The 72,089-nt window shown below is 39.1% G+C and overlaps 2 protein-coding genes across 2 annotated transcripts in view; one reads left to right on the forward strand and one right to left on the reverse strand.

The window, feature by feature from the left end:
• The first annotated feature begins 1,403 nt into the window (after positions 1-1,403).
• On the forward strand, positions 1,404-32,916 carry LOC116273027 (phosphatidate cytidylyltransferase 1-like). The gene is made up of 10 exons (XM_031661970.1): positions 1,404-2,022; positions 3,724-3,863; positions 13,209-13,267; positions 15,262-15,344; positions 16,684-16,771; positions 20,210-20,278; positions 22,100-22,252; positions 24,261-24,380; positions 26,430-26,533; positions 30,129-32,916. Exons 1-10 carry the CDS (start codon positions 1,895-1,897, stop codon positions 30,256-30,258), a joined length of 1,074 nt encoding a protein of 357 aa, XP_031517830.1. The 5' UTR covers positions 1,404-1,894; the 3' UTR covers positions 30,259-32,916.
• Positions 32,917-49,759: 16,843 nt separating this feature from the next.
• Positions 49,760-72,089, reverse strand: part of LOC116273026 (WD repeat and FYVE domain-containing protein 3-like) — a 55,017-nt gene continuing 32,687 nt past the window's right edge. Inside the window, exons 15-23 of the mRNA XM_031661969.1 lie at positions 71,410-71,564; positions 70,284-70,442; positions 67,882-68,061; positions 64,099-64,281; positions 62,553-62,649; positions 59,112-59,435; positions 58,363-58,474; positions 57,390-57,587; positions 49,760-53,137 (exon numbers count right to left, since the gene is read on the reverse strand). Coding sequence (XP_031517829.1) covers positions 53,014-53,137; positions 57,390-57,587; positions 58,363-58,474; positions 59,112-59,435; positions 62,553-62,649; positions 64,099-64,281; positions 67,882-68,061; positions 70,284-70,442; positions 71,410-71,564 — 1,532 coding nt within the window. The 3' untranslated portion in view covers positions 49,760-53,013. The remainder of the gene's footprint in view (positions 53,138-57,389; positions 57,588-58,362; positions 58,475-59,111; positions 59,436-62,552; positions 62,650-64,098; positions 64,282-67,881; positions 68,062-70,283; positions 70,443-71,409; positions 71,565-72,089) is intronic.

A 72,089-nucleotide genomic window follows, 5' to 3' on the forward strand; every position in this document is an offset into this window, starting at 1 on the left:
ACACATGCAATACCGCATGCTCATTGTAGCACTATTCACAATAGTGACTTGAATCAACCTCCAAATGTCCCATCAGCATTAGACTGGATTAAGAAAAATGTGGCATCATATAATATCCAGCCTATCATTAAGGGAAGCATGAGTTTAGTCCTTAGAATATGGATGCAGCTGGGAAACCATCATTCTGGCAAATCATCGCTAAGAACAGAAACTAAACACCGTGATAAGTCCACTCGAAAGGCAGGAACTGAACAATGAGATCACTTCGAACTGGAAGGGGAATATCAGCCACCAAAGCCCCTATCATGGAGGGAGGACGGGAGAGGGAGACCGCATTGGGAGTTATAACGATGAACATGAGTTGATGGGCGACCAGCCGATGAAACAGCAATACCCAGCATGGCAATGTTGCGAAATGTCCCGCACGTTACATGTATCCGAACTTTGTTTATAATAATAAAATAAAATAAAATAAACAGCGTTCTTCTCGGATCCCATCCAACTTGCTTTCACTGTTTTATCTTAATGCACGTTATTGCTCCCTGCCTTTATTTTTGTTAGAAATGACTTGATATTATATACAAATGTTATTTGAAGAAGGACCCTTAGATTTCCTCCTGTCTTTATAACACATTTATGACTTTTCGCTAAAAGTACTGTTTATGGTTTCACATACATTTCTTTATCATGTGGCTGAAAAGAGACATTTAGTTTTTAAAGTATGTGATTGGACATGTAATCAGTATAATGGGAAAAAACAGCTTAAGAATACCCTGAATGGTAGGTTTTGGAAAACTAACCTGTGGAAATCTTAAAAGGAAATTCCAAAATATATCCTCTGACAGAGTTTGGTAAGCTTTTTCTGTTAAAGGACCAGATAATAATATTTTAGGCTTTAAGGGGCTGCATATGTTTCAGTCACATAATCTTTGATTTTAAAATAACTCTTTAAAAAATATAAAAATCCATTCTTAGCTCAAGGACAGCATAAAAACAAGCCCCTGGAGAGTGCTCTCTAGACAAAAAAGCTAGTCTGCCATATTCACAAAGATTTTTACCTCTTAATTCATGATAATAAGTGTTCGACTTGTCATTTGCTCTTTGAGTCTTGAAATTGACAGGTCAAGCACTGGGTGTGATGCTACATCTTGAGAAATTACCTTCATCCAGGTTGCTGAATGCAGCAGTTTGAACGATTACAAAATAGTACATCAAAAAGGGATTTATAAATGTAAACCCATTTAATAGGTGTGCAGTCAGGACACTGTGTAAACAGAAATGCATAAACTCAGTTGACTGGCCAAAGTGGCTTCAAATGTGGAAGGTTGCTTATACTTTGCTAAGGTAGCCCAGCTTCGATTGACCAGTGAGTAGCTGGCTATGGGAGGGCTGACACAGCTGGGAGGATGAAAAGGCCATTCCAGGGTGACTGGGTAGAAAGTGTTTTAACTGTTTGTCCTGACAGTATCTTTATTACTTGCAAGTATAACAATGCATGGTTACAAGCAAACTTTCATGTATGATTTTCTTAGGGTATCTCAAGAAACATAATGGACAGATTGGACAAAAAGATTCTCCATCTTGAGAAGGACAGTCTCAATAATGAAATAGTAATGAGGGATAAATCCTAGTCAACTGTGGCCAACCAGATTATATCCCTCAACCTTTAAACTCCAGTGCCATTCCCCACCCCAGGAAGGATCTTCCAAGCCTTTTTGAGTAAAACATTATTTTGTCCACCCCTTTGAGGCATCACTTGATTTTAGAGACGGGGAATATTGCATTTTTTTTTACTGACATTGAGAATAATTAAAAATTGGTAGATTAAGATTTTTCAAATACATATGACAAACTGCTTTATTGAATGATTAAGCACAAATGTAAACATTGAGAAATGTATGTTAATGTTTTCTCTTGGTTTCAGGTTCTGGGCATCCAAGTGAAATGCTTCCATGAAATTATCACTATAGGTTATAGAGTCTATCACTCCTATGATCTACCATGGTTTAGAACACTGAGTTGGTAAGTAAGCTTGAAACTATTTCAGATATGAAAAGTTAATTTCTGAAGTTTATAAAGGAAGCATTTTGATCAGTCAGTATCCACTCAATTTACCCTCTAGATTGATTTTAGAGAAAGATAAATAAAAATAATATAGTTGAATTTTGAAAAGAAGATCACCTTTGTCTTTCCCACTCCAATACAACTTCTTTCAGATCTCATATTTTAGTCTTTGTAGAGATATCTAATATGTGTTGAATATATACACCATTCTTGTCCTTTTTTTAAAATAAAAAACTAAACATTGTGTTGGAAACATTTTTGTATCCTTTACAATAATAATTTTAGCAAAATATTTGCATATAATCTTTTCCTTCATTTTCCTTCATTTCCCCTCAGTTGACGTGATAATATACAACATATTGTATACACACAAATGCATGTAAAGTTAGTGACAAATCACCAAATGATATTAACATTCAAAATTTTACATCTTTTAAAACTTTTCATGTATAAATCATTGCTATCAGAACCTTGGCTAGGAAACATGATAAGGTTATAGTTCATATTTAACCCAAGTAGCCATCCTTTTTAATATATTTGATTAATATCAACCAGGGAGTCAGTGTCTCATTATAGCAGATGGGGTTTAGGATGGTCAGAAAGAAGTGTCTTGATTTTGGTGAGAGCTGATTTTTCCTTGTAGCAGGTTTCTTCATGAGTGGCAAAGTATATAGGAAATGTTAGATAGATAAAGAAATTGGAGAATAAATAAATGTAAAATCATGCAGTATTGATTCTAAGTATTAAAAAAAAGAGAAGATAAATAAGGATGGGCTCCGGTGATTGTAGAAGGTGTCAAACAAGAGGTAAAAGATAAACTGGTATTTGAAATGAAGACAAGTTTTGGATAAAGAAGAGTTTTCTGGTTGGGGATGTAGCACCCATCAGTTTCTAGATATGGGACAAACGTATTTATACTACCACTGATGAGATATTCCTGGCCCTTCTGAGCAGAGGGTATTGTTTAGCGGATAGTGGGTAAATAGTTGGATTGGTAGACCAGGTTAGGCCTTGATTGCCTTACAGAGGAAGAATCCCGGCTCATTTAGAGTCCACTAGGAGCATTAGAAGAGAGGAGATGCCAGTGCGTGCAGGGCAGTGGGGAGACAGGTTGAATTACCTCTTCTTTCTTTCCTTCTTAATCTTCCTGAGGACAGGTGGGGATTTGTCTTAGGACTTCTACTATTAAAAAGCATTAGAGCTATGAGTAGTTAGGAGTTAATTTTCATTATGAACTTAATACCTCAATATATACACCCACACATTATACATATATACAAAGTATTAAAATCATACACACACACACACATTATACTACACACAAAGTATTAAATTTATACACACACACGCACTGCTCCCACCTCCCAAGGGTGAAGGATTGTGTGTATGTAGTATTTTCTACATTGTTTCCTAATTATCTCTGGCATTATATTTTCAGCTAAATAAAGGTATGATTTATATTCGGTAAATTTTTGCTAATCGATAAATTTGAAATTAAGTTTAAAACAGGAAAATAGCATTTTAGTGAAATATATCTTGAATTGGTCTTCTGAACTTGGTTTTGATCTTTGTGTCATCAGAATGTAGAAAATAATTTTGTTGAGTTTGAGGTGAAGGAAAGCTTCAAATATAGAAAAGCTAATTGTTTTTAAATTATAGGTACTTTCTATTGTGTGTCAACTACTTTTTCTATGGAGAGACTGTAGCTGATTATTTTGCTACATTTGTTCAAAGAGAAGAACAACTTCAGTTCCTCATTCGCTACCACAGATTTATATCATTTGCCCTCTATCTGGCAGGTAAGTTAAGGAATATTCTGTATTGATATGTAGCTAACACATTTTCCATGTTTATTTTTATTTCTGTTATTTAAATTCGTAATTTTTTGGTTACATTTTATTCCAGCCTCTCTTTTTCATTGTTTCTCATGTATAAAGCTATTTCTTTCATCATGTTCTTAAATAGCAATTACTCCCTTATAGTGGGTTTAAAAAGTGCTTATTAAGAATCACTCCAGGCCAGACTCTGTGGTTCACACCTGTAATGCCCTGTAATGCCAGTACTTTGGAAGGCTGAGGTGGGCGGAACACCCGAGGTCGGGAGTTTGAGACCATCCTGACCAACATGAAGAATCATGACGCTGCACTGCAGCCTGGGCAACAGTGCGAGACTCCATCTGAAAATAATAATAATAAAAAAAGAACAATTGTGGTTAATTAAAACATAAATCATTTATGTCATTAATATATGCATATTAGTTTTCAAACTGAATTTCAAAAGAATTACGATGTAAACAGCAACCCTGCACCACACCGCTTTGAGATTTTTTCCTTTTTTCTAAGTAATAGGCCTATTTCTTAGTTTACTTTAGGCATTATCTATTGACTTCCTGTTATAACCTACCTCAGTTCTTCATACTCAGTTTTTTTATAGTCACAGTTTGCATTAAGTAGGTACTTAAAATATCACTTCCTATAGAACCAAATAGTATCTATGATTACATTTCCTTCTTTTACTACTTTTTGTTTTTCCCGAACTGAGTAACTGCCTCACCTTCTCTTTCCCATATTTGCTAATTTCAGTGTAGAGATCTTTAATTTTTCCTTCAGGTTTGCCCCATGTCTGTTGGTAGTACTTTCAGATGTTTACACAAGTCAGATAGTATATCAATTGCCTTTTTTCCTGGAGACTTCTATGCGAGAGACCTCTGCATTCCGGTTCCTGTGTGAGCTGGCTGCATTTGGGCCCACTGCTGAGCTGTGCTCATAATTTGAGCCCATTTCTTCCATCCCAGGTCTTCCATCTCTTGGTTAACACCCTCACTTTGCTGAAGCATGGCCTGCTGTAGTTTCTTATGAAATGATGTGTAGAAGGTAGATGTCTTATGTTTGTGCATTTGTAAAGATACCTTTGGTCTGTTCTCACAGCTGATTGCTTTGGCTAGGGCTCACACTTATTGTTAGACTTTTACTTAATAATCCAAGTCAGAAGCCTAGGCCTCAGTCTTGCCTTCCACCAGGCCTTTTCTCCTTAGTTTCTCTAGAAAATATGTTTAGGCACTTGTAATTTCTTAGGTCTACTAACAGTTTTCTAGCTTCCAAATTTTGTAGACATGTGTCTTCTTTTCTCCTTGACATTTCTTCAGTTTTCTCTGTTCTCGTGGGGCTTCCCCTTAATTTCTTTTAATGTTATTTTGCAGGGACACCAGGATGGAATACAAACTGTCATTTAAAAACAAAAAGCCTTAACTCGTTTTGTTTTTCCCTTGGCTTAGAACAATTTGTTATTTTTGCTCACAGTCCTGCGGCTTGGCAGGCTTAACTGAGCAGTTCTAACCCCAGGCCTCTCACGTGGTTGCCGTGAGACAGAGGCCGGTGCTCATGTCTTAAGTGTGCTGGACATCAAAGATGGCTCCTTTTCATGACTGCAGTTCGTGCCGCTTGCTGACTTGGGCACTGACCTGTGGCCCCTCCATGTGGCTGGGATGGGACAGGCACCCTGGGTTCTGAATGGGGAGCATGCCAGGAGCCAGGTGTTTCAAGAGGCCTAAACTAGTGTTTTTTTTCATTTGTTTTTGTTTTTTAATGAAAATATATGCCCATGATAAAAATTTAGACTAGAAAGGAGTATTTGATGAAACTTTTCTCCACCTCAGGGCCTTACTTACAATATCTGGAGGCTTACTACTGTTATTCCAGAAATTGTCTGAGTATTCCAGCTTTTATGAGTACATCCCCCTTCCCTTTTTCTTATACAAGTAAGAGTATCTCTTCTGTACCATTTTTCACTTCATACATTAATAGCTTATAGATGGATTTATATTGGCACATCTATACCTATCATTGTATCCATATCTGCAGTTACATCTATATTGATATACAGCAATAGCTGAGAGGTAGAATGTCGGCATATAAGGTGATTACTGTTTTCCCCTTTGTTTTGCTATAATTTATGCTTGAGAATAACATCTCAGTTGAGTGTGGACCAATAGTGTAATTCATTTTCTTTGTTGTTTCTTTATATATTTTGTCTTTGATTATCGCCTCCCAGCCAGCCCCTTTTTAGTAATTCTTTGTTTCATGTATGACTTTTGGACTCTACTTCTATAAAAATACAATCTGTGTTTCATCTTTTTTTTTTTTTTTTTTTTGAAACAGAGTCTCACTCTGTTGCCCAGGCTGGAGTGCAGTGGCACTATCTTGGCTCATGGCAACCTCCGCCTCCTGGGTTCAGATGATTCTCCTGCCTCAGCCTCCCAAGTAACTAGGACTACAGGCATGTGTTACTGCACCTGGCTAATTTTTGTGTTTTTAGTAGAGATGGAGTTTCACTATGTTGCTCAGGTTGGTGTCTAACTCCTGGGCTCAAGTGATCCTCCTGCCTTGGTCTCCCAAAGTGCTGGGGTTATGGTCATGAGCCACCACGTCTGGCCTGGTATTTCTTCATTTTTCTAACAGTATACTTATTTCTACCATAGACATATTTTACCATTTCTTATTTTACACTCAGAATCACAGAAACTTACTGAAAGTCTTTAAAGTCATTCTTTGAGCAAACATTTGAGTGTTTTTCAAATGCTAGGTACTGTGAATGATGTTGAGGATATAAAGGGAAATGAAGCGATTGTGTGCCTTCCAGAGTCTTGAAGCTGGTGAGATGTGAGTCTTCTAGTTCATTGCTGAAATGTGAACAAGTTCTGGCAGGAGCATGAAGAAGAGGAAGGAAGGCCATGGAGGGCCTTTGAGAAGAGATGACAGGTTTCATTAAAAGGAAAGAGCAAGCAGGCAGTTGCCAGGTATCAGATAGTAGAAAAGTCCATTCCAGGCAGAGGAACAGCTGTGCAGGCATGAGAATGAGAAAAGATTGCATGTTTTGGGTTCATGGAGGCATGGAAGGTAGGCAGGAGCCACATCTTGAGAAAATTTGTATGTCATAGGAAGGATTTGGACTTTATATCTGGGAAAACATTGGAGGATTTTAAGCTAAGAAATGATGTAACCAGATTTGTAATTAAATGAAGTAGGTTGGGAGACATTATCAGGCAGACTAGATAGGAAGCTACTAAATGTAGTAAGGACCTAAACTCTTCCAGTGTGTAGTTAATACTAAATGAGTAATAAGTTAGAAAATAAAAATACCACAGGCTGATCGTAGAACCCAACTGCTATTTTATGACAGTCTATGAAAAGTTGTTTATATATCACAGGTTATTGGCTTAAAATGCACATCTTTGTTGAGATAATTGCATGTTCACATGCAGTTGTAAGAAATAATAGATCTTTTTACACTTTGCTCGGTTATCATCAATAATAGTATTTTGCAAAACTATAGTACATCACACCAGGATATTGACATCATTATAGTCACACAAATGTACTTTTTGTTTGTTATTTTGAGATAGGATGTCACTGTTTTCCCAGGCTGGTCTTGAATTCCTGGACTCAACTTACCTTTCTGCCTCAGATTCCTGGGTAGCTGGGATTACAGGCGTGTATTACCATGCCCCGCTCTATAGGTATACTTTAAAAATGCAGCCTCATAGTAAGCTAGGAGCTACTCAGTTAAATGGTGTAACTTCCAGTATAAAACAGACATAGAATACTTGAATACTATATGTCTATTATCATTTTAAGGGTGGCCTAAAAATGGCTCGGTTAGACCAAAAGCACCCATGGTGTACCTCTCTTGTTCGTTTAATTCCCAGAGCGCAGTGCAGGACTGGCATTGAGGGTCCGACTCTGTATTTGTTGGATAAAGGATTAAAAGGCTGAGAACATGCACATCCACACACAGTGCTTCTTAATGATATTTTCTTAGTATCAGTGTTTTGTTTGCTGAGTCTTGAGGCCTTAGTGGCTACTTTTGAAGTGCTTAGCAACATTTGTGAGCTTAGTCCAGCAAATGGAGTTAAGCTTTGAAACAGGACTATGGAAACAGAGAGTGTGCTAACATTGAGATATTTGTACCTTTCTTTCAAATTATGCTGTGGATATCTTTGGAAGTCTTTTTGTTAAACAATATTCCAAGGGCCCTGTGAAAATTTTAGTTCTATTATAGTGGTCAAATGACTTCAGAAAATGTATGTCTTACCAGATTTAAAAAGCAGAGACAGTTCAAACTACTTCATTGACATTGAATTTTATTTAAATAAAATATAGGTATCTCCAATTCTGACCCCTCATGTCATGCAATTACATGGTTAGCAGTGATATGTCGACAAACTTAAGGTATTTGACCCTTAATATCATCACCTTACATTTCTTTATTCAACTATAGTGATGTGCATATTATGTTTAATAAATTATTTTTTGCTTGTATTTGTGCATGCATAGCTATTTTGATTTCTTTAAAATTCTTAGGGAGATAATATGACTTGAATGTAACGCTTTCAGTTCAAGAAAATTGATGGACATACAAAACTAAGTTATAGCCAATATTAATGCATAATTCAGATATTTTCCCCAAACATCCTGAGTATCTTTTATATCAGAGGATATTAATGAAATCTTTAGAAAAATGTCACAAATAATTCACAAAAGACTGTGTCTCCAAAACTACTTAAAATTTCTGAATTAAAGACTACTAAACTCTATATACATGCTAGTCCTGGTTCTAAACCTTAGACTAACCATTCAGATTAATAGAAAACTTTTTAAAATGTTGAACCAATATGATGATTGGTTTGTATGGTAATCTCTACAATGCATATTCGTTTAAAACTTTTTCAGAACAACTCAGTTGTAGCCTGGTGTCTGAATAAAGGCACACAATGCTTTTTTAATTTGATGCTAGAATAAAGGCACACAATGCTTATTTAATTTGATGCTAGAAAGTTTTGATGGTTTAGGCAAGTATAATGAAGAATATAACCAAGTGAAAGAATGGAGGATGAGTCGGAAGCTCTAGTATTCAATCTTGGGCCCATCCTACTGTCTGTTTTTTGAATTAAGGGCTATATGTTTACTAAATTTTGACTAATCATCAATGGTAAATTTAAAAAACAACTTTATTTTCATTTGTTTTCGGTGTCTTCAACAAGAGTAAGAGCTCCTGAATGGCAGTGCCTATCTTATTCATTTTTGCATCTTGTTTCTGGCATATCAAAGGTGCTTAATAAATATTTTTTATCTATTTTTCTGAAATTCCCTCTGTCTCATCTGTTGGGCTTTTCAGTATCTTGTGTTTTTTCCTTTACTTTTTCTGACCCCCTTAAAAATCTTCATCCTCTTTTTCTTTTTTAAATAAATTTTTTAAGAGATGGTGACTTGCTCTGTGGTCCAGGCTGGATGGAGTATAGTAGCTTGATCATAGCTCACTGCAGTCTCAAACTCCTGGGCTCAAGTGATCCTCCAGCCTCAGCCTCCCAAGTAGCTGGGACTGTAGGTATGTGCCGTCCTGCCCAGGTAATTTTTACTTTTATTTCATAGAGACAGGATCCTGCTGTGTTGCACAGGCTGGTCTTGAACTCATGGCCTCAAGCCGTCCTCCTTCCTTGGCCTCCCAGGGTGTTGGGATTAAAGGCATAGGACACTGCACCTGCATTCTCTTGTTTTTTTTTTTTTTTTTTTGAGACGGAGTCTCGCTGTGTCGCCCAGGCTGGAGTGCAGTGGCGCGATCTCGGCTCACTGCAAGCTCTGCCTCCTGGGTTCACGCCATTCTCCTGCCTCAGCTTTCCCAGTAGGCGGGACTACAGGCACCCGCCACCACACCCGGCTAATTTTGTTTTGTATTTTTTAGTAGAGACGGGGTTTCACAGTGTTAGCCAGGATGGCCTCGATCTCCTGACCTCGTGATCCACCCGCCTCGGCCTCCCAAAGTGCTGGGATTACAGGCATGAGCCACCACGCCTCGCCTCTTGTTCTTTTGGGATATACCTCTCTTTTAGTTTGTTGGGTAACTGGTTCTGCTTAATCGCTGGAGAACTCTTTGTTGCTGGGCAACGAGATATACGTATCTTTGTATTGAGAACACCAGGCACAATACTATGTAGATAAATAATAAGTATAACTTCTATATAAAGAACTATATATTAGGATGCCTTTTCAGTACTTTTATTTATAGTACTATAACACATTCTGTGATTTTAATTTAGAAATATACAGGCCGGGCGCAGTGGCTCACACCTGTAATCCCAGCACTTTGGGAGGCCGAGGCAGGCGGATCACAAGGTCAGGAGATCGAGACCATCCTGGCTAACACGGTGAAACTCTGTCTCTACTAAAAATACAAAAAATTAGCCAGACTTGCTGGCAGGCACCTGTAGTCCCAGCTACTCAGGAGACTGAGGCAGGAGAATGGCATGAACCTGGGAGGCGGAGCTTGCTGTGAGCCTAGATTGTGCCACTGCACTCCAGCCTGGGCGACAGAGTGAGACTCTGTCTCCAAAAAAAAAAAAAAAAAAAAAAAGAGAAATAGTCATGCAAGCATTCTTTGTTAACAATCAGGGAAAAAAAATGAAACTATGGATCCAAGTGTACAAAAAGTGATCCTTTCCACAGATTTATTAAAATATAAATATATTTTTAAGTATTGAAACATAAAATGTTAATATGTCCATATAGTTGTGAATGAGAAAGATTAAGTTCATATGTTTCTTTTTTACAATGTTTTTCTTTAAAAATTAGTACAGTTGGCCCTCCTATATCCATGGGTTTTGCATCCCTGGAGTCAACCAACTGTGGATCGCAAATATTCTGGAAAAAAAAAAAGCAACACAATGGATAATTGTGTCTTTACTGAACATGTATAGACTTGTTTCTTGTCATCATTCCCTGAAAAATACAGTCTAACAACTATTTATATAGAATTTACATTGTATTAAGAATTATAAGTAATGTAGAAATGATTTAAGATGCACAGGAGGATGTAAGTAGGTTAGATGCAAATACTATAGCATTTTATAGAAGAGACTTGAGCATCCATGGATTTTTGTCCTTTGGGGATCCTGCAGCCAATCACCCAGGGATAATGAGAGATGACTATAGTTAGCCTTAGCTATGCTGGGAAAACACTGTATACCTCCCCCTTCCTCCAAGTCAGAGAACTATATTACCTTACTGTATCTAGGAGTCAGACAATTCTATCACATAGGCAAAACTGGATCAGGTAAACGTGAGTTGCCAAGGTTGTCCTGGATAAAATGTCCATTAGGAAAATGTTAAATGATTCTACCGGTAATTGTGTTTGAAGAAATGTAAGTAAGGGTGAATGGTGTTATAATTTCAAGAAAGAGAAAATCATATATTTTGGAGTAGTATTTGTGAATAGATAATTTATAGTTAATGATATTGGGAAGTTCCCAAGACTGTGCTGGGAGAGTCAAGGGGTCTGTTTGGACAGAAAACACTGTTCCTGTCTTGTGTCTCTGCTTTGCCCTTACCCATTGGCCTTTGAACTGAGTCCAGTCCACGTTCACCTTTAACTATGGATCAGTGGCACAAAACAGCATAGAAGTCATTACTTGAGCTTCAAGATAAGTTTATCTGCTGTAGAAGAACAACTCAAAAGCAGGAATTTTTAAAGGAATCTTTTATACAATTGGCAATTTTGATGCCATTAATTTCATGTTTTAGTATCTCTCTCTCTCATTCTTTCCCTCTTTCCTTCTTTCTCTCAATAAAGTGACATATTGGCTTTCATTTGTGCCTCCACTCAGAAAATGTGTCCATATTGCTTGTGCAGGCCAGTTAGTTGGATTACCTCATAGATGACAAATAGGAGGTGAGATGGGGCTCAGTATTCGTTCTCTTCATTTTGTCATGGTCCTTTCTGCTTTGACATTTCAAATTGATCATGGAAAGTAGTGAAAGGCAGCTGCTGTTGGATTCTTTGCTTGGTAAGAGTAGTAGTACCCTTGTTTACTCTACTGGTAGAATTGCCTCGGTAAGTATAACTTGGATGTACAAAGTCTAGTATTTATTTTATGTAGAATTGATCAACTGAAAATTCAATTTCTCTCTTGGAGAACTCACTCTTTAAAGATACTGCAGAGGCTAGGTACAGTGGCTCACACTTGTAATCTTGATACTTTGGGAGGCCAAGGTGGGAGGATCACTTGAGGCCAGGAGTTCAAGGCTGCAGTGAGCTGTGATTGTGCCATTGCACTCCAGGCTGGGCCACAGAGCGATACCTTGACTCAAAAAAGAAAAAAGAGATGTTGCAGAATAGAATGCATACATAGCCGTTTATCTGAAATTAAATTTGGTTTATGTATTTTTCGATATCCACCTCTGTAAAATAAACCTATCTTTAGAAGTTTACTGGTATTTTTGGCAAGAAGTGATTCATATTGCCTCCCATTATTTTAGTGTGTGATTATTAGATTTCACTTAATTGGTTAGAATTTAATAAATTTTCATTGTAATAAATTTGTAAAATGTAAACATAAATACAAATACTGTTTGTAAATCTTTACATTATTAAGAGTATTACATTTTATTATAATTATTGTGTGCTTTTGAGAAATTGCAAATTGCTCTTAACCTGAATTTTGCTGATTTTGGTTTATGGAACCATGGGACTCTTAGGGGTCAATAGTATTTGAGTGTTTATTTTCTAGCCCTGTGATCTTCAGTAAATTAATAAAGCCTTTTTTGCATTTTTCCTCATCTGTAAAATGGAGCTAATAATGAGTATGTTATAGGGATTTGGAAAGGATTGATAATAAAGGATTAATTATCATTAATGATTAAATGCTTAGATAAGAGCCTAGAAATAGTAAGCATTCAACAGACTTCAGCTGCTATAATAGTTATTATTCATTTTTCTATTATGTAGAGATTGAAAACATTCTGTACATATACTTGATGCATTGTTATAGCAAATAAATACTATTTAATTTAAATTTAAAATCTGTTTTCCATGCCCACATATTAACAAGGGATTAATTAATTAAATTAATGCAGAGGATGTTTATTGAATTTGTGCCACGGAATATATATTAGGCACTTTGGAGAGTACAAGATTGTTTCCCTCAAAAAACTTACTTAAAATGCTTAATATAAGATAGTAGGAGAGATGGCATCTGAGTAAGTGGCTAAAATACGCGTAGCTGTGATATAGGACATTGGTTTATTTGGGCTCAGGGAATCTTAACCCTTTGTACCAAATTGTACTACGAGCACGTGTTTTTTGTTCTTGAACAGGTTTCTGCATGTTTGTACTCAGTTTGGTGAAGAAACATTATCGTCTGCAGTTTTATATGGTGTGTATTAACTATTATTCCTTAGTCATTATCTGTGATAAAAACCCTTAACTTTTTTTTTCTGTAGTGAGAAGATACAGTCTAATCTACTAGCTGTTGTTTTGCATGAATGTGAGGGATATTTGGATTTCAGATGATCATTAAATGTAAACTATTAAAGTTGAGAAGTTTGTGAGGATTTTTAAATTTTAACTGTTTTCAAAGTTTACTGAGAACTTTTTCTTTGAATAATTTCAAATGGTATAAAATTAAAGTTTTTGGGTTCCTTAAATATGTAGAAATTTGAAGAATTTCTTACTCCTGGACAGTTACGAAGTCTGGGAAGCATCTGTCATATTGTTCTATGAAAGTAACTATGTTTACTTGCACTTGGGGTGAGCATAAAGCAGCAGAGCATGTATGATCTTGGTGGTCATGGTTAGTCATAGAATTGTGTAATTCTTTCTGGCATAAGATATTTTGTTCAATGTACCAAAGCCTGTCTTAAGAAATGTATCACTTTACATATGAACTTTTCTTATTTTCTTAAACTGTAGCTAGTAAGACTGTGCAATGCAATGTAGTATTCAGATCTGTAAATTCATGTAATAGGCTTATTTTGGACTTGGAATATATTTTCTGTTCTTTATGCTTAGCTTTTCTCCATTAAGACATTCTGCTGAACATAATTGCTGGGAAATTGTGTTTCTTATAGTTCTTATTTCAGGGGATCTGAGCATGAAGAGTAAAATTCTGAGTGAATTTTATGTAGAAACAAGACAAGTAAAAGTAATAGAATGTCCAGTGAAAATATAAATGGCATCTGTTGGAAAAAAAATTAATTATGCATTTTTAAGCAATCAGGGTAAAAGAGAATTGGATCTTTTAAGCAGATAAAAATCGAATAAAATAAAGCAACCATTATAATATGGTTGCTTAAATGGGAAACAGGTTTATTAAGAATAAATCAAAAGGCCAAGCACCGATGGCTCATGCCTGTGATCCCAACACTTTGGGAGGCCAAGGCAGGCAGATGCCTTGAGCCCAGGAGTTTGAGACCAGTCTGGGCAACATGGCAAAACCCCATTTCTACAAAAAGTATGAAAATCAGACGGGCATGGTGGCACCCACCTGTAGTCCCAGCTACTGGGGAGGCTGAGGCAGAAGGATCACTTGAACCTGAGAGGTCAAGGCTGCAGTGAGCTGTGATCACACCACTGCAAGCCAGCCTGGGTGACAGAGTGAGACCCTGTCTCAAGGGCAGGGGTCCGGGGAGAATAAATCAAACTCTTTAAGAATTTTTAAAAGTAATTTTATGAATTTCAATCAAAATTATAAGACTAGTACATGGAAACCTTGGCTTCTTTTGTTTATATTCTACCCATATTGTTGATTGTGTTAAAAGTGGCCATCTTTCAGGCTAGCTAGAATTGGTAAAACACAAAGGTCTTTAAAAATTTGAAATTGAATACTGTCATTGAACAGACCTGTTGCGATCACCCTTCAAGTATGAAAGATAGAGTTTAAGGGCAGTTGAACCCTGCTGGTTTGAATAATTTAAAGTTGGAAATAACTCTTTATGGGAAAAAGTTACCATAATAAACTCTGAAAGAAAAGGAATTTTTAGCATTTTTTAATAACCGCAGAATGCAGCCAGAGTAAAATGCTCCCCTTTAAATGCTAAAACAACAGAAATCTCTCATTATCACTTAAATCTAATGATTCAAGATAATGGTTTATGTTTAATATGTTTTAAAATTTAGTACTATATCTATTATTAGAATTCTATTTGTATGTAAATTAAGGTTACTTTGTTAAATGTTTTCATTATTTTAAGGTTCCAGTAGGCAACAAAAGGAACATAATTTACTAACGGTGTTTATTTTATATGACTCTAACGTATGCATTTTGACCAAAAGTCATGGTAGAAATTTGCGTTTCAAAATCGCTGTTGCTTCTTCAGCTGCACTGATCAGTTATGTTCACTAATTTTTGTATTGTTGGGCTATTAACAGTTCGCATGGACTCATGTCACTTTATTGATAACTGTCACTCAGTCACACCTTGTCATCCAAAATCTGTTTGAAGGCATGATATGGTAAGGCAACAGAATTATGCTGCTTAATAATTATGTCTTAGCACTTTTATAGCTCTTTAACATTGGACAATGTCTTGCAGATTTCTACTAAAATATGCTGTTTGTTGTTCCTATTCCATTAAACTATCTTACTGAGTTTTGCTTACTATTTGACATCTAAAGACAAAATGCTTCATTAACAACTGGATACCATTCTTATTCAGGTTCCAAATATAGGAAGTTTCCATAAAAGACCCAAACAATTAATTACATTTTCAGGTGTTAATAAATCCTAATGTGACTTTTCACAAAAGATACACTTTAAATATAGTATTTATTAAGATATTATTTACATAGAATGCCAAAAAATATAAAACTTTGCCTGTTAGTAACTACTGTGAAGAAATGCATGTTTTTCTAGGTGAAAGGTAGGTAGGTTTTTTCCTTTGCTCCTATGTAGGAGTGGGTTTCCAGATTGTAGAAGTTAATGGCTCTATGGCAGTGGCTTGCATAGTCAGAATGCATTTTTGTTAGGTAAAAATCATAAAACTTATTACTTAAAAATTAGTTGGAATGGAGAAAAAGCTTAAGATTTAGAAAAAGTGACCATATCTTTCCTACACTCATTTTAAACTCATTAATTAAAATCTTTTACAGTTGATGGGGTTTGTCAAGATAAATTGTATTCCCTTGACAGCTTTATGCCTTTTTACCAAGGGTGTGGGTGTGTCTGTATGTCTGTGTGTCTCTGTGTGTATATGTGTGTGTGTAAGTAATTGGAATCATTTTAAGATTGTCTTTAATGTATTATGCAGACTTTTCATTGATGGGGCAGTTACTGAAGTAAGTAGGTTCTGCACATTCAGTAGGGTTTACTGAAATCATAAGCTAAGATATAATTAAAAATAATTGAGAATATGTATTAAGAACTCGATATAAATTTATCAGGCTATGCTCTGTCTAAAGAAATGACTCATTTTCATATTAAAAGGCTGGTTTTCTTAAGATTAGCTTTCAGCCTGCCTTTTATTTTTTATTATAACATGTTCCTCATAAAGCTAAAATGAAAACATCCATAACTGTAGAAATCAATAATTTAATATTTTCCTTAGCAGTATTTTCCTAGCGTGTTAGTTTATTTTTAGATTTTGCTCTGTTTAAATTGGTAAGTGGGCAAATTTGGTTGATATTTCTCATTTCTACTGTTTTGGCAAGTGTTATGTTCTGGCTAGGCTGCAGTGCAATCCAAAGGGTTATTCTGATACCTCATTATGAATCGTAATCTGTGCGAATATTTGCCACTTACTCACGTGAACTTTTTCCTGCTGACTTTTTTTTTTTTTTTTTTTTTAAAAAACAGGTTCCTTGTTCCAATATCAAGTGTTATCTGCAATGACATAACTGCTTACCTTTTTGGATTTTTTTTTGGGAGAACTCCATTAATTAAGGTAATGGAAAAATTTTATAAGCAAGCCACTATATAACCTTAAAGATTAGCCACTGGAGGACATTTCCAACAACTTGTGCTGTTGTGCATCTTTTATTTCCGAGGTGCTTTGATTTTCCTTAGCTGCACGGTACAAAAGCAGCAAGCCGTATTTCTCAGTACTTCCTTCTGGGTTCTTCATCGGTTCTTCTGTTGGCTCCTCAGTAAGGGCATGACTCCATCAGTTGTCCTTCCTTCCTTCTTTCCTTCCTTCCCTCCTTCCCTCCTTTCTGTCTTTCTTTTCTTTCTTCATGTGGCTTCTTTTCTTTTCAGGAGATGGGGCCTTGCTTTGCCACCCAGGCTGGAGTACAGTGGTGTTATCATGGTTCACTGAAGCTTCCACCTCCTAGGCTCTAGCAATCCCCCCACCTCAGCCTCCCGGGTAGCTGGGGCTTCAGGTTCATGCCACCACACCCGGCTAATTTTTGTATTTTTTGTAGAGGTAGAGTCTTGCCATGTTGTTCGGGCTTGTCTCAAACTCCTGGGCTCAAGCTGTCTGCCCATTCCAGCCTCCCAAAGTACTGGGATGAAAGGCCTGAGCCACCGCCCCTCGGCTCTGTGGCTTCTTTTTCTCGGCCATTGGTGCAGTTCTTCTTTATCTTCCTTTCCAGCAGGCCTATACACAAGCCTTTTCCTTGACTCTCCTCTCCCTTCAACCTGTAGCCTCACCTGTCCCCTTCTTTACCAAACTTTCTAAAAGAGATTATATAATACCACCTTCACATCCTCATATCCATTTGTAGGACTTTTTATATCCAAACTCATATCAAAAGATTTTGGGGCCCTACAATAAAATACTAATAAAATACAAATAATAATGAAAGGGAAAGGAAAATACACCTGAGTGGGCCATGTTGTTTTGCTATGGAATTGGTTCTATTTATGGGCAATGGAGGTAAAGAAGGAAATGAACTAAATTATATAGTTCTCATTCGGGAGAAGAAATAAACTAATTCTTCATGGAAATCAAATCATTTTCTAGAACTGATTTCTTCTAAAAGAGCTCTTATTTATTTTTTTTTTTTGTTTTTATTTGTTTTTGGAGACAGAGTCTTGCCCTGTCACCCAGGCTGGAGTGCAGTGGTGCAATCTGGGTTCACTGCAACCTCCACCTCCTGGCTTCAAGTGATTCTCCTGCCTCAGCCTCTCAAATATCTGGGATTACAGGCGTCTGCCACTATGCCTGGCTAATTTTAGTATTTTTAGCAGAGACAGGGTTTCACCGTGTTGGCCAGGTTGGTCTAGAACTCCTGACCTCGAGTGATCTGCCCACCTTGACCTCCCAAAGTGCTGGGATTACAGGCATGAGCCACCATACCTGGCCTAAAAGAGCGTTTCATGTTGGAGTTTCAGATAAGATTCACACAATTCACATTATTGGTCAAAGTTTTTAATAATGTTCTGACAGACATATTATTACTTGGCTGTTTTGATATTATTATATGAAGGCAGTTTTGGAAGGACTGAGACAATTGTTCAGATATAAAGCCTTCTGTTTGTTCAGAGTGGTATGAGGGTAGTTTTGTATTACCAGAGGAATTTGTGGACTGCCTGTTCTTCCAAAAACCTCTGTAAACTCTACCCTTCTTGGGGAGGAGCTCACAGAGAGCATCTGCTAAGAGCATCAGCACACAGAGAGCGTTGGGCTGAGCTGTATAAGGATACTGGTAAGCAAGCTGTATATTTTTACAACGTTTCTAAAGCTACTCCAGAGCACATGATTTATGTATTCAAGAGTTATACACAGACTGAGAATTTTTCGGCTTGGGAAGCTGTATTAGTTCATTCTCACACTGCTATAAAGAAATGCCTGAGCTTTAAGTCACTCATGGTTCTGCAGGCTGTACAGGAAGCATGGCTGGGGAGGCCTCAGGAAACTTACAATCTTGGTGGAAGGGGAAGCAGGCACATCTTACATGGTCAGAGCAGGAGAAAGAGGGAGAGTGAGGAGGTGCCACAAACTTTTCGACAACCAGATATCATGAGAACTCATGGGACAGCAGTAGGAGAATGGTGCTTAACCATTAGAAACCGCTTCCCTGATCCAGTCACCTCCCACCAGGCCCCACCTCTGACACTGAGGATTACAAGTTGACATGACATTTGGGTGGAGACACAGATCCAAACCATATCAGAAGCCTTCAAAAAGGCTGTTATAGCTGTGGAAGAATCTTAGCAACTGATTTTGAACACAGCCTTCCAGTGAATTTATCAGGCTGGGTTAGTCATATAATATACTTAGATAATTGAACAATTAACCCCTAAATCTATATGATAGGCATCAATTTAATTTGATAAGCTATCTTTACAGTAATCAGCACTTTTGAATTTGAGTCTGCTCCTCCTGCATGGCAGTGATAGTGAATTACCCTAGGAGAAGGTATGTCTGTCCTTTCTCTGTGGCAGAATTGTTGTCAGATTTGTCAGGAAACGATTTCTGCCAACTGTTTTGGTTTGGGGCTCTATGAATATCAGGACAAGAAGTCTGTGAAGAGCTCCCATAGGTTAACCCATAACCCATTTTAATCTCCAGAGACTTCATTCTGATATTTGGTTTCTGTCCCTCATTAATGACCTGATAACCAAATCCCCCCACACATCTCTTTATCTCCCCTGGGCAACAACTTTCACCTTCTACTCCTGAATCTTTTCCTTCTGCCCCGACACCACTAACTTCTAGATTTTTTTCCGGATTTCTCTCCATGAATGGTCCATTGACTGGGCCGCAATAGCCTGAATCCAACACAAACAATATCTCTTCTTTGAAGTACATGTTCCTATCTTCTTGGAGATGGACATAGGTTGTGAAAAAAGAGAGAAGGATATGTGAATACTTGAGCAAATACAGTATCTGGGGTTCTGGAGTATTTTGCCATATCAGAAGGAAGTCTGTGTTTATATAGCATATAAGGAATATGTGAAAATTATATGTGCTAAAATGTCCATGTTTCGTTGTACTCATTCTATTTTTGGCCAATAGCGGGTCAATATTGACTGTGTGTACTTGGAACGAATATATCTCATTCTTATTCAAAGAACTTACACCAACTATTATCGGGTTTTATATTAGCATAAAAGTCATGGGACAGTTATTTTAGTATAGAGTTTATAGTCTTTTAAGAGACAAAACAAATTTAGGTCATTTAACATGAACAAACACATATTCACAGTGTCAAATATTTGAGGGTCTACTATGTGTTTAAATATTATTAGAGAGATTTTCAGTAGTAAATCAAGATCAGAGAAAAGGAAAAAGGGTTTTAAACTATTCCAATAAGAGAAAAAGTAAGAAGAGATGTACAGGTTATTGAGGAAACTCCTTGAACAGAGTTTGTATGTATATATAATGTGAGTTTTGTGAGTGCAGTAATGCTTTTTAATTTTATTTGCCCTTTTTTAGTTGTCTCCTAAAAAGACGTGGGAAGGATTCATTGGTGGTTTCTTTTCCACAGTTGTGTTTGGATTCATTGTGAGTATTACTAAGATTTTTATTTTATATACATTTTGAAATATGATACCAAGCTTATTAGTCTACTTTAAACCTAGAAAAATTAAACCACAAAATGCTAATAATGTATGTATTGAAACCTACTAAAAAGAACCAGTACTGTACCTCAGTAGCCCTTATCCTGGCTACATATAGAATCACCTGAGAAGCTTAAACAAAATCTGTGTCTCAACCTTATCCCAGGCCAATTAACACCCCCAGGTAATTCTAATGGCCATCCATGCTGTTGTGCTGTTGTGTTTGGTAGTTTCTAACAGCTATTCTGCCTTAGGTGTGGGGCACAAGTACTGGGACAGGTGGTGGCCTTGAGTAATAGCAGAGTATGCAAATACTGTTGAAAAGCTCTGCCTTCTTAAACACATGGTGGCCACTTGGCTCAGTGGGTGGTTACTGTTGTGGACCCAACATGCAAAAACAGTCTGTTAACTATAAATTATTAATGTTCGCTTTTAGCATGTTAAATAGCTATTGTTTATGTTTTACAAATTAGTTTACAGTTATAGGATTTAGATTTTTATTAAAAGGTGTCCAGTGAGAATGAGAGTGTAGTACTATAGCTGGATATAAGATAAATATACAAAAAAGTACTGTCAGGAAGCTTAATTTTTCCTTGTTTCTGACAGCTGTAGTTACATTCTGTATCCAAATCTAGAGTACCTAGTAACAACATGAAGCATGGAGAGAGTGAATATACAAATAAATGGAAGTGTGCCATGATCCTGGATGGGGGAACCACCAGAATTCCTCCATTTAATTTATAAATTTAGTTCATTTGCAATGAAAATTTTAATAAAATGTGATAAAATTGTTCCAATGTTTTTGTGGTAGAATATTGATGAGATAATAATTGACAGATAGAAGAATGCAAAAGGATCCAATCTCATCCAATGTGTTTACATTACAAAGTGAGAATAATTAAACATTATGAAGTTAAATAGTGTAAGAATTTGTTATTATCAAAGACTATCTTGAAAATACCACAGGAATAGCCGTATCATTGGAAGAAAAGTAGGAGCTACCCTATAAGCATGTAAAGCATGACAAAATAATGGGGAAGGAAATTTCACATCTATAAGAAATTATATATACATAATATATATAATAATATGTAATATATATAATATATATTTTATATATATAATAAACTGGTTGTTTGGAAGCAAAATCAGTTTATATTCATTCCTAGTGTCTTGAATTTCTATTAATCATTCTCGAGCAGAATAACAGGGTGAATGGCTGCAAGAAAAAGAGAATAAGCTGTTGTCTAGCAATTTAAATTTATAACAGGATATTTTATTTTATGTATCTTACTTCCAAGGCTGAGGACATCTAGTTTTAAAAATTGCAGTGGTGTGGCCAGGGAAAGAATAATTTGGTCAAAGTTTTCTGGGCTGGCTAAGAACAGTGGTGTTTTTCACCTGTACTATTGTGTACTATTTTCAATGTAATGTTGAATTACTGGTTAATTATTAACTGATTAAATTAATATAAACTTTTGTGCAGTATACTTCAGTTCTTTATTCTCCTGTACCATATAATTGTGATTATGCAGAGATTACAATCTTATTGATTTCAAAAAAACTTTTTTTCTAATGGTCTTTTAAGTCTTTTACTAGGATAATTATGATCATTTAACTTTGAAAATACATAGCAAAATATTAAGACAGAAATTCTGGCATTCTATCTCTGGCCCTTCTGATGTATACCTTAAAAGATATATATTTAGTCAGTGTGTCATGAACTGTTGCTTTGTTTTTTGTTTTGTTTTGTTTTGAACACCAGGCTGCCTATGTGTTATCCAAATACCAGTACTTTGTCTGCCCAGTGGAATACCGAAGTGATGTAAACTCCTTTGTGACGGAATGTGAGCCCTCAGAACTTTTCCAGCTTCAGACTTATTCCCTTCCACCCTTTCTAAAGGCAGTGTTGAGACAGGTAGAGTAAAAGTTCAAGATAAACATAGTTAGAGATCTTTCACTCTGAAGATTAAGCTTCTTTTATTATTTATTTATTTATTTAATTTGTTTCTTTTTTTGAGACAGAATTTCCCTCTGTTGCCCAGGCTGGAGTATAGTGGCATAATCTCAGCTTACTGCAACCTTTGCCTACCAGGCTCAGGCGATTCTTATGCCTCAGCCTCCTGAGTAGCTGGGATTACAGGTATTCACCACCACACCTGGTTAACTTTTGTATTTTAAGTAGAGACAAGTGTCGCCATGTTGGCCAATCTGGTCTCAAATTCCTGGCCTCAAGTGATCCACCTGCTTAGCCTCCCAAGGTGCTGGGATTACAAGCGTGAGCCATTTGTGCCTGGCCTGAAGATTAAGCTTTCTTTAAAAGTGGGATTCAGATTTGTACAAGAAACTGACTTCTGTAGAATTTTTAATTCCTTGATATAGCAGTGGTTTTAGTGTTAACTTAAATCAAATGGATGAGAACGACTTACAAATCAAATGGATCCAATGGTTTTGAATGTGTTTCTCATATCACTGACATCAATTGACTCAATTTAAAACTTAAAATTCACCAGTTTACCGAGTCCATGATTTTTAGAGGATATTTATTATGGATAGAAAGTTGCTGCTTCTACAAATCAGTTTTCCTTCCAAACACACAGTGCCTTCATTTAAAGGTATCTTGGAGGCCTTGCACTGGAGGATGTCGACATGCTCTCTAGTAGAACCCTCCTGATCTGTGTCATCAGGTCTGGTGAGTGGCTGGTTAAAGTGAGGAATCAAATAATAGCATGTGTGTCTGTATCTTTGTGTGCACACATGTACACGTTTGTAAAGTAAAATCCATAATTTTTGAGAAGCAACTTAACAAATTATTTCTCTCTCTGAGTGCTCAGTACATGGTTTCCAAGAACTTTTTGAATGTCCAAGCCATCTGTTACTTGTTATAAAACTTTTTATACTGCTGGTGTTTGATTAGGAGCAAGGCTATTGCTTTGAGAACAGGTCAAAAAATAGATGTCTCCGCCGGGCACAGTGGCTTACACCTGCAATACCAGCACTTTGGGAGGCCAAGGCAGGTGGATCTCCTGAGATCAGGAGTTCCAGACCAGCCTGACCAAAAGGTGAAACCCCATCTCTACTAAACATAAAAAATTAGGCAGACGTGGTGGCATACACCTGTAATTCCAGCTACTTGGGAAGCTGAGGCAGGAGAATCACTTGAACCTGGGAGGTAGATGTTGCAGTGAGCTGAGATTGCACCATTGCACTCTAGCCTGGGCAATAAGAGCGAAACTCCACTTCAAAAAAAAAAAAAAATTTGGTGTCTCAAAATCTTTCTTCAACCACACCCATTTTGCACTGTCTATAAGTTGTAGTTTCAGATTATTTTAAAAGGAGCAAGAACTACAAATTTGCAAGATAATTTGACTACAAAATTCTTTTTATGATTGTCTCCCCAAATCTTTAGTGATTGTCTCACTGATGCTCATTTTGATAATCTTCTTTAAGCAACTTATTTTTGTGTTTTTCCACAGCATTCGTCATAGTTTTAGAGAAAAGTCCAACTTTTCCCTTATTTTATCATATAAAATTAAAGTGAAATGAAATACAATGTTAAATTATATAATTACAGAAACAAAACATTACTGGTTTAAAAAAATTTGGAAAATAACACAGCTGATTCTTGGTAAGAAGTAAAGTTCCTAGACAACCTGGAAGGTAGACTACCAAGCTGCAAGATTTCAGTGTGCCAGTTGCCTGTCATTATGCTTACAGAGAGAAGGGAAAGTGCTGGCTAAGTAGAGGATGGTACAGAAGGCTTACAATAGACTTTTCTTCTATGATCCTTAAAGTTTGAAAAATTAACAAAAATGTGGTACATGCTGTGACTTACTATTTTTACAATGGTTCTTAGATCAGGTGGCATGTTCAAATACAATTTCAATGAAATTAGCCCCTCTCCTCCCCTTCTTTTCTCTCTTTAGGAAAGAGTGAGCTTGTACCCTTTCCAGATCCACAGCATTGCTCTGTCAACCTTTGCATCTTTAATTGGCCCGTTTGGAGGCTTCTTTGCCAGTGGATTCAAAAGAGCCTTCAAAATCAAGGTGTGTGTTTAGATTCTGTGTTATATTATTAGAGAATCTAATTAGAGAATGTAACCTAGTTGAAATTTGGTTAGCTCATGATCTACATTAAGCCCCTAGGCAACAACTTTTGTATCCTGTTTGTTTGGACCTCACAGAAATGCTGCCACGCTGATCTGAATGTATTCTTTCTTGTTAGGTTTGTGATACTATGTTAATACATTTTAAGTGTCATGTCAGTTTCCTTTATAGAAATGGCATGTGTCCTTTAGTGTTGGAATAGACCCAGAATCTTGGTCTTTCAAGTGCTCACCCAAGAATCCAGCCATGAATCATCTGAAGTTTAGTGTTTTACTACAGTCTCACTTGAAGGGACACACAGAAGAACCTTTGGCTATGTAACCGTCCATTCTGCTAAGTCAGGTGTCATCACACTCTTTCTGTAAAGGGCAAACAATAAGTTTATTAGGATGTGCAGACCATATATTCTATCACAGCGTCTCAATCCTGAACCCTGCTGTTGCAGTCAGAAAGCCCCCCATGGACAATATGTCAATGAATGGGCATGGCTGCATTTAATGCAATTTTATTTATAAAAATAGGTCGTGGCCTGGATCTGATCTATGGGACATACTTTTCTGACCCCTGTTCCAGATACCTAAAATTATCCCTGTGTATTAGGTTAGATCATCATAAAGTGACATGTTATCTCAGCAATTTTATCTCAGCCTCCCTCACATGGCTGAAGCACCATCTGGGGTTAGAGAGTGGCTATGGAAAGTGGGGTGGTCAGGGAAAGCCTTTCTGAGGAGGTGAGATTTGAGAGAAGTCCTGCAGAGAAAACTAAGAAGAGAGTTCCAGAGCGTACCGAGGAGTGGAGGAGGTTAGCCTGTTTGAAGGTGAGCAAGAACAGTGTGGCTGTGGTTGAGAGTAGGAGATGAGACCACAGAGTTTGGTGGGGCCAGATCACACGTGGCCTACAGGTCAGGGAATGAGTGAACTCAGCGAGCGTTTGCCAGTGGGAAGCTACTATGTAAGATGCAATGCAGCATACAAAAACATACAAGATGTTGTTCCTGTTCTAAAGATGTTCACCTCCTACTAGGGAAGATAATACACATCCCCAGAGAACTACAGCAACAGCTGTGCAGGATGAGTATCTTGCAAAGGCTGTAACAGCAAAGTGGCATTGGGTTACTGTGGCTCTCTTATGCTTTGACTAGTAAGGAAGAGAAGGAGGGAAATGGGTTGGCAAAAATTAACCAAAGACTTTTTCAGTAATTGTTTTAAAAAGAAAAATATTAAATTAAGAATGGTATTTTCTTTAATGGTCTCCAATCCAAGGTTTTTGTTAAATGGTGAGATTTTTTTTTGCATGTTGGAAACCAAGCAGCTATTGCTGTTGTAGTTTAAATATTTTTAGGGTGCCCGAGTGAACTAGAAGAGCAGTTAGTCGTGTCTGTTTCCCAGGCACCCAGATATGGGAACCTACCTGTACAGGGGCAATTTGCAGAGGCTTACTACCCATTCCCTCAGGGTGGCCATTTAACGGACTAATGCGTCCCAGATGGGCTCACTGTAATTTTATTTTTTACTCTAACACTTAAAAAAAGAAGAAATATTTATCATAGTAGTAAAATGTTTATTTCAGAGTAAGAACTATTGGGATAAACAAGTTAGAACCAGTTGTACATCTTTTAACAACACTAAAATGCTCCCCAAACAGCTTATGGTTAAAAAGAAAACTAGGCTATAACAAAATTAGATTAGTAATAGCTAATAGAATTTTTATTTAGAAGTTTTATTAACAAAAGTAAGTGCTAGATTTAATTAATGTTTAATGAATGAATGCTGTGGGTCAATTCAGAAATCATTCTAAAAGAAGCATGTATTTGGAAGTCGTGGTTTTAATCTGCTGGATGTGTTCTAATAAGTTTTTATTTAGGGAAAAAAATCCAATAGTAATGTATTTTCGTTAGAGTGAGTCCATGATGCCAAAGAGACACAGATAGGAATTTTGTAGCAGGTGATTTTTTGAAAATTTGCTAATATATTTGTTTGTTTCTAAAGGATTTTGCAAATACCATTCCTGGACATGGTGGGATAATGGACAGATTTGATTGTCAGTATTTGATGGCAACTTTTGTACATGTGTACATCACAAGTTTTATAAGGTACTTTTACATTTAACACATTTTTTAGATGATTTCTTTGAGTTCTCATTTCCATCAACATTAGTTTGAGTAAGTTAATAACTTTTTCCATCAGTGGTAATCTACAATATTAAAGCAAGTGGTGGCTACTGGAATTAGAGTCTTGAGCAGGATGGTTAACTTGTAATCATTTTACCTACACTTGAACAACTTAAAAAAAGATAGTATTTGTTATGGTCCTGGACCACGTTAAAGACCGAATTAATGTGGATGGTATAGGATTTGAAACTTGAGGAGATTTAATTTCCTAACTGTGGGCATTGCAATGATCATGAATACTAAAAATTACAAAGGAAGACAATGAAATGCATCCAGTCTACCAATTATTACTTGAGTGCCTGCCATATTGTATAATGTTCTAGGGACAAATATGGCAGAGGACAAAACAAACCAAATCTCTGCCCCCATAGCTTCTTGTTTGGAGGTTGAAAGAAGAATGATGAGAAAGAGACAATAAACAAATAAATATAGTTTGTTAGATGGTATTAAGTGTCACACAGAAAAACAAAGCAGGCCGAGGGGATCATGCTTGTGTGTGTAGGGGCTGGCTGCTGGGTGAGTGGATGAATATTGCCATTTTGTAAAGGGTGGTTTATTCTTGTTATTAAACCTTAATGTTTTGGATCTGCCTTGAAATACCAACTGGGGTGTGAAGGCTTAACATCGACTGCATGTTAACTTTATTTTCTGTGGTCTCTACTGGGGGCCCAGAAGGCGGAACACTTATTAATAATAGTGCCTGAGCCATAGAAAACATGGATTTCCTTCATAGTACTTGGAAGGAAATTCATATTTAGCGAACCCTAAATACACATTTTAAATATGTACCACAGTAGTGTGAGAATTTTCATATTAACTATTTTTGAGAGACAGTCTTGATAGGAGTTTATCAGTTTCATTAATCTTTTCAAAAATATCAACTCCTGGCTTTGTTAATTTTCTCTACTGTAAATTTTTTACTTCATTGATTTCTCCTCTCATCTCATTCCTTTGCCTTTTTAAAATGTTCAATTTGCTGTTCTTTTTTTAATTCTGGAGATGAGCTTAGATTATTGATTTTTAGCCTTCTTGTCTAATTTATCCATTGAAGACTATTAAGTATTGCTTTATCCTCTTCCTACAAGTTGTGATATTTGTGTTTTCATTATTTAGTTACATATGTTTTCTGATTTCCAGTATTATATCTTCTTTAACACATGGGTTATTTAGAAGCATATTCATTAGTTTTCAAACAAATGGAGATTTTCTCACTTTCCTCCCTTAATTCCACTGTGGTCGGAAAACATACTCTGTGGTTTGAGTATTTTATAATTTTTGCAATCTACTTTGTGATGCAGCGTGTTATCTATTTTCTGGTACATGCTCCATGTGCAAAGGTGTATTCTGTAGTTTTGGGTTGTAGTTTTGTCTGTGTCAGTTAGGTGAGGTTTAATTAAATCTTCGGTACTGATTTTTGTTTATTTGTTTTTCTGTTTGTTTGGTCTGCTTGTTGTATCACTTACTAACAGAGCTTTGTTAAAGTCTCTCATTGTGATTGTAAATGTATCTATTTTTATTTGTAGTTCTACAAATATTTGCTTTATATATTTTGAGGTTGCATTAAGTATATACAAATTTAGGATTATCATATCTCTCCGTTGAATTGATCCTTTTGTCATTATATAATGTCTGTCTTTACTGCTTGCCTTAAAGTCTATTTTGTTGAATATTAGAATAGCAATACCAGCTTTCTTTTGGTCAGTGTTTGCATGGTATTTCTTTGTCTCTCCTTTTATTTTTAACATTCCCTTTTCCTCATATTTAATGTGTGTTTCTTTTTTCTAGTAAGCATATAGCTGATTTTTTCCCGTTTTATTTTTTATTTATTTATTTTTTTTGAGACGGAGTCTCGCTCTGTTACCCAGGCTGGAGTGCAGTGGCCGGATCTCAGCTCACTGCAAGCTCCGCCTCCCAGGTTTACGCCATTCTCCTGCCTCAGCCTCCCGAGTAGCTGGGACTGCAGGCGCCCGCCACCTCGCCCGGCTAGTTTTTTGTATTTTTTAGTAGAGACGGGGTTTCACGGGGTTAGCCAGGATGGTCTCGATCTCCTGACCTTGTGATCCGCCCGTCTCGGCCTCCCAAAGTGCTGGGATTACAGGCTTGAGCCACCGCGCCCGGCTCCCGTTTTATTTATAAGACAGTTGACAGTCTTTATCCTTTTAATGGGACTATTTAACTTATTTGCATATTATTTATTGATCTATTTGGGTATTGGTAATTAGTGGTTAAATCCTTAGAACTTTGTTTTCAGAATATGGCAGCTTTTTAGGGCATTAACTCATATGCTTTCTTTTTTTAAAAAAAAAAAAAATGCTGTTCTCTCAGTAGGGAGATGTCATGCTGAGCCATGTTGTCCACCATTTGAAAGCAGCTATTTAGACTGTTAGAAGACAGTGAGAGTGCCAGGATGCAACTCGCTGGGAGCACCTGCTGACACAATTTTGCATTTAGCTGAACTTGCTAAAGCAGCCTTCCTTTTCTCTGTGGGTCACTTCTCGGGGTTTATGCTGTGAAGTTGCTGACTCTTTTAAAGAAATGAAATAAGACGAACAGTGTCCTGATCTGAGTGTGAAAGGCATATGGCCGCAGTTTTTTGACAGATGAGTTGAGCCACATGCGTGAAGATGACCCATGGTGAGATGGCTCATCTGGGCTCTTGTGCAATTTGTTAAGTCGAAGATTTTCAGAGTAAATAGTTCCTCTGCTCATCCTCATTGTGGTAACACTAAATAGACATTTCTTTGTTGCTGGAATTTCTACTTCCTATAATTCTATGTGAACAATCTTTATTGTAAGTCATACATTTACCCACATAAATGTCTTTCTTAGAATTCTGTGCCATCCGTGTACATTACTTGTATGTTGCTTTTTCCCATTGGATTTTAAAGCAGATCTTTTATTTTGTTTTTTTTTTTTTATTGGAGTTTACCTAGGACTGTCTTTGAACAAAGACCATGGCACCTATATCACTGGTAAGGGGCTTCAGTGCTAGGCTCAGAACTTTTGTGTTCTGACTCTTTGAACATTCATAGCTCCTTGGAGATATTTTTCAACAAAGTACCTTTCATCATCTGAAGTTTCTTTGAAGTTAAAATTTTCAATTATATTTTCATGCCCTCTTTTTGGTTTGTCCTGTGTTCACCAGGCTCCTTTCCTTAGAGAATAGTTTTTGTGTCTCATTCAATCTCAAGATTTGCCATTTATCCCCACCTTTAACTTTGGTTGCCCTTTCAGGAACTTTTGTAGAACTTAGATCTGCACACCTTCAGTTGCCTTATATTGCTCTTGTGTTTTGTGTTTGTGCATTCTTTCTCCCTCTCTGCTGTATGCTTCTCAAAGCAGAAGAGTTCTGGCTGTTTATCCCCTTGACACTAACACTGCACATTAAAGTGAGCTGTTATCACTTTAATAACAGCTACTCTACACTGAAAGGAATGGTTTGTTTTAAATTGGGGGTATACGCTTCACTTATCCCTATTAAAATAACACAAACCTGTCTTCTTTGCCTTATAATTAGGGGCCCAAATCCCAGCAAAGTGCTACAGCAGTTGTTGGTGCTTCAACCAGAACAGCAGTTAAATATATATAAAACCCTGAAGACTCATCTCATTGAGAAAGGAATCCTGCAACCCGCCTTGAAGGTATAATTTGATCCAGAGAGGGAAGCACTGACAAGAAGGAATTCTTCAGAAAAACACTGACAGATGTTTTGTAAATTGTACAGAAAAATAGTTAAAAATGCAATAGATTGAAGTTTTGGAGATATGTTTCTCTCTGAAATTACTGTGAATATTTAACAAACACTTACTTGATCTATGTTATGAAATAAGTAGCAAATTGCCAGCAAAATGTCTTGTACCTTTTCTAAAGTGTATTTTCTGATGTGAACTTCCTTCCCCTTACTTGCTAGGTTTCATAATTTAAAGACTGGTATTTAAAAGAGTCAAACACTATAAAATGAGTAAGTTGAGGATGTTTTAAGATTGCACCTGGCACTGTGCCTTTTTGCACAAATATTTACTTCTGCACTTGGAGCTGCTCTTAATTTTAGCAAAATGTTTTATGCAAGGCACAATAGGAAGTCAGTTCTCCTGCACTTCCTCCTCATGTAGTCTGGAGTACTTTCTAAAGGGCTTAGTTGGATTTAAAAAAAAAAAAAAAGTTTGTCTGCTTTTCAAAGAAGTAACCATTTGCCAGGGGAAAACATTCTGCTTTTAGGTAGTTTCAAAATTCAGGGGAGGGAGCCTGAAATTTTTGCCATGATTGGTTTGTTAGAGCAGGCGTCAAACTACTTCTGATAAAACTGATTGGAAGATCACGACCTCGCAAAAACTTTTCAAGAGCAATAAGCAAGAATTCTGCTGTGAAGAACACAGTGTACGGATCCTCCGCAGATTATCTCAACAGAGGACAGTAGCTCAGGAGGCAGCGTCAAACAGTGACCTGTGGCCTGGGCCATCTCTTGGTCATGTGTTTCACTTTTCCTTGTTGCCCTGTGAACTGGCTTCCATGGTTCTGTAGGGTAGTGAGTCGGGGTTGTGGCTGCAGCAGAGCAGAAGATGCTCGCCCGAGTGGGAGTGACCCACCCCCGTGTCCCTGCTGCCTCACTCCTGGCTTCTACTGCAGCCCTTTGTAGACTCACCTCGCAAGAAGGAAGATCTGCCTGGAGACCTGATCCCAGTCCAGCTTTTTGGTCGTAGGTCATCTTTGTCCCATTGCTCTTTTGCATCATGTCATAAAATTTGAGGATATCAGCTGATTATTTTTTCTTCCAAGAATGAAAATCAAGCAGAATTGATTCCTACAGGGAAAAAAAAGCACACGAATGCCAAACCTTTCCTTTGGTGGACTGGACACTAACCAGATGAGAGTAAATTTCTTATCCGTGGACGTATGTAAGCTACTGCTGCTGTGTGCTCTCCACAGCCATATTTATTGTATTAAACAATCAGCACTAAACCTTCAAAACTTGCCCAGTGCTCCTAGTTAAATGTTCAGAGGGGAGAAATAGATATATTTTAAATAATGTTTTGCTAATGAAAAGAGTAAATATTTTTGTTTAAATCAGCAAAAACTTTCCATTATTTTATATTTCCGTCTGACTACTATACCTAAAACAAAAGATTGCCGCTATACCCGGGTTCCACTGATGCAGTCAGCTAGCAGCCTCATCACATGCACACGTGATTAGACATAGGTGCACTCAGTACCAAGAGTGCATTTTATGGTCCAGCATACACTCCATTGATTCATCATCACTGCATGCGTTCAGCCAGTGTATCTCACACTATCCGTGTAAATCTAAAACTGGTACTGGCAATGTTAGTAGAGGAGGCATTGATCACATTTAAAATCAGGCCACTTACAAGTTTAATTTTCAACATCTCATGTTTTTATTTGTCCCATTACAGCTTCAAATGTTGGTCATAAAAAAAAATTTAAGCTACTAAAGTTTAAAGAATAAAATGAAAATTTTGTGATAAGAACGTACATTAAAAACTCAGTAGTTTGCATGAGTAAGAACTCCTTGAGATACACAGATTCCCCCCCACATTTGTATTTAAAATAATTGGTGAGGCATTGAGATACAGAATTATAAGAAAGCATTACTGAATATGTGTGTTATAAAGTCAATATTAGAAACAAAATATGGAGCTAGAAATATTTGGGATCACAGTAATAGCTTTTCACAAATATACTTTTAGAGTTGAATGTACGTTATCCTATATGTAAAAAAGCAAATTCTTAATTTTAACGGAGCTCTCGATTGACCTTTTCAGCATACTTTTATAGCATGTATATTGAAATAGAATATATTTTAGCAAAAGGTTGCCATAAAACTCTTGACTTGGCTCATTTTGATATTTGCACTGTGAAGAGGGCTTAAATTCCAATGTAGCAATATGCTGGTAGAAAAATGAAAAACTGGGAAGTTCTTTCACAGTAATGCCTAATTGTTCCAAATTTGCTATATTTGGAGGTGCTCTACTGGTACTTCCTGCTTGACTCTCTGACCTGTGGGATGCACATTCTTCCTCAACGCTTTTTCCTTTTGGTGGTGACGTATGTTCACTATCTGAGAGTAAAAGACCATACACGCCCCTCTTTTTAAAATTAATAGTATCTCTTCCTTTTCACTTTGGTTTGAACAAAGATAGTGTCACCTTGTTCCATGAAAAAGAAAAAGCATAAACAGTGTATATTTAGGGTATATGGGTGATAGCTTATGATATGTGTCAATCAGTTCTCTGAATCTTTTACTGAAACTGAGATAGGAAAATAAAACTGAAACAAATCATATTCGACTTTGTTGTGCCATTTTCTCATTGGAGAAGAAATATGCAACCAGTATTTACAGAATAATGACGGGTATATGTAAGTATTGTATCGTGTCTATTCCATCACCAGCACCTACAGTGACATCTTCAGGGCTGGGATAAAATAAGTTCTGGTGATTACCAAACATCTGTATTTGTTGAGAGGCAATGTCCTCTTAATACAAAGAGTACTGAACTTTTATGGTATTAGCACAGTTTGTAATTACACGTGTATTTTTGTGAATCTCTGAATAATGTGTGTCCCTTACTAGAGCTTTAAGCTATACAGAGGCCAGATGAAGTCGGTTTGGGTTGGCCACTGCATACCCAGTGTCTGGCATGATGCCTGCTCTCTGTAGGCTCTCCAGCTTCTGAAATGCACAAGCTTGGAGCTTGGTCTAAAGACCCAGCTATACACATTCCCTCTTGTCTCTAGGACACCTCCTGTCCCCTTCCCCAGACCTTTTATTTTACAGAGTTCTAAGGTGGGCCTCATTATTCCTAGCTAATAGGGTTGTTTTAAGGATTCAGTGAAAACTCATATTGTCCAGCATTGAATAGCTGATTAGCAATTCTTAGTTTCCTTCCCTCCTTCCTGTCTGCTCCTCTTCCATTGCCTGTCTGCAGTAGGAAACGACAGGTTATAGGACTGAGCGGAAAAGTAACCACCGCTTTGGCCACGTCTGCTTCAGCTGGTGGGTAACGGAAGTGTTCCATGACTGATGGAAAAACCATTGATCCACTTCAGCAAACCCGAAATGACTACCTGACCCAGCACTATGCTTTGTTCTCACATGACGAAAAACCTTAGAACTAGTAGTTTTCTGCCTGGTCACAGAAACAGACAGGTACAGAAGTGAATGTCATTTGAAGTGGATATTGATCAGAGTGATGACAGATATATAAACCAGGTGTGTGGGAACACAGGTGACCACCATCTGACCTCCATGAGACCTGTCTTTCCTGACCATAGTCTGTAGCCAGATCTTTCTGCCCCCCTCTTGAAGCTTATAAAGTTTAAAATTCACTCCTTGAAGAGGGGCTGTGGAGATTTGGGAATCTTTAGTAGCTGCAAAGAAAAATCAGGTCTAGATAATTTAGCCAAAATCAGAAGCCATTCCTACCTTAATCTCATCGTTTTCCTGTACAGAAATGGAGAACCTTCTTAAATCATCAGATACGCATCAGTCATCATTTAGTAAAAGTTGATGAGCATTTCCTGATGATGGCAAAGTGAGTTTCCAGAAGGAATGGAGAGAATCCAGCCTGTTCTCTACTGTGTACAAAAGATAAGGCTGGTGAAGCAAGAGCCTTGTCACTCAAGAGAGCCGAAGAATTATTGAGGGAGAGTGCACCTTAAGGATCGCATTGTCCTCTAGTGAAAGTGAAATTTAAAACTGCTGTCTCTCAACTTGTAACATGAACAGGGTATAGGACTTGGAGTTTAACTCTCAGACTTTCTGCTGTGCATCTGACTTGAGTTTAATGTGTCCACATGATTTTCTTTTTTCTTTTCTTTTTCTTTCTTTTCTTTCTTTCTTGAGACAGGGTCTCGCTCTGTTGCCCCAGGCTGGTGTGCAGTGGCATGATGACTGCTCATTGCAGTCTCAACCTCCCAGGCTCAAGCAATCATCATCTTTTAGCCTCCTGAGTAGCTGGGAGGGACTACAGGCACATGCCACCATGCTTGGCTAATTTTTTTTTTTTGGTAGAGATGGGTTTTCACCATATTGCCCAGGCTGGTCTCCAATTTTTTTTTTTTTTTTTAAGTTCTAGGGTACATGTGCATAACGTGCAGGTTTGTTACATATGTATACTCCAATTTTTGACCTCAAAAGAGCCGCCTGCCTCTGCCTCCCAAAGTACTGGGATTACAAGCATGAGCCGCTGCACCTGGTCTAGGTGATTTTCTGTTCAACAATTCAAGCTTCAGATGAGGCCTAGGCAAGTGATGAGTTTGGGGAATATTCTTGAGTAATCTATTAAATATATTTTTCATTGGTTTTAGTAAATCTCAAAAAGTTGTGAAGAAAAGGAAACAGAGGCTTCAGCTAGTCCAGGTAAGACATATACATTTGAATTGTCAGAAATTCCATTTGTTTTTTCCCCCAACAGTTTTACTGAGATATAATTTACATACCATAACATTGTGCCACCACCACCAAATCCAGTTTGAGAGCACTTTCATGATCTTCCAAAAAGTTTCCTGGTGCCCATTTGCAGTTAATCCTCACTCCAAGTCTCAGCCTTTGGCAACCACTGATCTGCTTCCTGTCTGTGTGATATTTCACATAAATTGAATTATATAGTATGTTTTGCACCTGGCATGTTTTTGCATGTATTAGCACTTCTCTCCTTTATTCATATGTTTTGCTAACTCATCAGTTGATGAACATTTGGGTTATTTCCAGTTTGGGGCCCTTATGAAGAATGTTACTGTGAATGTGAGTAGACATACATGTCTTTGTGCAGAAATTTCTTCATTTCTCTCGGGTACATGGCTAGGGGAGGAATTGCTTAATTGTATGGTAAGTTTCTTTTAAAGAAATAACTTGCCGGACACAGTGGCTCAGGCCTGCTGGGAGGCCTAGGCAGGTGGATCACCCGGGGTCAGGAGTTCAAGACCAGCCTGGCTAACATGGCGAGATCCCATCTCTACTAAAATACAAAAATCATCTGGGCATGGTGGCATGCTCCTGTAATCCCGGCTATTTGGGAGGCTGAGGCAGAAGAATCGCTTGGGAGGCAGAAGTTGCAGTGAGCCAAGATTGCGCCATTTCACCCCAGCCTGGGTGACAGAGCAAGACTCTGGCTCAAAAATGAAAAAGAAAACAAATTGTTTTCTAAAGTAGCTGTACAATCTTACATTCTTACTTGTGATCTGCAATGGTTGTAGTTTATCTGCATCTTTACCCAAACCTGCCATCACCTGTCTTTTAAATTATAGACATTCTAGCTGATGTATAAAGGTATTTCATTGTGATTTTCTTTGCATTTCTCTAATGGCTAGTAGTGGTGTGTCTTTTCATGTGCTTTATTTCCCTTCTATATATCTTATTTGACAAAATATTCGTATCTTTTTGCCCATTTTTAATTTTTTTTAATTTTTATTATTTATTTATTTATTTTTTGAGACGGAGTCTCGCTCTGTCGCCCAGGCTGGAGTGCAGTGGTGCAACTTCTGCCTCCCAAGCTCAAGAGATCCTCTTCAGCCTCCTGAGTAGCTGGGATTACAGGTGCCCACCACCATGCCCATTTAATTTTCGTATTTTTTGTAGAGATGGGATTTGCCATGTTGGCCAGGGTGGTCTCAAACTCCTGGGCTCAAGTGATCCACCTGCTTTGACCTCCCAAACTGCTGGGATTACAGGCATGAGCCACTGCATCCATCCTCTTTTGCCCATTTTTAAATGGCATTATTTTCCTTATTATTGAGTTTAAGAAATCTTTATTCTGGATAGAAGTACCTTATCAGATATATAATTTGCAAATATTTTCTCTCAGGCTTTGGCTTGTCTTTTATTTTCTTAACAGTGTCTTTTGAAGTTTAACATCTTTTAAATTTAATGATGTCCAATTAGTCGTCTTTGCCTCTTGAGGCTCCTGTGTTCAGGGGCAGCCAGTAGTGGAAGTATTGCCCAGACCCTCTCCAGGTATCCTCTGCACCCGTGTGCAGCCTCATCTAGGAAAGCGCTTGGCCCAACCACACAATTCCCAGCTTATGGTACCATTAGCCCTCCCTTCTCATCCTCTGAGATTGTCACTTCCACTGACTTCTCTGGGTATGAGTATTGTCCACTGTTGCAAATTGAACAAGTCCCACTGGACTGTTGGAGTCCTCAGAGTCTGTCCTGCCCTGACTAAAGCTGTAACCCAGCTGAGCTGGTGGGGGCATGCATGCAGCCCTTGGGAAGGATTCCACAAACACCCACTGTGCCCCAGTTTTTCAAGCATAAACATTTTTCGTAGTGTATACCTTTGTTCAATTTCTAGAGTGTGGAAATATAAATTTTCTCCAGCTTTTAATAGATGTTTTTTTGGGGAGAAGATTTGCCACCCCCCTAACTCAGACATAGCTGGAAGTCCCACCTTGACAATTCTACTTGATAGCAGGAAGAGAAGGAACAGATCTTAATCCAAATCCAAGTATGACGACACTACTTCTCCTCTGCTGAGGAGTAGTGACCAAGTGTATGCACTAATATTAAGAGCGACGCCAAAATAACTTATGGAAGTTCTAAGTGAGAGCCCTCACTGAAGGAAGGGGCAGTTTGCTCCCATGCCCCATTGAGCTCTGGCCCCCAGGAAGGCAAAGGCAAGAAGAGGCCTTCCTACTAATCATGGCCCCCCTCCATCTTTTTCACAATTGTCGGCACCCTGAAGGGCGACTCAGTTCTAAGATACAGCTTTCAAGAATTTCAAGAGGGTACCTTTTCTTTGAATGTAATATATACTGCTAAGAGTATTTATTACCACCACCCCCAGAACCTCAGTCATTCACTAAATGATGGATATCATATATCCACTAAACATGGATATAGAACCATATTTGAATGAGACATCATTTTAGTATTTGAAATAACTAAATATGTCCAATTCCCTCAAAAGAATGTGCAGATTAGCTGGAGAAACATTGTAGAAGGTGCTGTGATTGTGGTCACCTCAGGAAGGGTTGGAGCTCTGACTTGGGCTGGAGCTAGCAGGGAGTGAGGCAAGGTGGTAGGAAAAGCCCAGGCGGGATCAGAGACCCCAGCGCATTCTGAGGCTGCTAGAAGAGGCTGTCACTGTCACTACTTTCTCACCAGATACATTCTTGAAAGTATATTGGAAAGTGACCTGTCCCCAAATCAGAGTGACTTACATTTTAATGAGCACTTGAAGGGGGCACAGAGGGAGTACAGGTTGGTTGATGCTGTTCCCTGAGAATAAAAACTGATTGGATACATTGCTAGTGTGAATGTAAAATGGTGCAATAGCTTTGGAAAACAGTCTGAGAGCTGCTTGAAATGTAAAACATGGAGTTACCATATGAGCCAACAATTCCATTTCTTGGTATATACCTAAGAAAAATGTAAGCATTCATCCATACAAAAACCTGAACATGAATGTTTACAGCAGCATGATTCACAATAGTAAAAAAGTGGAAACAAGCTAAACACCATGTGCTGAATGGATAAATAAGATGTAGTCTATCCATACAATGGGCTACTACTTGGAAATCAAGAGGCATGAAACACTGATACATGCTGTGATATAGATGAAGCTCAAAAATGTTAAGTGAAATAAACAAAAGACCACATATTGCATCATTCCATTAGATAAAATGTTCAGATTGGGCAAATAGACAAAGTAGATTAGTGTGTTGGCAGAGGCTGGGGGCAGGAGGAGGAGAATAGGGAGTAACTGCTAATGGTAAGGGGTTTCTTTTTGGGTGATGAAAATATTCTGAAATTAGATTGTGACAATGGTGGTGTATTAATTAGTCTGTTTTCATGCTGCTGATAAACCCGAGACTGCGACGAAAAAGAGGTATAATTGGACTTACAGTTCCACCTGACTGGGGAGGCCTCAGAATCATGGCAGGAGGTGAAAGGCACTTCTTACATAGTGGTGGCAAGAGAAAATGAGAGAGAAATGAAAGTGGAAACCCTAGATAAACCCATCAGATCTCGTGAGACTTACGAGAATAGCATGGGAAAGACTGGCCCCCATGATTCACTTACCTTCCCCCGGGGCCCTCCCACAACACATGAGAATTCTGGGAGATACAATTCAAGTTGAGATTTGGGTGAAGACATAGCCAAACCATATCATTCCACCCTGACCCCTCCAAATCTCATGTCCTCACATTATAAAACCAATCATGCCTTCCCAACAGTCCCCCAAAGTCTTATTTCACCATTAACCCAAAAGTCAACAGTCCAAAGTCTGATTTGAGACAAGGCAAGTTCCTTCTGCCTATGAGCTTGTAAAATCAATAGCAAGCTAGTTACTTCCTAGATACAATGGGGGTACAGGCATTGAGTAAATAACAGCCATTCCAAATGGAAGAAATTGGCCAAAAAAAAAGGGGTTACAGAGCCCATGCAAGTCTGAAATCCAGCGGGGCAGTCAAGTTTGGTTTTTTGTGTTTTTGTTTTTGTTTGTTTTTGAGACAGAGTTTCGCTCTTGTTGCCCAAGCTGGAATGCAATGGCACGATCTCGGCTCACTGCAACCTCTACCTCCCAGACTCAAGCAATTATCTTGCCTCAGCCCCCTGAGTAGCTGGGATTACAGCCGTCCACCACCATGTCCAGCTAATTTTTTGTATTTTTAGTAGAAACGAAGTTTCACCATGTTGACCAGGCTGGTCTCAAACACCTGACCTCAGGTGATCCATCTGCCTCGGCCTCCCAAAGTGCTGAGATTACAGGCATGAGCCACCACACCTGTCTGGCAGTCAAGTTTTAAAGCTCCAAGATGATCTCCTTTGACTCCGTGTCTCACATCCAGGTCATGCTGATTCAAGAGGTGGGTTCCCATGGTCTTGGGCAGCCCTGCCCTTGTGGCTTTGCAGGGTACAGCCTCCCTCCTGGCTGCTTTCACAGGCTGGTGTTGAGTGTCTGTGGCTTTTTCAGGTGCATGGTGCAAACTGTTAGTGGATCTACCATTCTGGGCTCTGGAGGATGGTGGCCCTCTTCTCACAGCTCCACTAGGCAGGGCCCCAGTAGGGAGTCTGTGTGGGGGCTCTGATCCCACATTTTCCTTCTGCACTGCCCTAGCAGAGGTTCTCCATGAGGGTCCCACCCCTGCAGCAAACTTTTGCTGGGGCATCCAGGTGTTTGCATACATCTTCTGAAATCTGGGCAGAAGTTCCCAAATTCCATTCTTGACTTCTGTGCACCCACAGGCTCAACATCACGTGGAAGCTGCCAAGGCTTGGAGCATCCACCCTCTGAAGCCACAGCCCGAGGTGTACATTGGCCCCTTTCAGCCACAACTGGAGCAAGTTGGACACAGGGCACCAAGTCCCTGGGCTGCATACAGCATGGGGACCCTGGGTCTGGCCCATGAAACCACTTTTTCCTCCTAGGCCTCCAGGCCTGTGATGGGAGGGGTTGCTGTGAAGGTCTCTGATATGGCCTGGAGCCATTTTCCCCATTGTCTTGGGGATTAACATTAGGCTTCTGCTACTTATACAAATTTCTGTAGCTAGCTTGAATTTCTCCCCAGAAAATGGGTTTTTCTTTTCTATTACATAGTTGGGTTGCATTTTTTCCAAACTTTTATGCTCCGCTTCCCTTATAAAACTGAATGCCTTTAACAGTACCCAAGTCATGTTTTGAATGCTTTGCTGCCTAGAAATTTCTGCCAGATACCCTAAATCATCTTTCTCAAGTTCAAAGTTTCACAGATCTGTAGGGCAGGGGCAGAATGCCGCCACTCTCTTTGCTAAAACGTAACAAGAGTCACCTTTACTCCAGTTCCCAACACTTTCCTCATCTCTGTCTGAGAACACCTCAGCCTGGACTTTATTGTCCATATTGCTATCAGCATTTTGGGCTAAGCCATTGAACAAGTCTCCAGGAAATTCCAAACTTTCCCACATTCTCCTGCTTCTTCTGAGCCCTCCAAACTGTTCCAGCCTCTGCCTCTTGCCCAGTTCCAAAATAGTTTCCACATTTTTTGTGTATCTTTTCAGCAACGCCCCACTCTACTGGTACCAATTTACTATATTAGTCTGTTTTCATGCTGCTGATAAAGACATACTGGAAACTGAAAAGAGAAAGAGATCTAATTGGACTTACAGTTCCACATGGCTGGGGAGTCCTCAGAATCATGGCAGGAGGTGAAAGGCACTTCTTACATGGCGGCAGCAAGAGAAAATGAGAGAGAAGCAAAAGCGGAAACCCCTGATAAACCCATCAGATCTTGTGGGACTTATTCACACATGAGAATAGCATGGGAAAGACTGGCCCGCATGATTGAATTACTCCCCCTGGGTCCCTCCCACAACACGTGGGAATTTTGAGAGATACAATTCAAGTTGAGATTTAGGTGGGAACACAGCCAAACCATATCAGGTGGCAAAACTCTGAATATACCAAAACATACTGAATTGTAGACTTGATGATTTTTACAGTATGTTAATTATGTATTGAAGTTGTTAAAATAGCTGATTGGAGAATCTGAATGATGGGATATGGTGAAAAGGCAGGGGTGGGATGGGGGAGTATTCTAGGACTGGGTATGGGACAGGGAAGGGCTGCCAGCTGACCCCAAATGGGAACCCCACAATGGGTCCAGTAGCCCCTCCTGGATCCATCTGCTGGGCAGGGTTGAGGGGTGGGGGCTGCCCTGGAATATATCGTCCTCCCCAGTTAGGCTGGACTAGGAAAAGGAGGGGAAGAGGCTTTCTTCTCTGGCACTGCTACAAAGACCCTGTGGCTTCTATCCTGGGGTGCTGGGTGGGTGATTCTCATAGGCAGAGGGTGCCTTGCTCAAGGTATCTTCAAAGAATGAGAAACTTTGAATGTTTAAGACCAAACCCTAGGCTGGGTGTGGTGGCTCATACCAGTAATTCCAGCACTTTGGGAGGCCAAGGTGGGAGGATCACTTGAGCCCAGGAGTTTCAGACCAGCCTGGGCAATATAATGAGACCTCATCTATTAAAAAAAAAAATTAGCTGGGCGGCCTGAACCTGTGGTTCCAGCTACTCAGGAGAATGAGGCAGGAGGATGGCTTAAGCCTGAGAGGTCAAGGCTATGATAGCGCCACTGCACTCCAGCCTGGGTGAGAGAGACCCTGTCTGAAAAAATAAAGAATAATAAAAACCAAACCCTAGTGAGCATTTCAAGCACATGTGTTCAGGCATGTGGTATTCGAAAGCTCAAATTCAACACAAGAAAGATGATGTAAGATATTTACAAAAACAGATTGCATTACCATTGAGGGCAAATCGAGGGCTGCCTCTAATTCCTTCATTCAACACATTTATTGAGTAGCCACTCTGTCAGATACAGTTTTAGAACTCCTTGCAGCAGTGAGTGAAACAGACAAAAGTATCTGCGGTCATGTAGCTTACCCTTTGCTAGAGAGACACAAAGAACTAGTAGTATAGCACGTTGTAGAGGGTCTCAGAGAAGGGTGATTATGAGGAAGTCAGGGAGGGAAATTGCAATTGTAAATACTGTAGGTTGGTCAGGGGAGGCCTCACTTAGAAGGTGACATTTGAGGAAAGACTTGGAGGTGAGGGAGGAAGAGGAGCACACCTGGAGTAGGATCCTTGCAGGCAGAGGGCAGAGTCAGGGCATGGCCCTGTGGCGGAGGAGGCCCTAGCCCAGGACATAGAAGAGGGTGTGAGGGGTAAGAAGGTGAGGAGCCCTGCAGGGCTTGACACGGAATGGGCAATTGCAGCACACACACGGTGACTGCTGTGTCACAAAACCCAATCACAACACCCAATCCTCAAACTAAGGGGGGAATGATGTTAAGGAGAATTCACTCACAGTATATCACAGCAAACATAAAGGCTGGACAGGAGTCCACGTTTAAAAGAGGAAGAGGAAAATCAATGGCATGACACCTGTGTAAAAGGCAGGCAGGCAAGAAGGCAGGACAAAAGTTTGCAAAAGACCAGGAATGCAGTGGCGGGTCATGGGGTGGGGGCAGTTGAGAGAACAAGGGGGAATAGGGGAGGACCTCCCAGGAAGGCCTGGTATCACACAATAATTCAAAAAAGGACAAAGATCAGATAACAATGATATGAAAATGGGGAGTGCAGAGCAAAGAAAACATATTGTGGAAGAGAGTATTACTGAATTAGAAACAGTAAGGAATGGAATACACTTACTGAAAATCTACAGATAACCTGCATGAAGGCGAGCCTCTCATTTATAGGCCAAAAAGTTCTTGGAGAGGGTACTTACATCATTGTAAAAAATCATCTTCAAGGCCCAGCTAAGTATGTATTAGCACAAACACAGATTTGCTACCTCAGAAGGAAAAAGACATCAACATTCGCAGATTGGAGCTTGAACCACAGCACACTTGATAACGTTGCTTTAGGAGAACTTGGTTTCTTTTTTCCTCTTGGCAGAATCGGCCAGCAGCAGACTCAAAGGATCCTCAAGTTTATAACCAAAGACTGCTTAGTTCACCTTTGCTCCATGGTGAATTTCTTGAGTCAGTTTGCAAAGGAGTGGCTTCCTTTTATGAAGGGAAACTTTATGCAGGGAAATAACATTTTTAGGATATAGCTTTTGTTTGAAGTTTGTAGTAGGGCCTGAGGGCAAGACCCTAAACAAGTTGTTTTTCTTTAACTCTGTCCTCTGTACTGGAATGCAGCTTGCAACTCTTCTTTGCCTTTGTTGAGCAGGAAGCATGATAGCTGAAGGCCAAGGTTGAAGTTCGGATGCTCTATCTTCTTGATAAAGAAGGGCATAATTATGCACGGATAATATTGAAATAACATCCAAAGTACACTTGCACTGTAATCACCTAAAAGAAAATTGGGAAATACTAACTGGGAGCTGTTTGTAAAGAGCCTTGGCCTGGGTGTCAGATGCTTAGGAGCAGAGCTGGGAATTCTACCTAAAAAGCAGCCTGGCTTTGGGAACACTAAACACCTGTATGAACCCCTTCCCTCTCGTGCTAAATGAGGGTTTGGACTTGATGACTTTGAAGAGCCCTTCCTATTCTAGCATTCTGCCTCCTGTATATCTGACTGAAGGTTAACTCCCTGCCATTGGCGTTCATTTGGCATTCAGATGTTTCAGTGCATCATCCCTTTTATGTTTGTATTTCCGAGTTAACACTGGAATGTACTGACAACGTATTTGTCAGGCACTACCCTTCCTATATATATTACCACATCGAATCCTTATAACAATTCTCTGGGGGCAGGTATCCTAATACAAATTTTCCATATAAGGAAACTCAGACCTAGAGTGGTTAAGTCACTCACCTGAGGTTACACAGTAAGTGGTACAATGGGAGCTTAGCCGCCAGACTGACTCTCCTGATAGTTTATTATACTAGTTAGAACTGTATCTAATATTAAAAGATTAGTATTAGCAGTTTCTTTTACATTATCAAAATTTTAGTGCCTTGAATAATGTCATTTCAAAAGTCCTTATTTGAAACCCCAACTGCTTTTGAGCTGTAGAGGTTGTATCCCAGTAGCTGGGGGTGGCCGCCAAAACACTTCAATGTGATAGGGCCTTGTCTTGCTCTTGGGAGGTTTCAATGGGAGCCCAGTTGAAGCACTGAATTAGTGATTAGGAATATCATTACTGAATGAGATTGCATGCATGCTACTTTACAATTTAGGTAGCCTCATCTCATGTCTTCTTGGACCAGTGGTTCTCAAGGGGTTTCCAGGCCCCCAGGAAACCTGAGACCCTTTCAGAGGGTCTGCAAGGTTTTCACAGTACTACTAAAACACTATTTACCCTTTCGCTGCATTGATATTTTTATTGAGGTACAAAAGCAGTGGTGGATAGAACTGCTGGAACCTTAGTATGGTGGCACCAAACCACTAGTAGTAATGATCATATTCTTCATAATCAAACACTTGCAGTAAAAACACAAGTGCCTCTTTGACTTAAGAATGACCTTGGAGAAGCAATAAAAATTATTACTTTTATTAAATCTTGGCCCTTAAGTAGAGTGACACAAGATGAGAAGTACCCATAAAGAACCTGCATACTGAAGAACAACATTTGTCTCAAAGAGAAGCACTTGTGTGACTGAATTGTGAGCTGAACTCTCTTCCTTTCTCATGGAGTACTATTTTTATTGAAAGAACAATTGACAAGCTACAGTTCTATGGATGGCATGTTCTCAAATATTAACAAAGTGAGCCTGTCCCTTCAAAGAAAACAGCAGACAGTATTTATTGCCAATGATAACAATTTAGGTTTTCAGCAAAAATAAGAATTTTTTGTAGAATTTGTGTCTGTCACTATGACTTAAAATTTTCTGATACAGCTGGTGGTATTTTAATGTATATGATAATGTGATTTTTTGGTATTATCTAATGATATACGTCAACATTTAGAAGTTCTACATATACTGTTTCTGTCTCTGGTGCTTGAATCAAGATTTAAAAATAATTTTCTAAATGATCAATGCATGATGCTGTAAAATTATGGATGGGTAAAAAAATAAATTCAAAGTGCAAGACAGATCCACGGATTTTAATGTCATAATAATATAAGAAGTTCATTGGCATCATTTCAGAGTCCACATAGTAATTAATCTTTAAGAAACTTAAACTATTAAAAAACTTAAAACTACGACTTAAGAAGCAATGATCTGAAAAAGCAATTATAATATTCTAGCTCGAAAAACTGAAAGCCTTTCCTTTAAGATCTGGAATAAGACAAGGATGCCCATTTTCACTGTTACTCAACATAGTGTCCTAGCTGGAGCAATCAGAAAAGAGAAAGAAAAGGCATCTAATTGGAACAGAAGTAGTCAAATTATTCTTGTTTGAAGATGGTATGATCTTATATTTGGGAAAACCTAAAATTAGAACTGATAAATTCAGTAAAATTGCAGCATACAAAATCACCATACAAAAATCAGGAGCATTTCTACATGCCAACAGTGAACAATATGAAAAAGAAATCAAGAAAGTAATCCCATTTACAATGGCTACAAATAAAGTAATATACCTAGGAATAAATTTAAATGAATGAAAGATCTCTATAATGAAAACTGTAAAAGACTGATGAAAGAAGCTAAAGAGAACACACAAAAAATGGAAATATATTCCATGTTCATGGATTGGAAGAATCAATGTTGTTAAAATGTCCATACTACCCAAAGCAATCTACAGATTAAATGCAATTCCTATCAAAATATCAATGACATTCTTCACAGAAATAGAAAAAATAATCCTAAAATTTATGTGGAATCACAAAGTACCCAGAATAGCCAAAGCCACTGTGAACAAAAGGAACAAAACTGGAGGAATCATATTACCTGACTTCAAATTACACTACAGAGCTATAGTAACCAAAACAGCCTGGTACTGGTGTAAAAACAATAGTCTAAATAGCCATAGACCAATGGAACAGAATAAAGAATCCAGAAATAAAACCATATATCTACAGTGAACTCATTTTTGACAAAAGTGCCAAGAACATACATTGAGGAAAGGACAATCCATTCAATAAATCCTGTCGTGGAAACTAGATATCCATATGCGGAAGAATGAAGCTAGACTCCCTATCTCTCACCATATACAAACATCAAATCAAAATGGATTAAATATTTAATTCTAAGACCTGAAACTATGAAACTGCTAGAAGAAACCACTGGGGAAACTCTCCAGGACTTTGGTCAGGGCAAAGATTTTTTGGCTAAGACCTCAAAAGCACGGATAACCAAAGCAAAAATGGACAGTGGGATCACATCAAGTTAAAAAGCTTCTGTACAGCAAAGGAAATGATCAACAAGTGAAGAGGCAACCCACAGAATAGAAGAAAATATTTGCAAACCACCCATCTGACAAGGGTGGTTAATAACCAGAATATATAAGGAGCTCAAACAACTTGACAGGAAGAAAAAAAATCTAATAATCCTATTAAAAAATGGGCAAATGATCTGAATAGGCATTTCTCAAAAGAAGACATACAAATGTCAAACAGGTATATAAAGAAATGCTCAACATCACAAATCATCAGAGAAATGCAAACCAAAACCACAAGGAGATACCCTCTCACCCAAGTTAGAATGGCTGTTATCCAAGAGACAGGCAAGAACAAATGCTGGTGAGGATAGAGAAAGGGGAACCCTCCTACACTGTTGGTGGGAACGTAAATTAGTACAACCATATTCTCCATACTATGGAGTATAATATATAGTATGGATTCTCCATATAAATTCTCCATACTATGGAGAACAGTATGGAAGTTCCTAAAAAAACTAAAAATAGAACTGCCATATGACCCAGCAATCCCACTAGGCATACACACAAAAGAGAGGAAGTCAGTATATCAAAGAGATACCTGCCCTCCCATGTTTACTGCAGTACTATTCGCAATAACCAAGATTTGAACTCAACCTGAGTCTATCAACAGATGAATGGATACAGAAAATGTGGCACATATACACAATGGAATACTATTCAGCCATAAAAAAATGAAATACTGTCATTTACAACAACATGGATGGAATTAGAGGACATTATGTTAAGTGAAACAAGCCAGGCAAATACAAAAAAAGACATTTTGCATGTGCTCACTCATTTGTGGGAGTCAAAGATTAAAACAAGTGAACTCATGGAGACAGAGAGTAGAATGATGGTTATGAGAGGCTAGAAAGAGTAGTAGGGAGGAGGGTGGAAAGTGGAGATGTTTAGTGGGTACAAAAATATAGTCACATAGAATGAATAAGATCTAGTATTTGATAGCACAACAAGGTGACTCTAATCAACAATTTACTGCATATTTTATAATAGCCAAAAGAGTGGAACTGGAATGTCCCTAACACAAAGGGATGATAAATGCTTCAGGTGGTAAATACTCTATTAACTTCGATGTGACTATTATACATTGTATGCCTGTATTAAAACATAACATGTACCTCATAAATATATACTTATGAGCCCATAAAAATTAAAAATATTCACCCCCTTTTCAACCAATACATGTGTGAGGTTGGATTTTCTTCATGCTTCAACCAAAACAAAGTATATTCCTGATGTGACTATAGTAGGGGTGCGATAGACACACTTTTCACAATATGATAGCTGGAGAATAAAGCTCAGGAAACGAGCCAAAGCCACGCAGATGTGTCTTTTCCCAAAAATCCAGTCAAAACAAAGTTATCACAACAGATGGAATGCAGAAGCAGACTTGAGAATCCACCTGTCTTCTATTGAGCCAGACATTAAAGAGATTTGCAAAAAATTTGGTTTGGAAAAGATTTTTTTTTTTTTTTTTGGAGACGGAGTCTCACTGTGTCACCCAGGCTGGAGTACAGTGGTGAGATCTCAGCTCACTGCAACCTCCACCTCCCGGGTTCAAGTCATTCTCCTGCCTCAGCCTCCCAGGTAGCTGGGATTACAGGCGCGCACCACCACGCCTGGCTAATTTTTGTATGTTTGTAGTAGAGACGGGGTTTTGCCATGTTGGCCAGGCTAGTCTTGAACTCCTGACCTCAGGTGATCCGCCCACCTCGGCCTCCCAAAGTGCTGGGATTACAGGTGTGAGCCACTGCACTCGGCTAGAAAAGACTTTTTATAGAAATATATAATTTATGTTAATACATCATGCTCTTATCATTGTTATTTTTAAATGAGTTGACATATATATTTTAAATCTCAGTTTTAATTTCTAATACAATGACTACTGATAGATATAAACCAAATAAGCAAAAGCTGTTCGGGGTCCTTGAAAATTTTTAAGGATCAAAGAATTCTCAGACCAGAAAGTTTAAAGAAGCACCATCTTAGACCATTCCCATCCTCACAGGCAGCTACTGATAAAGGAAAACCCTTTGGAGAGAGCGAGCGCTAAAACAAGAGGCTTTCTACATTCCCAAGCTGGTTAGAACTGAAGCCTCAGTGGTAATTCCTATTCAGGGATCTCCAAAACACCATGTTATTGTGGTAGCTTGGCTTGATGCTGTCTCTAGCAAAAGTAAAAGAAAATAAAAGAGCTTTATAATAGGTGGGAGGAAATGAGAATATTCATAAAGCAAAAAACTAACCAAGTGCTGGGCCAATTCCATCAAATGGTCAAAAGTGAGGTGTGTAGGGAAAATGTTGTTGAAGATGAGAAGCAAATGGCTGACAAGGGACTCACTGAAAATCATTTACATGGTTGTTCTTTTAAACTCTGAATTTCTGCATCTGAGAATTCTGCAGTGCCCATCCTTGACTGCAACCCATCACTAGAACTGTAAGTAATAAAGCATTAATAATATGGGAACTGCTCTAAGCTTTCTCTTTTACCATTTGTAAAAAAAATTTTTAAAGAAATTGGTATTGTTTTAGTTCTTCACATTCCTTCATCTTCTGCCACTCAAGTGGAGTTGCACTAAGGTAAAATTTGTAATAAGCAAAATATATTCAAATTTGGGGCTCTGCTATTCAAGCTTAAAATGAATTTAGCATCTTTAGAAAAAGTACAATCATCAAAACAGCCTAAATAAACTTAAAAACTCTTCTTTACGGAAAGGCTATTTTAAAACCAAACAAGCTGATAACAAGAACAATGGATTGTGAGTTCTAACACTCTCAGATTGAAGGCTGAACTGGAAAGACTAGCTGCTAACAGCGGCTGCTGTAGTTCCAGGTGAGGGGGGACACTGGAATATTCCTTTTGTGACTATAGTATGGGTGCAAGAGACACACACACACACACATATATATATATACACACACACTGTTACTTACTTTTCACAATATTTTGGCTAGAGAATAAAGCTCAGGAAAAAAGAGCAAAAACCATGCAGACCTGTCTTTTTCTACAGGTCCAGTCAAATTTGAGGATCACATCTCCCAGAAGGGGCTTGCTTCTCCTTACTGCCACCCACATACACTCATTAGCCCTGGGAATCCAGCACAATTGAGAAGCTCAGACTGCAGAAAGCCTGATTTTTAAGGATGGGTCAAACTAGAACTGGAACTGGAACCTTAACAGCCAATACTTCTGCAATCTTATGCAGGTGCTTCTGAAGTATTTACAACTAGAAAAGAACTACATAAAGTTTAGGGAGTTATTAGATCTCTGTTTTTTTTTCCTTCCCTGAATAACTGACTTAACAACTTTTCTTTTTCTTTCTTTTGGTGGTAAATAGTGGGTATTTATTTGAAATGAAAAAAAATTACTTAAGTACCTGGACTATTGCATTTAATCATGTATTGTAATTGTGTTACTCTACCTTTTTGCATCAGAGACAAATATACAATGAACATTCAGATATCACAGATTGCACACTAGATAGTAATTCTTCAGGTCTTTTACATAACCAAGAAACATATTGGTTTCTGCAATATAGTATAAAAGTCCACAATCAATCCAGTCTTAGCCAGTATCTTCAATTTACTTCTGTTGCTGTACAAATAATTGGCCATTACTAGGGCTTACAAGTTAATAACAGGACAAAAAATATACATTGCACTGACACAAAAAGTCAGCTGTGTTAATAGTCATGCAACAAGTAACCAAACTTGCTGAAATTAAAAATACTTTCTAAAAACAGTTTTAACGGCATAAATATTTTATCCACAGTTCATTTACCAAAACAAAATGTATTTAAATGATACAAAGCAAAAATAAGTTTCTACCAACTTTATACATAAGAAAGTGCAAAATAACTTATCTATAGAGTGTTTTGCTATTATCCAGACGGATGGCTGCTATGGGCAGCTATTCTCTTCTTCAAAAGCATGACATTACAGTTGCACACTACACACAAATGTTAGAATACATGGATGAACAAATGAACAGGTGGATGGATGAATGAACAAACTACGAAGATCAGGCAGGAGCCCTGTGAGGTACTCTCAGAGAAAGAATGCAGACCACACTAAGGTAGATGTACATGTTGACAATAGATGTTGGTAAATAAATTTACATGGAACACAGAACGATATCCAGAGAAATAATTAGTTTATGTGAGTGTACTTGTATGTGTGAGTGATTCTGTTGATTTCTGCATTAGAGTCAAAAAGAAAAGAAACCCGATTGAACAAAACAGTTGCCCACAGCACCAGCTGCCAGAGGAAATACTACCATGAGGGTTTTGGTTTCCACCTTCTAGTTATGGAAGTCGTGTCAGAAAGTTAGTAATGAAAGTTGTGTCGGAAAGTTTAAAAGTGTTCATCTCATATAGTTTCCTATTACAAAGAGGAATAACCTTTAAGTAACAACACACACACATTCATATATTCAAGTCTTTAAAGAACACCTCTGCCACTGGGTATGGGGTAAACATGATTCATGGACAAAAGGAGGACGCTTCTTTTAAAAAGTGTAGAATAACACTGCTACAACTCATCTAGAGGGCCACACAGGGGCAAGGCCCACAGTTACGTGATAGCACAATTTCTGCAACTGTTGAACATCAGCATTATTTATTAGAATTGAAGATGGTGATGGGGGAGGGACAGTGTGGGGGGAGTAAGACACAGAAAGGAAAACAGAACACAACTTTTCTTTAAGTTAAAGTATTAATGCCGATAATCCTTTTATTAACAAGTATATTTGAACTTTTAGAAATGGAAGTGTTTTAATCAATTTTGATATGTAATCATAAATAGTCTGTAGGCTCAAACCCAGGTAAATAAAGATTTAAATTTAGTAAGCGTAAGGCACTAAAGCAGCCTTTATATTTTCTCTTGGAGACCTAGTTATCGTATCAGGAAGAACAAATTTGTTCTTAAGCTGGTTTCAGCCCATCAGGTACAAGATCACCATTGTACCAAATGCCTATTTTTGAATGCATGTGCATATATGTGCATTTTAGTGCATAAGTGTGCCTCTCACCAGGGCCTAAAGACGGAAAGTTGGAAAAGCCAAAGCCGCTGTCCTTTGCATGACACCTCTGCGAGGATGTGAAGGCCTTTCCTTTCGCACCTGTGAGGGTGTGAAGGCCTATCTTGGGCCATTAATGATTCTACATTTTTCAAATCACAGGGCTTTTAGAATTGTTCATAATATTATCACTAAGTTTCTGAAAATGTTAAAATCTAGATTAACTGTTTCATTTTTTAATATTTATATATATATGTACATAACACACATTTAAAAAAATCCCACCACCAAGCCTTTTCTCTGTAAACTAATCTCTTAGCCCCTTCCAGCTTTAATCCCCCTGGATTTGTGTGTTCTGTATCCAACTAGTAGAACAAATTAAATAACTAAATATTAAAATACTGTAATTATATTCATAGCAAAAACAAAAAAATAGACATTGATACAGTATAAATCTCACTGTTTTCAGGTAGATGACATTAAATGGTAAAGGTTAATTTTAAGCAGTTCTGACATGATTCAGTTTTACAACAAAGTTTATATGTTAATTCTGTACACTTTTTTCTTTCCTTTTTTTACCCCTTTTTTGAAAATAAGCTATAGTAGAACATCCGTGTCACGAAAGACACATACTTATTATGTTCTATGCAAGATAAGCTAATTTTGGGTTACATGCAAATATATTTCCATTAGTTGAGACAGGGCTGTTTCCTGCACTGCATTGGTCATCTGACCACCTTTCTGCAATGCTAACAAGGTATTCTTTGACCAAACAGCAGTCCACATACAAGTTTAAAAGGGGCCTTGTTTATGTAGGAACAACACTGAGGTGGTGCATAGCCAGGAACAAGACACCCAAATATTTCCAGTTTATCTTACGGCTGGACTCCTATTCTCCCACGCTGGTTCCTAAAGAAGGTCCACATTATTTTGGTTACTAGCCTAGTTTAAGTGGAGATACTGTGGGCAACTTGAAAGAAATGACATCAGGCACACAGGCTGAGCTTGAAAGGAAAAAAAGACCACAGATAATGTCTTTGGGGATTTAAAAAAACATATTTATAATTAATTGGTAAGTGAGGGATGTCAGACAAACCATAAGTAGTTCATTGAGTTAGTGGTTTAGTTTGAAGTTTCATGTTACAGGCAGTTAAGTCCTTATTTAGAAAAAAGGCCTTTTATACCTATTTACAATATACAGTTACTTGCAAAGAAGTCAGATTTACAACCATTTTCTAAAAGCCTTTTTTGTTGTTGGTTTTTCCAAATAAGGATGAGTAGCTCTATAAAAATGAGATGCAAGAAAAGAGAGTTAATAAGTGAGGATATTTCTCTTGGAGACAGCTACTGTCATCAGGGAGAATTGGAGATGGAAAGTGTTGCTTCTAGGAACCACCTCATATTCTTCTTGTGCTGTTCACCTGAATCACGTCTGCCCCATTCCTGTACTCTACACCCGTTTTATTCAATGATCCCTTTGAATTTTAACACTTCAAACACGTGGTATGAAGAGATGTGTAAACGGAGACTGTTTTCAATGCCTTCCAAGCTGGGACAGGAGAATCGGGAAGGGGTCTACAGACCGTGGTCTCCACTCAGCTTGTTGAATCTTCAACAATTTCGAGGCCCATCTTCTGAACCTCTCTCATGCTGTAAGTTATAATAACAGTTCTGACAAACACGCACCGGGGATGAGATTTTCAAGCGTTTGATTTCAGATTGAAATCGACTGCACCTAAAGGAAAGGAAAAGTCAATTAATTATTGGTCTCCTCCATGCTTGATCATGGGCTCCGGAATATTAATAATCGAATGGAAAGCTTGCAGTAAAATGCCAAAGGCCATACTGGTTTGTGTTGTGTGGCTGAACAAGGACTAAAAGGAAAGCTGTATTATTTGTTTCAGTCTATGAAGAAATGCAGTATTAAACCAGGGAAGCTATTTCTTTGACTGATGAGAATTTAAAAAAATGAAAACAAAAAAACAGAGTTAAGATTTTCCTACACAATGAGGCCAAGGTGTCTGAACATTGATGTGAGGCCATTCTACCTGTGCAGACTAATTCTCATGGCCTATAAGCTTGGGAATACGGTATGTCAGTGTCTTTACTTGGAGCTTGACATATTTCTCCTGGAAATTAGAAAAACTCACTAGTGGAAATTAGAAGACTCACTAATGAATATCTACTTCCAAGAGAATTTCTAATAACTCATTAGTGAGTCTTCTAATTTCCAAGAGAAATATGAGTTTGATCACTATCAAGTTCCGTTGTGCTTTTAAACATTTTGATTGATCCACTCTTCAATCATTTCTTAAACAGTTAGACTGGCTTTCCTTTTCCAGTCCCAACACCCTCATTTCCTATTTATCTTGCTGGAACTGTTTGAAGCAGACTACTCTTAAGAAATGTTCAAATTCTGTAAGAAGTATTCAGAGTTCCTATTCCTGGAATAAAGCTGGGTGTGACTCAGGATGTGGTATTAAATCACTTTAGGCTTGGATTTTCATAAGATTAAAATGGAAATTTTTTTTTTTTAAGAGATGGGGTCTCAGTACATTGTCCAGGCTGTCCTCAAATTCCTGGCCTCAAGTGATCTTCCTGCCTTGACCTCCCAAAGTGCTGAGACTACAGATGTGAGCCACTGTACCTGTCCCTGAAATGGAGATTCATGTTTAGTCCATTAATCTACCAGTAAAAGTGTCTAGAGAGTAAATTAAGTACTATAAGCTTATGAGTTTAAAGGACTGTCACTGGACCTCTGAGAACCCTGAGGAGTGTCAACAGCTCTCAGCCATAGAGACCACAGGCTGTGTGTTCTGGACAGCACTTCCTTCTGTGCCTGCTTCATCGGAACTTATCACTCTTTGGTCAGTTTCCAATAAAGCTTCCATCCAACATTTAATAGCAATGGATAATTTAAAGAATTACCTATAATTAAACAATATTTTGAAAATTAAACATGACAAAGAACAGATGTGTGCCAGCAGACATACGGAAGTGCTAGCACAAATCACTAGATTAATATGATGGGTGTGGAGGTTGAAAACTATAATCCCAGAACTTTGGGAGGCTGAGCTGGGGGTACTGCTTGAGCCCGCAGCTTTGAGATCAGCCTGGGGAACATAGTGAGACTCTGTCTGTACAAAAAATACAAAAATTAGCCAAGTGTGGTGGCTCTTGCCTATAGTCTTAGCTACTTGGAAGGCTGAGGTGGGAGGGCTGCTTGAGCCTGGGAGATCAAAGCTGCAGTGAGCTGTGATCATGCCACTGCACTCCAGCCTGGGTGACAGAAGAAGACCCCATCTCAAGAAATCTATATCTATATCTATATCTATATATCTGTATCTAGATAGATATAGATATGGGCCGGGTGCAGAGGCTCATGACTGTAATCCCAGCACTTTGGGAGGCTGAGGTGGGCAGACCATGAGGTCAGGAGTTCGAGACCAGTCTGGCCAATATGGTGAAACCCTGTCTCTACTAAAAATACAAAAATTAGCCGGGCAGGTGGTGCATGCCTTAGTCCCAGCTACTCAGGAAGCTGAGGTAGGAGAATCGCTTGAACCCAGGAGGCAGAGGTTGCAGTGAGCCAAGATCGCGCCACTGCACTCCAGCCTGGGTGACACAGTGAGATTCTGTCTCAAAAAAAAAAAAAAAAGAAAGAAAGAAAGAAAGAGAAAGAAAGAAAGAAAGAAAGACTATATGGCTCTGCTTTGAAAGGCCTGCTCTATAAAACCCATTATGGGTTTTAAAATGTATTACTTATTTTTTTGAGATGGAGTCTCGCTCTGTTGCCCAGGCTGGATGGAGGGAAGTGGCATGATCTCGGGTCACTGCAACCTCTGTCTCCTGGGTTCATGTGATTCTCTCACTTAACCTCTTGAGTAGCTGGGATTACAGGCACACACCACCACACCTGGCTAATTTCTGTATTTTTAGTACAGACAGGGTTTTGCCATGTTGGCCAGGCTGGTCTCGAACTCCTTACCTCAGGTGATTAGCCCACCTCAGCCTCCCAAACTGCTGGCATTACAGGTGTGAGCCACCGTGCCCAGCCCCATTATAGGTTTTATACAGCAGGCCTTTAAAAGCACAGAGCCACTAGACAGAATCCTCTGCCAGCCCCACAGAAATTCCCATAGGAAATGGCTGGCTGCAACATTTTGGGTCCCTCATCTTGAACCAGACTGCCCAGCAGAAAAGGTTTAAGGAATCAAATTATGGAACATCTGTTTTGCCAGACTCTGAACTTGGTGCCTTAAAACACTCATACATGTGATCTCATTTAATTCTCTCAGTAGCTCTAAGAGGACTGGTCTTCTTACCCACATTTACAGATGAAGAAACCACAGCTCAGAGAGGCTCGGTAACTTGCTGGCATTATGGCAACAGGAAGCAGCACAATGAGCATTTGGTCAGTGTAAACCCAAAGACTATGCCCACACCAGTAAGCCAATGCTGCTTACAAAACCTCAGAAACTGCCTCATAATTACACAAGTTAAGAATAATATGCTTTCTATGAAGGCATCTCTGGAGTAAGGCAATACAAGCCTTAGAGTATACTGTCCATGGAATCCTTCCTGCGGTCTGGCAGAAAAGTAATGACTGTGGATATGTATCTGGGACCCGGGTGTAGGACAGAGTTATCAACCAAATCCACAGCCATGGGACCGCTGACCTTTCATATGGGGGAAAAACAGATCCTTGCCTCATGTCATACCCCAAAATGAATTACAAATGAATTAAAGATCTAAATGTGAAAAATAAAACTTTGAAACCTTTAAAAGAAAATAAATAAGATTATCTTCGTGATCTTAGGACAAGGAAAGAATTCTTAAGGCACAAAAAAGCAAAAATCATAAAGAGTAATAAATGTGACTACAACCAGTTTAAAAACTTGTCTGACAGAAAAAACATATACAAAGTTGAAACGCAAGCCACAGACTGGCAGAACATACCTGTAAGATATATAAAAGACAAATGTGTACAGCACAGAATATATAAAAGAACTCCTCAAGGAAAAAAAAAGAAAAAGGCAAAGTACCCAAGAGGAAACCCAAATAGCCAACAAACATGAAAAGATGTTGTCTCACTAGCATTGCAAGTTAAAACAACAAAGCACTATTTTTTAGCTATCAGATTGGCAAAAGTGGAAAAAGTCTGGCAGTCCCAAGCATGACTAAGAATTTGGAGAACTTTCATGTCCTGTTGGAGGTAGTATTAACTAGCACTCCTGTTTTGAAGAGTAATTTGGCAATATCTAATTAAGATCAAGAACAAATCTGTGTTCTATCAATTTCATTCCATCTCTAGAGGAATTCCAGCTTGTGTATTAGAAGGGCATTTATAGGGATATGCATTGTAGCATTATTTATAGTACTAATAGAAAAAAAAAACCCGGAGAAGGCATCAAAAGAGAAATAAATGGTGATAAATTCATATAATTAAAACAACCGACAATAGTTAAAATAAATATATTAGAATAAGTTATCTATATAAATGGATTTCAAAGACAATGTTGAGTAAGAAAGTTACAGAAGGGTAAAAACAGTATACTATATAAAGCTGAAAAGTGAAGCTGAAAACACCAAAACAATATGATGTAATGTTTACAGAGGCAACACATGCTCCTGAAAGTAAACAACATGGAGAATGGGTGTGATTGGTGAAGGGTGCAAAGAAGATACTTAAAATGTATCTATAGTGTTTACAGAAACATTTCACATACAGGTCTCCAAATTAAATATGATGAAATATTAGCATATGTGCATTCTGTGTCATGGATGAGAAGGTGTTTGTGACTTGTATGATAGAAAAATTTCCTAATTGTAGTAATAAAGAAGAACAGAAAAAGTGAAGACTGGTTCATACTAACAAGGCATACTGTAGTGGGGATGCCAGGGCAATCAGAACCTGTGTGTAGGACATAATTAACATCCTTAGAGCTTACTCAATGTAAATTCAAAAAGCAGATATCTTATCTTACTTCTGGCAGAAGAGCTGACCACAGTTCCTGCAATGGTGTCGTCTTTCTGTGAGTGAAAACCTCACCGAGCAGCCCGAGCAGCTGTCACCGCCTTCATCCTTCACCCAGTGATCAGCAGCAGAACGGCCTGGCTGGTCACTCACAGACCAGCTGAAAACTCGGCCTCGACTGTCACCAACGAGGATCCTACTGTGATCCCTGCAGGAGACATGACAGAGGAGGTCATTGTATAGAAGGCTTCTGTTGTCTGTGATCTCCTTCTTGAGGCTCTCTGGTTTTTGGTGGATGTGTGTTTTGGGGTCAGGGCTGGTAAGGGTCCCGGAGAGACTCCTTGATTCACTCAGGGATGTATGTGTAAACAGACAAAAACTGAATTGAGCCCAAATTTACACTTCCATTTCAATTTTCTTTGGATCACCCTTGCTATATCTTTGAAGAACAGAAAAAGCAGTTTTTCACTTTTTTTAAAAATTCAGAATTAAAATCCAGTGTATGGGCACGGTGGCTCACACCTGTAATCCCAGCACTTTGGGAGGCCAAGGTGGGCAGATCACTCGAGCCCAGGAATTTGAGACTAGCCTGGGCAACACGGTGAAATCCCATCCTACAAAAAATACAAAAATTAGCCAGGTATGATGGTACGCGCCTATAGTCCCAGTTATTTGAGGGGCAGAGGTGGGAGGACTGCTCGAGCCTGGGAGGTTGAGGCTGCAGTGAGCTGTGATTGTGCCCCTGCACTCTAGCCTAAGCAACAGAGCAAGACCCTGTCTCAAACAAAAAAAAAAAAAGAAGAAGAAAAAGAAAAGAAAATATCTACACACTGACAGGGTTCTTCTTCAAATTTATCTCTTTGAGCTATGTATGATAATACAAATAAAATCTGTTTTCCCCAAAGACAAGGCTGGAGTATATGGCCCTTGGCTAACCAAATGACTCAGATGGGAAGCGGAGCTGGAAAAAGCCTGACACTTACTTGGAGATGCCCAAGGCAGTGACCTCAGCTGGGTGTGCATTGTCCTTCCGATCAAAGGCTGTGTGCATAGTCAGCTTACTCCTGAACACCAGCTGCCGTTCCCATCGGTACCCTGGAGTGGAGAAGTGGAGGACACAACATACTCAACTGAGGGAAGCCAGTACTGGGGAGAAATACTCTACGACGGTGGCCTTAAACTTAGGGTACCTCAACATACAGCTACAGCAGCTTTTCCAGTTCTCAGCAGTTGCCGCCTTGGTTGAAAGTAAAGCTATCTAGCTTGATATTAACATGGGTCAGGCTGAAGAAATATCTCACTGAAGGAGACAAACTAATGAGAAGGGGAAATTTTCAGTGCAAGCAGATGCATCCAATTTCTCCAACTGAGGACCTTGCTTCTAACTCTATTCCGGGCAAAGTTACCTGTGAATGCAGTTTTATTTATTCATTTTAAATTAGCTTGCGTGATTTAATGAGTTGTGAATAAATGCAGTTTTTGTTTGAGGTATTTTTCTTTAGAAGATGCCCAGCATATTGCAAACACCCTTGTAGGATAGAATTTTTAAGTCCACTTTACACTAGAAGAAACTGAAGAGGCCTTCTGTGTAAAGAGGCCTTTTGTGTGAGTGGCCCAGGTCACAGGGCACATCCAGGGTGGGGCCCAGGGAGAGCTAGACCCCACTGCCTCAATCCACCAACCCTCACAAAACATATAAGGAGTGAGAAATAGATACCAGACTTCAAGTTACCAGGTTTCAATCTGCTGTAATTCCGCACCTCGATGGGATTGGGGTGGGGGTGGCTAAGGGGGCCCTGCAGATGGGCTCTGGTCTGGCCCTCTGAATAGTTCACAAATATGAAGCCGTCTTTCTCATCCAGACTGAGCTGGTCCGACCAGCGTCTGGAGTCATCAGAGCCACTGTCAGTACACCAGGCAGCTGCTGCGCGGCAGGAGGCTGTTCGGGGTCTGTGGCTGGTGCTGCTGGGTTGGCTTGGAGTGTCCTTAGGATCCTGGCTGACGCTCTGCTCATCTGCTTCTGAATCACTGCTGTCCTCGTCTTGGCCTTCCTGCCCTGGGTGAAGCATTGAGATAATTGGAACATACAGAACCACCAAAGTTACACCCAGCTTTGTTCTACTAGCATTTTTTTCTCCCAGTTATAAGCCTTTATAGACATAATATTTTAAGCTAAGTGTAACAAAAAAGAAAGTAAGTGCCACGATTTTTGGCTAGAGTACAGAGCAAAGAAATAAAAAAGCAGAATTTCTGAAAGAGTTTATTAAAAACTTTGGCCAAAATCCTTAACTTGGAATTCAGTCTCCCACAATCTGGCCAGAACATGCCTTTGCCGCACACTCCCTGCCATGCTGCAGCTAGACGGTGTCACTCCAGCTCTCTCCCTGCAGACCTGCTCCTCCAAGGGTGAGCTTCCTCACATGCTGCTGGTGCCGCCTAGACCCAGCTTCCCAATCTGTGTGTTCCGACGTCACCTAGCTTTCAAGGCACAGCTTAAACATTCCTGTCTCTAAATCACCTAATTCCTTCAGCTCAAAGTATTCTCCCCCTTTTCTGGACTCCTTTAACAGTTCTGTGCCTCCCAAGTTCTTGAAATTGTCATTCTAAAAGATTACTTTTGGATATTCTATATATATATATGTGTGTGTGTGTGTGTATATATATATATATGTGTGTGTATATATATATATATTTATTTATTTATTTTTGGAGAAAGAATCTTGCTGTGTTGCCCAGGCTGGAGTGCAGTGGCATGATCTCGGCTCACTGCAACTTCTGCCTCCTGGGTTCAAGCAATTCTCCTGCCTCAGCCTCACAAGTAACTGGGACTACAGGTACCCGCCACCACACCTGGCTAATTTTTGTATTTTTAGTAGAGACAGGGTTTCACTATGTTGGCCAGGCTGGTCTTGAACTCCTGACCTCATGATCCACCCGCCCCGGCCTCCGAAAGTGCTGGGATTACAGGTGTGAGCCACCGCGCCCGGCTACTTTTGGATATTCTTTCTACAAGATGGTAGAGAGAAGGACCATTGCAGACAGTGGTTAATGGCTGAAAGGTTAGTGAATTATCTTATTTTTAATTTTTATTTATGTACTTATTTTTACAGACATGTATCTTGCTCTGTCACCCAAGCTGGAGTGCAGTGGACCAATCATAGCTCACTGTAGCCTCAACCTCCTGAGCCCAGGGAATCTGCCCGCCTCAGCCTTCTGTGTAGCTGGGACCACAGGTGCATGCCACAACACTTGGCTAAAGATTAGTGAATTACTGATGAAAGCCTTACTTTGGAATTTAGTTCTTCTTCCTCTTTTCACTGTTATTTTGCATTTCTTCACATCAACTCTCTACTCTGTTGCAATAAAGTCTACTGGAGGGAAAATATATAAGAAACAAGTACACCTGGCCCTCCATTTCTGTGGGTTCTACATCCATGGATTCAATTAACCTCAGATGGAAAGTATTGGGGAAAGTAAACTGTGTCTGTTACTGAACATATGCAGAATTTTTTTTTCCTTGTCATTAGTCCCTAAACAATACAATATCACAACTATTTACACAGCATTTACATTGTATTGCAAGTAATCTGGAGATGATTTAAGGTATTCAGGAGGGTGTTAGTAGGTTTTATACAAATACTACTTACACCATTTTATATCAGGGACTTGAGCATTCTCAGCTTTTGGTATCCAAGGGAGGTCTTAGAACCAACTCCTGAGGATACTGGGCCCACTACAGTTATTTTCTTAGCAAGACAAATACTTTGTCTGCTTCCTACTCAGTACAATAGACTTACATCCAATAGACTAATGTAAATGAAGTTTTCACCCCAACGGCTTATGATCATGAGCTCTGAGGTCCGCAAACAAGCAGCTTTGGAAGCGGCTTTAATTTCCAGTGAACCTCTAGCTTGTTTACATTTCGCCCCAGCAAGTGCCCACAAATCTCACCACTTCCACATTGTCCAGTTCTTCTGTGGGCTGCTCTCCCTCTCTGCCACTTCTGCCAGACTGCCCACAATAAAGACATACAAATATCTTTCCACCCTGAATTTGACCCCTTCTATCTCACTCATGCATATCATCTTCCACTGTTATTTACTTAAAAGCTTTTTAAGGGAAAGGAAAATGACCCACTTCTCACTGGTTCCCTTAATTCACTATCTGACATATAACAGGTAACCCCCAAACACTTACTGAATTAAACTGAATTCTTATGTCTCCAAACACCCAAATGACCTTTTCGGTGGGGCTGTAATTAGAAATTTACATGTACTAATATAACACCAGCATTAAAATGTCCTGCCCAAGGTATCTTTTTTCTTCTCTGGCATGGAAAGTAAAAGCTACTTTCAGCTTATATAGAGAAGTGACTTGTGTCCTTCAGCTAAGTTTCCTTTATTAACTCTCTGACATCATCAAAGTCACAATGAATTCTCAGTGTACAAAAGCCAATCATGAAGAAACAATCTGAAGGTCAAACTTAAAACCTTGTTCCTTTCCAGGAAGTTCCTTGTACCCACTGTTCTACATCAAAGGGGGTGGCTTCTTCAGAGACTGCAATGCAAAGCAGATCTCACCCTGGCATTATGGCATTGCTTTCAGTTATTCTGGGTAGAAATCAATTATCTCTATATTTCACTGGAAAATTGTAAATTGCTTTACAAATAATGTACAACAGGTAAGCAGGCTTCAGTGTGAATTAATGCCCTAATGTAAGCAAGTCTGACGGTGGACTCTGGTCTGCCTCTGTTAATTGTTTACAAACACGATTGTATCTGTGATGCACACTGAGCCAGCCCCATGGTGGGCAGAACAAATGTGGGGCTGGGGTGCAGCAGAGCTTGTCTGACTTATACAACAGCATGCCCTCTAGGTCTGTTGTGTTTTCAGAAGTGAAAGCCCAAGCCTTCGGTACTCCAGGAATTAAGTGCTATATTTAGTATGGAATGTGGAAGTTAACCGCAAGACACCACCACACCGAATGTTGCCCAGTGAAGTAGAGAAAACCTGGCATGTCTGCTCAAAGGAATCACACAACAGGCAGCAACCACGCTTCTCCAAGCAGTGCCCAACCTTGGGCTCCTCTTTATGTTGTTTGGTATAAGTTTATCCACAGTGACGGAAAAGAAACGTGAAAACGACTGAGTCATTTTTAGAAAGTATTAAATACCTATTTGTGCTTCTGGACAGTCTTCCTGCATTTCTAGGTGTTCAGCAGGCTCAGGAGCTGGTGTTTCAGGAACTTGCAAAAATTCCATCCTCCAAAACTAAATTTAAATAAGTACAAAAGTTAAAACGTTACAAAACAGATTAAGGAACCAATTTACATTACTCAGTGAAGACAGACTCTCAGGGTTAACAGATAGCTTAATTTCCATCATGTTATACAGTTAGATTTCCCGTATCTTGGAAGATGTGGCAGGGGACTGCCTACACACAATGGCTGTTTCAAAGTAGAGGGAAAAGATTATAGTCATATCAGTTTAAAAACATGGTTCAGGCCAGGCGCAGGGTCTCATGCCTATAATCCCAGCATTGTGGGAAGCCAAGGTGGGCGGATGATTTGAGGTCAGGCGTTTGAGACCAGCCAGGTCAGCATGGTGACAAAAATTAGCCGGGCATAGCAGTCCATGATTGCAATTCCAGCTACTTGGGAGGCTGAGGCAGGAGAATTGCTTGAACCCGGGAGGCAGCGGTTTCAGTAAGCTGAGACTGCACTACACTCCAGCCTGGGCGACAGAGCAACTCACTCTGTCTCAAAAACAAAACAAAAACATAGTTCAACTAAGTAAACTTTTTTGTTTCCTACAAAAACCTCTCAGAGTCTTGCATATGCTAATATACATTATAGATCCCCAAGAAGGCACACAGTAAACAGAATCCCCAGGTGCCCAGCTAGGGAGCTATTTTATGCTGCTTCACAGATTGAGCATGTGAAACACCACTGTCGAGGAAGCGGACTCCAGGGTGTGTGTGTATGTGAGTTTTTGTGTGTGTGTAGATGTGTATTGTGTGAGGTACAGGGTGTGGTAGTGGAGTGGCCTGATGGCCTCACTGTCTCTCCACATGTGACTCTGACTAAAGAGGGTGGTAATCAGCTGCTCTCTGCTTTTACAAAGAGCACAATTAAAGAAAAACAAGCACAAAGAAACATCTCCTGACACAGAACCACTCAAATACTGCAACAGACTACAAAAGTGAATACTCCATTGCCTCTATTTTCTGTAGAGGCCAAGCACATAGCAACCTGAGAAAAGGATAAAGTACATCTAGGCTTCAGGTGCAGTCATCTGGGATCGTAGCTGGGGACGCTGGAAGTATTTTCCAGTACTGTGATTCTTTGTAGGGAAGAGACTTATCCCTGCTCACTATGTTTTCTCTACGAAGCCATTTGACAGGCTGAAAACCCAGTACTTCTGCAGTTTGCATTTTGAGCAATCCCAGTGTGACATGGGAATCATGTTTAAGTGACCTAATTGTGTCAAGCTGTCAAATGGCCAGTAGCACTACCAGATCTACTTAATAGGAAGAAAAGAGGCCAAGACACTGGTGTTCCTCATGTCTGATAATGCAGAGGCCAAGGCTTATCTGAACTGGAGCAAGAGTTCACTAAACATTACAACCTGTTCAGGTGTTCTTAACCTGTAGTTAGCTACAAGTTTCAGGTAAACTAGGACGACAAATATCCTAATGAGTTTTTCTCTCAGCTCACTTACCCGAACCACTCCATCTGAGTGTCCTGTCACTATGACGTTCTGTGTGTCCCATTCGTTCATCTCTGACACGCAGCAGCAGATGATCTGCTGGCTCCTACCTGTGAATGTGTTGACACTCACGATAGGGTTCCCATTGATGCTCCACACATGGATGTATGTGCCAGCGCAGGACACAATGTCCCCCTGAGAAGAGAGAGAAAAATGTCATTCTCTTTGCTCCCTTCCAATTACCTTCTGGTTTCTGAAGCAAACTGAATCCCTGGCCTAGTTCTCAGAAAGCTTTTCAGTCCCAAGACTAGCGGCTAATTTCTTAGGTAATCTGAAATTCAGTGCTTGCTGACTTAAAAAAAATACCCTGAACAAAGGCTTAAGAATTCACAGTTGAGTGGATGCAGTGGCCAAAGGGACCACAGATGGAGACAAAGGGTAGGTTCACGTCCCTGGCACACTGCTGAGCAAGGTCTGGCGACACAAGAAAGCTCCCTGTCATCTGAGGAGATGATGAACTACTCTTCTTCCTCCCATTGTTAACAAAATCTATTACGCCTTTCATCTAGAGGCAGGAATCCACCTCCACTTTTACAAAATGAATCCAACCACTAAAACCACAGGGTAGAAGAGGCATATTTCAGTTCAGATATAGTTGTGTTTCTTCAATAAATCAAAAGGCATAATCTTGGTAATGCTGTAATATCCTATTTTAAAATCTGTATTCAAAATAGGGGTGGGGGAATGTAGGGGGAGAAAAGGAGTGGTACATGGATCACTTCTTGGCAAACTTAGTAAAAACCAAGATCCCTGAGCTGATAACTTATGTTTTCATGAGTTCCAAAGATAGAAAAGAACAACCTATTTTCTCAAATTCTACCAGGCTGGGCTCTACCTAACCTGGTGAGAACACAACCCACTATAGTTAAAGAAAGGAGGATGCTTTCTGAAGCATCTCCTATATGCCAGTCACTGGGGTGGAGACTTCAGATGTTCTGGTTAACACAGAAACCTTGTGAGACTATCATTAGCCTTGCTTTAAAGGATGAAAGTGAGGGGCAAAGAACTTAAGTAACTTATTTATCATCAGAGATTTGAAGCCAGCTTTCTATAGCCCCAAAACTTATATACCATACCGTGCTGCCTCTCTCATTCCTAAGATAGTCTGGATATCACGATGCTAAGTATTAGCTTTAGAAAAGACCTGGTAAAGTTCAGTACCCTCAGGAGATACATAAGAACCTACATAAGTCTGAAGATGGTCAGCAAAAACAGAGGAGAACTAGAAGCTGCAAAGCAGCATCAACACATAAGAAGGTAAGGTGGAGGAGGCTGGGGTAGGGTGAGGAGGAGGACTAGGCCTGTTCCATCCAGTCTGTGCTGCACCGTCTCTGCTGGTCTTGCTACTGCTCCTCCTTATTCCTCCCACCTCCCAGCTCTTCTTCTACCAAAATGGCAAGAAATAAACCAAAACCCAAACTGAAACAATACTTAGCAAAGCATTGTTGTGTCTGCTTCTATTTCAGTTACTGAACCATCTCTGACTATGAGTGTCAGCAGTTGAGTTTTAATTAGTGGCTTCAGTCTCTGCAAGAGACAATTGCTCCATTCTGCACTGGGCAAGAACTTCTTCAGTTACTCTGGGGACTTAATTAGAGTTTATTAGAGTAAATCCTGTTGTTATGAAGGCAGAGACATAAGAAGAATTAAAGGCAAAGAGGCGTTGGCCTAAAATGTAAACTGAAATAAAGCAGACTTGATATTGGTTGGAGAAACACAACAGAAATAGAAATCTTTTCATGAGTTAAGATATTACAAGAGCATCTTAAAAAGAAAAGACTGCTTTTGTAGTATTTGCAGCAAATATTGCAATCCAGTAGTGTACACTGGCTCAAACAACTGGCTATAATAAAATTATCAGTATTTAGGTTAAGAACAACCCCAAAACAAAGTGCTCCAAATAATGGATTAAGCATCTGATTCAACACTGCTGCATCAGAGCGGTTCTACAGCACCCACATTTTTGTAAAGCTCTTTAGGTTCAAATGTTTGCAGGACCAACCCAAGGTGTTGTTCTGAAAACCTCTTAAAGCTTTCAGACACAAACAAATTTGGCTCTTCTACCCTTGCATGTCCCCTACTCATTCTCAACCTGAGTACCCCTGCCATTATTAATCAGACACTCTAAATGACTGACAACTATAAATGAATTTCTTTCTTTTTCCTTTTTAAATAAGATGACTACAAGATAGTTGACTAAAAGTGTTAACACTGAGTAACTTCTGGTAGAAATCAAAGATGCAGCATCCTTGATGAGGAAAGCTGTCTGTGTAGGTGACAGTGTGAACGTCACTCAGTGACATGGCTAGAACTGTTCTGTGCATGAAGGATGGCCCTGCGGTAGGGGTGAAGGTAAGATGGCAATGGATATGTACAGCTAAGAAGCGATGAGGCTTGGGTGGGTTCCTGCCGACTCCCAAGACTGATTTGTATATGGGGCATCACCTACATGCTGACATACATCATCTACTTACTAATGCGATAAGCTTGTGGGGCCTCAGTCTCTGTAAACCTGCCCTCAAGCTTCCCCTGCTTCAAGACCATCTTAGCAATGAATCTCCTCTTGTCTGCTTCAGGTGGGCTTGGTTTGTGTACAGTGCTCCTAGACAAGGGCATTTATTTTATTTGACTTTTTTCATTTATTTGTATATGAACTATTTATTTCTAAAAAGAGATAACATCTTTTGATAACTTTTGGATCTGTTTTGAAAATAGCTATATAAGAATTTTTCTCTTGTTTGGGTACCCAAATGTCATCCTTTTTACTTTCCATACTCTGACTATATTTTATTAAAAATTTCAACACATTTCTAATGTTCTTCTTTTTCTATTGTCCAGGCTGGAGTGCAGTGGAGCAATCTCGGCTCACTGCCATCTCCACATCCCAGGTTCAAGCGATTCTCCTGCCTCATCCTCCCAAATAGCTAGGATTAAAGGCACCCACCACTGGCCCGGCTAATTTTTGTATTTTTAGTACAGACGGAGTTTCACTATGTGGCTAGGCTGGTCTGGAACTCCTGACCTCAAATGATCCACCTGCAGTGGCCTCCCAAAGTGCTGGGATTATAGGCATGAGCCACCAAGCCCGGCCAATTTCTAACATTCTTAACAAATCCTACAAATTTCTTGTTTTAAAAAAAAATTCTAGAAAGCTTTGTTTTATTTTAATCGAATCTTGTTCTCTCTAATGTATGCAGCAGTGAATGGATTTTAAGACAAAACTGCTCTCTGGATTACAAACTTTAACATCTACTTGCTTTTCAAACAACACTAAGTCAAAGAAAATGTAGTAACTTTTATAAAATGAGTGCCTATAACTTCAAAAACAACGAGTCATTTTTTAGAAGAAAAATTTATTATTTTTTTAAGAGACAGTGTTTTGTTGTGTTTCCCAGGCCGGAGTACAACGGCTATCACAGGCACAGCCCACTACTGATCAGCATGGGAATTCTGATCGGCTCCATCTCCAACCTGGGCTGGTTCACCCCTCCTTAGGCAACCTGCTGGTCTCTGGCTTTCAGGAGGTCGTCATATCAATGCTGACCTTAGTGCAGACATCTGATGGCTATAGTGCCTACAGCCCAGAAGTCCTGGGCTCAAGTCATCCTCCCACCTTAGCCTCCTGAGTAGCTGCAACTACAGACACGTTCCTCCGAGCCCCACCATTGTTAATGTATTTTGGCCAAGACTACTTGTTTACCTAAACATAAGTGAAGTGGGCAATTTACTACTTACTGTTAATTCATTGATACAAAGAGCAGAAACTGGAGCTCGATGCCCGCGAAGCTGGGTTAGAAATGACAGTTTGTTCAAATCCCAAATGATACAGGTTCGATCCCGGGACCCACTGACAATTATGTGATAGGCTAATGATGCTGTGGCGCAGGTGACGGTATCAGTGTGGCCCAGTAAGGCCTACAAATGAGAACAAACAAACAAAATCAGGTTGATCTCAGTGACAGGGTTCCACGGTGACTCCAGAAGCTCCCGGATGCATCAGGAAGCAGTGGCATGCATGCTGGGTAGCAGGTGACTCGAGCAGTAGTGTCTGGAGAGTCTGGAAGGCAGACCTCCTTTCTCCTCCTGCTGACTGCCCTTGCCTCAGTCCACGGGGGTAGAGAGAAGTCTGGAGCATTCTGGAGGCTCTTCTCTCTGTTTTCGCATTACTTCTTTCGTGGAGGTGGGCCAGGATCTTAGAAGGAAGAGGGAATGACAACCACAACCCAGCTTGGGTTTCTTTACACTATTTTTATGTAGAGATGTATTGATTATGGGCACCAAAAATACAGAATTTCAACTCTGTATCTATTCTTTTATGCCACAAACTCCTGTTCAGATCATTCTAAGGAATTACAATTGAATGAATTTTTTAAAAAAATGCATAAACTGTGAGAACCACATGGTTATAGCATGTGGTCTACAATAGACAAAGGGAGAATGTAGTCCTGAGGCATCAACATGCCGAAGTCCTGCTGCCAATGGGAGATATCTGAGTATCTGTGCCTGAGAGGAATTCTTTCTTTAAACTTCCCTCTTTTGCTGGAATATGAAGAGAAACAGGACCCAGGGAAATGGCAATGTGTGAAAATAAATAAATATTCTGAAGAAAAAGATTTAGATTACTGTTAGTAGTTCCTAAGTACTTAGAATGGGCCATCTGTCCCGGCAGAAAAATATATCCACTTAATAATGAGTTGGCTTCATCTGTTGCCTTCCACACTAGGATGTAAGAAGTCGCCTTCTATTGTACATTTGGGGAGAGCCTTGGGTGTAAATCAGTGCAAACTTGGAGGAGAGATTTTTCTATCATGTATAGCAGGTATTTTTTAGAGATTGAAGGTTGATCAATTTTTTAATACTTTCGAGAGAGAAAACTATCTGTGTATACACATGAAATATATGTGTGTGTGTGTGTGTGTGTGCATAATATATAAAAATGAGGTGGCTTAAAATTTTGGTCATATAGACATCTTTATAGCATGCTTAGCAAACTCCAGAAAACCATTTTAAGTAGGAAGTCCTTTTTACTGGCACATTACTTTCAAAGTGCATTTTCTAAATGGAAAATATTTTTAAGCAGTATAATTTGGATCAGCAAAATGTACTATTAACCTTGTAATCTGTTCATTTCAAGACTTTCTCCCTCTTTATATGGCTTGCCTCAGGACCCAGCAACTCTGTGAAGTTTCTGGCCTATACAGATGATTCAGTTTTATACTGAACAGGGGTTCAATTTTTTTCTATAGGTATTTATGACACAACTGTTTGAGTTTGGCTTTTAAAATAGCTTTGAAGTCAGACAGAACTTAAATTATAGCTTTACTGCTACATGTGACTTTAGACTTGTGTCTTGACTACTCTAACCTGTGTCTTTTTCAGGGGTAAGATGGGGCTAATAACTACCTTGTAGAATTGTGTGGGCTAGAGTTTTGTATTTGTAGAATACTCAACACAGTCCCCTGAAATAGAGGTGCTCAAGAAATGACAAGTGGTATTGTTACATTATTTTTCAAATTTGTATCATTAAAAATACTTAGATATATGCTCCTTATTTAAAAAAAGTTCTCTCCCAAATAAAATATTATGAAATGGCATAATTATAAAAGGACTCTTGCTTTAAGTAAAAATTAATAATAGAATCATGTATGTAACAGGCAATCAGAAATACTTGTTAATTAAATCATCAAGGGCTCTATTGAATATATTCATGAGTTTGGCATATCCTTAAGTATATGACAAATGAGAAAAGAGAAAAACAAAGAATAAAGAATTTAGTGGCAGATAAATGGAAATCACCCTGGAAGGAAATTAATGAGTCAATAGCAAACATAATTTAGTTTGCAAAAATTCAATTTGGACTTTTGCATTTATATTACTTAAATACACTGAAATATATGTTACCTAAAGACAACTATCTTCAGATTTTAACAAAGGGACCGGCTTAGATCATTGTTAGAAACACCTTATTTTGATTTCCTTTATTTTTTGAAAAAGTATTTCTAGCAACAGAACGTAACTTTGGTTTTGTCCATTATATCTGAAGTATCTCAGAATTATGGAAGCTTTTTACTTTCTAAAGGGTGTAGGCACAGGAGATGGACTATGTCCCTCTTGGCATTTTCTATGTTCTCTCTTACCTGTTTGAGGGTGAGGGTCTTGGCCTTTTCTTTGGAGGTGCCCATCTCCCACACACACACAACTGTGCTTGTTCCACCCGTGATGACCAGCTTGGGGTTGGGGCAGATTGCACAGAGAATCTGGCCCCACTCAGACAAACATTCATAAACAGTCACAGCCTGTAAAGTAAAATGGATGTCAGACACACATGCGGTTAAGTACTACAAACTTCTGAAACTCAAGGAGCAGAGCTGAGTGGAGGTGCAGGCACCTTACTGGCAAATAGCAGCTCATGTTCTGAGCTAGCTTTAGTTCAGAAGCATATCCACTGAATCTCTACCCTGAACTACTCCTACCACCTCCAACTATTGCTGCTGCTGAAAGCCATAACGAAAAAGGACTTTGTTCATAATAGGGGACTCTGGTTTCTCCAGACTGGGAAAATGATGCTGAAATTGTGTGACCTATGGAAGGTGCAGGGGACAATGTGGCAAAAGGCTGCATTTGCTGTAGATACAATGTGAAAAGAGAGCGTGACTGCTGCTGTTTAAGGAGAACATCAACAAAATGGAATCGTGTTACAAAACAACATAACAGACTGTGCAGATTGTTTTTGTCTTGCATTTGGGAGGGGACTGTTGGAGGGCAAACACAGGGCACTAAAGGATCACTACAGATTGTCTCTCCAAGAGGTACTTACGGGACCCAAAACAGTTGCTGTTGCTTCTTGTGGGATAGAGCAACAGGTTTTCTGCCAGCTTGTTTGGAGCACTAAAATGAAAAGTGGGCCAGATGGTGACTCATCAAAAGGAGGCTATTCTGGTTGACAGAAATGCTGAGCACCTTGCTGGCTGGGATCTCTCGGAGGAATTCTTTGAGTGAGAAGAAAACTGCTAGCCCCTATTACACAACTTTGCAAAAGAGGCTTGTTCTGCAGGGAACATGACGTCTCTATGAACTCCTTTATCCTGCTCTCATTCAGTGAAGCACTCCTTTCCCCAAATAGGAAAGCTCACTTTTCCTTTGGGGTTTGGAGGAACAGCTGACAAGTCCTTGGACTGGGTACTCCCCAACGCTATTACTCATATAGGATAGCCAGACCACAAAAGAGCAATATTAAATGAGTAGGCAGGAAATAATGCAAACCTTGTCTGACTCATAGGTTCCCAGTCTGCAACTGAGGTCTGCATATCCCCAAGCAAAACTTTTATTCCAGGTTGGTGGGATAAGAACCTTATTCTGTTCCACGGCAAGAATACCTTTATCTGTACATATGATTTGTCCCACAGGTTCTTTGAGTTCTATAAAAAAGAAATCATGGTATTAGGATAGGAACAGGAAAAACTAACGTCATCATCTCATAGAGGATGATAATTTCAAATATTCATATAAATCAAGCATCCTGACACCTACATTGAGACAAAATAATCTCAGAAATAGAGCTGGGCTTTTGAATCTCCCACAAGACCTGCTGGGTGGAATGTTGAACCTAACAGGTCCTCTGCAGGACTTCCCTCCAGTTTTCCTATTTCTGGGCACTCTCTGGTTAGGTTACTTACTGTTCAGGTCTGCCTCTCTAGGGTTGTACAGAGTAATCTGGGATGCTCCCTAGAATGTCATAGGGACACAGATGATCAACAAATCTATGTCCTTAGTACTTCCCAAGTCATAGCCAGCCCTTAGACTTCCTCAAGGAAGGTCATGTCATTCCCCAGAGGCACGCACTCCTTGCTCCACACCAGCACTCTGATGACCACATTACTACTCCAGAAAAATCGCCAGGAGTGATTGACGCTGGCACAGAGCAGAGTCTGTGTAATGAGGCC

Source organism: Papio anubis, unplaced genomic scaffold (genome assembly GCF_008728515.1).
Source record: "Papio anubis isolate 15944 unplaced genomic scaffold, Panubis1.0 scaffold319, whole genome shotgun sequence".
In the NCBI taxonomy this organism is placed as follows: domain Eukaryota; kingdom Metazoa; phylum Chordata; class Mammalia; order Primates; family Cercopithecidae; genus Papio; species Papio anubis.

What these genes read in the sequence shown, in the direction of transcription:
- LOC116273027 (XM_031661970.1), top strand. Translation starts at nt 1,895, where the DNA reads ATGTATGTTAATGTTTTCTCTTGGTTTCAGGTTCTGGGCATCCAAGTG. An exon ending in TGGTTTAGAACACTGAGTTG is followed by an intron (nt 2,023 to 3,723) that starts GTAAGTAAGCTT and finishes TTTAAATTATAG; the next exon opens with GTACTTTCTATTGTGTGTCA. An exon ending in TACATCACAAGTTTTATAAG is followed by an intron (nt 26,534 to 30,128) that starts GTACTTTTACAT and finishes CCTTATAATTAG; the next exon opens with GGGCCCAAATCCCAGCAAAG.